At 36.3% G+C, this 72,089-nt stretch overlaps 4 protein-coding genes and 1 pseudogene across 4 annotated transcripts; 3 read left to right on the top strand and 2 right to left on the bottom strand.

Annotated features, from left to right (window-relative positions):
- Positions 1-14,453: 14,453 nt before the first annotated feature.
- Positions 14,454-18,676, top strand: LOC110729415. Its single transcript, XM_021909154.1, has 3 exons — positions 14,454-14,837; positions 17,297-17,370; positions 18,640-18,676. The coding sequence occupies exons 1-3, from the start codon at positions 14,454-14,456 to the stop codon at positions 18,674-18,676; spliced, it is 495 nt and encodes a 164-aa protein (XP_021764846.1).
- Positions 18,677-18,883: 207 nt separating this feature from the next.
- Positions 18,884-19,860, top strand: LOC110729414 (annotated as a pseudogene).
- A 6,700-nt stretch (positions 19,861-26,560) lies between these two features.
- Positions 26,561-31,460, top strand: LOC110729344 (monodehydroascorbate reductase-like). The gene is made up of 10 exons (XM_021909077.1): positions 26,561-26,736; positions 27,905-27,976; positions 28,363-28,414; positions 28,752-28,832; positions 29,055-29,173; positions 29,255-29,474; positions 29,648-29,766; positions 29,877-30,002; positions 30,114-30,254; positions 30,911-31,460. Exons 1-10 carry the CDS (start codon positions 26,686-26,688, stop codon positions 31,232-31,234), a joined length of 1,305 nt encoding a protein of 434 aa, XP_021764769.1. The 5' UTR covers positions 26,561-26,685; the 3' UTR covers positions 31,235-31,460.
- Positions 31,461-32,265: 805 nt separating this feature from the next.
- On the bottom strand, positions 32,266-34,022 carry LOC110729343 (60S acidic ribosomal protein P2A-like). The gene is made up of 3 exons (XM_021909076.1): positions 33,805-34,022; positions 32,686-32,912; positions 32,266-32,544 (listed from the first exon to the last, which is right to left on the bottom strand). Exons 1-3 carry the CDS (start codon positions 33,890-33,892, stop codon positions 32,518-32,520), a joined length of 342 nt encoding a protein of 113 aa, XP_021764768.1. The 5' UTR covers positions 33,893-34,022; the 3' UTR covers positions 32,266-32,517.
- A 5,120-nt stretch (positions 34,023-39,142) lies between these two features.
- LOC110729342 (alanine--tRNA ligase-like) lies at positions 39,143-52,447 on the bottom strand. The gene is made up of 23 exons (XM_021909075.1): positions 52,053-52,447; positions 50,684-50,922; positions 50,408-50,548; positions 48,758-48,904; positions 48,317-48,469; positions 46,632-46,761; positions 45,678-45,774; positions 45,405-45,525; positions 45,020-45,079; positions 44,127-44,177; positions 43,943-44,038; positions 43,642-43,743; positions 43,389-43,511; positions 42,229-42,366; positions 42,066-42,137; positions 41,903-41,978; positions 41,668-41,810; positions 41,456-41,564; positions 41,185-41,372; positions 40,939-41,028; positions 40,644-40,835; positions 40,377-40,556; positions 39,143-39,611 (listed from the first exon to the last, which is right to left on the bottom strand). Exons 1-23 carry the CDS (start codon positions 52,393-52,395, stop codon positions 39,537-39,539), a joined length of 3,066 nt encoding a protein of 1,021 aa, XP_021764767.1. The 5' UTR covers positions 52,396-52,447; the 3' UTR covers positions 39,143-39,536.
- Positions 52,448-72,089: the final 19,642 nt, after the last annotated feature.

The following is a 72,089-nucleotide window of genomic DNA, read 5'->3' as shown; positions in this document are numbered from 1 at the left end:
GTAAATTAGAACTTTATAGAGACTTCTAGAAGCTCCTAACGAATCCTAATGGGTTTAGGATTGGGAATAAGGTATTTGGACCCTCACATGATCATTGGGTCGTAGGTAAGGTGGACCTAAACTCGGTTTTGGGCTTGGCTTAGTATTTTTGCCATAACTCATTCGATTTAGGTTATAATACATCGTTGGAAATCTCTTTTCAAGTCCCCATCCAACTAAACAATTATTGGACCGAGATTATGGACCAAAATAATCTAGTTTGGACATTTTTATAGATCGGACACGAAATTAACGATTTTAAGGACACAAAATCAATGATTTTGGATTAAAACATTTTAGGATAGGTTAGAAATATGGTCAAGGCTTAAGGGAACTTCACGAGACTCTTCAACTCCTTATCAAACTCGTTAATCAAAGACGTAAAAGTTACTCATCACTGGGTTTGGATTTTTGGGGAGACACAATCAGGTGTCTACAATATCCATATAAAATGGCCATCCCTAAATATGATGAGTCTGAGGAAGAACCTGAAGAAGAAATGGATCATGAGGAAGATGATGATGATGATGCCAATAATGGTGATGATGGGAGTGATTCTGAGTGTAATCCAAAGAATTACAAGGAGATGAAAGACAAGATTGACAATGTCCACATTTGAAGATTTTAGAGTAACTATTCCTTAGAGTTTTGATCATTTATTTCATTCTTTACTTATAGTTACAGTTTAATAAAGTATAGCATATGAGTAATAAGTAGCAAAGCTACATTTGGGATATTCCAAACATTTCTTTTCGTTATTGTAATAAAATACCGTTTATTCTTTTCTTATTTATTTCAATCTTCAAGCAAGTCTACCAAGTGTCATTTCTTATTTTTCGTCTCTGTCAATGGTACTAATGGAAATGACTCAAATCGGTTTTGTGATGTGCTTACTTAAGTGAAACGATTGCATGACAACCAAAACAATGTGTTGGATTATTAGTAGGAGAAATGAGTAGGTGCTTCTACTATAATTCAAACTAACTGCTTGTATGCTTGATTTAAAGTAGTTTGGTTGTTGTCTAGTTACAAGAGAGTTGTGACCAACCTAATAGTAGTCATTTCTTTTATTCAGGAGGACTAGGATGGTAGGGAGAAACAACCACAACAATGATCTGAATGAAGTAGTAAGGCAACTAGCTGTTGTAGCTCAACAGTTATCTGAGAGGGGTAACAATAACAATCTTGACCTGCTGGGGAGTTGTTTAAAAAGATTACTCAAAGAAAACCTCCTACATACCAGGGAAAACCTGACCTAACTGTCCTTGAAGACTAGTTAAGAGAGTTTGATAAGTTGTTCGTGGCAGTAGCATGTCCTAATGAGTCCAAAGTGAGTAGTGGCTTACTATTTGAGGGGTGAAGCAGACTTGTGGTGGCAGCAGAATGAGCAAACTGTGAGAGCATTACCTAACTTTGGATGGAATGTGTTTAAGTAACAAGTGAGGGATAAAATCTACCCAATGTTCTTGCAAAAGCAGAAAGCTGATGAGTTTCTGGAACTTAATATGGGGAATATGTCGGTGACAGAGTATTACACTAAGTTCATCGAGTTGTCTAGATTCGTTGAAGATATTGTGGCTACTGATAGGCAGAAAGCTAGAAGGTTTGGGAGGGGATTGCCTCTTTCTCTCCAAGGCAAGTTGTCAGGTTAAGTGTTTGATAACTTAGATGAGTTGTATGGTAGAGCAGCGTATCTACATGCGTTGGAGTTGAAGGAAAAGGCTGAAAAAGGCAGAGTTGTAAGCTAGGGAGAAGAGAAAGGAACTTATGACCAATTCTAGACCATTTGGGAACTAGAATAACTTTAAGAAGCAGAAGTTTAACAACCACCAAGGCAACAACTTCCAGAACAATAGAAACAACCAAGGTGGGCATAACTTTCCTTGGGGAAATAGAAACCAACCTGGAGATCATAATCAAAGGATATACCATTGCAAGAGATGTTCTAACAATCATCTAGGAAAGGACTGTGATGGTAACTTAGTCACTTGTAACCTATGAAACAAGTAGGGACATAGGGCGTATGAGTGTTACTCTAAGAATAAAGGGGGTCAAGGAAACAATCAGTTTAAGGGTAATGGACATAACTGGAACCAGAAGAAAGGAGCTCAGGGTAGCAATGGGAATCAAGTGAACAAGGGTACGTAGTTTCAGATTGGAAATAAGAATACCAATAGTGGGAATACACAAGTCAAAGGTGGAACACCAGGGAAGCTTAATGTGATGGGGTCACATGAGGCTAATGTACCGAAGGATGTCATCACTGGTACATTTTCTATAAACTCAGTTCCTGTTAAATTTTTGTTTGATTCTGGTGCAACATATTCTTTCATTTCTAAGGCTATACTTCTAAAACTGTTGCATTATCTGAAAACTATAGATGACATAGATATTCCCATAGAAATTCCAACAGGGGGTGTAGTTCATTGTACTAGAATTTTTAAGGATGTTACTGTAAAGATTGACGGGAAAGAATTTATGTCCAATTTGATTGAATTTGAACTAGGAGACCTTGATATAATTCTGGGAATGGATTGGTTATATCGCTATAATGCTGAGATTCAATGCCAGTCACAAAAAATCTACTTGAAAACAGATCAGGGAGAGCTCGTAACCCATTAGAGGTATGGAAAACCCAAGTACACTATGGTCATTATTGTGAATAAATTGGCAAAGTATGTGAAGAAAGGGCATCCTATCTATTTCTATAGTGTGAGAAACTTAGAGTGTGAAGAACCATCTAACCCAAGGATATTGAAGTTGTGAATGAGTTTTTAGATGTGTTTCCAGAAGAAATTCTGGGTATGCCATCAAGAAGAACCATAGATTTCGCTATAGACATGGTACCTGAAACAACACCTATCTCTAAGGCACCATACGGGTTGGCACCTGCAGAGATGAATGAGTTGAAGGAAAAGTTACGGGATTTGTTAGAGAAGGGGTACATCAGACCAAGTGCATCACCATGGGGAGTGCCTGTATTGTTTGTGAAGAAGAAAGATGGTAGCATGAGGCTATGCATCAATTATAGAGAGTTGAACAAAGTAACAATAAAGAACAAATACCCTTTGCCTAGGATAGATGACTTGTTTGACCAGTTGAAAGGTGCAGCAATATTTTCTAAGATCGATTTGAGGTCTGGATATCATCAACTATGAATTACGGAAGAGGACATTCTGAAAACGGCATTTAAGACGAGGTATGGACACTATGAGTTTTACTTTAATGCCTTTTGGGTTAGCAAATGCACCTGCGATCTTTATGGACCTGATGAATAGAATGTTTCAACCTTTTCTAGACCAATTCGTTGTAGTGTTTATAGATGACATTTTGGTTTATTCTAAGACTTGAGAGGACCATGCAGAGCATTTGAGATCAGTGTTAGCTACTTTAAGGACTAACCAGTTGTATGCCAAATTCTTGAAGTGTGAGTTTTGGTTGGAGAAGGTAGCATTTTTAGGACATTTCATATCTAAGGAAGGAGTGGAAGTAGACCCTGCAAAGATCGAAGCTGTGAAGGGGTGGCCTACACCCAAGAATGTGTCGGACATTCGGAGTTTCTTAAGCCTAGCCGGATACTACATGAGATTTGTGAAGGACTTTTCAAGAATTGCTTGACCTATAACTTCGTTGATGAAGAAGGAGGCGTTTCAAACCTTGAAGAAGAGTTTGACAACAGCACTAGTGTTAACTCTACCTGATGGAAGTGGTTCTTATGATATATATAGTGACGCATCTAAGAATGGACTTAGGTGTGTTTTGATGCAAAATGGGAAGGTGATTGCTTATGCATCGACACAAATAAAGCCACATGAAGTTAACTACCCTGCTCATGATTTAGAACTGGCAACAATAGTGTTTGCGTTGAAAATATGGAGGCATTATTTGTATGGAGTGAAATGTAGAATATTCACTGATCATATATAAGAGTTTGAAGTATCTTTTCACGCAATCAGCATTGAACATCGGACAACGTAGGTGGTTAAAGTTCTTTAATGACAATGACTTAGATATCCAATACCACGAGGGTAAGGCGAATGTAGTCGCGGATGCTTTGTGTCGTAAAGCAATCATGGAGTGAACACGACTTTGGTAGTGGCAGATAAGCTTTATAGAGTAATGAGTAAGTTGAACCTCGAGGTAGTACAACATGGAGCGTTGGAAGGAATGCTTAATAATTTGAGTATCCAACCAACGATATTTGATGAGATCAAGAATAACCAAGTAGGGGATGTGAAATTAGATTGCATAAGAGAGATGATCAAGCAAGGGAAGGTGACAAATTTCAAAATCCATGATGATGGAAGAATACGATTTAAGGGTAGGTGGTATGTACCACAAAAGTGTGAGGAATTAAAGACAAAACTGATGGAAGAAGGACACAATACACCCTTTTTAATACACCCAAGGGGAGATAAGCTTTATAAGGATTTGAAAAAGGTGTATTGGTGGCCTAGAATGAAGTTAGAAGTGGCTAATTTTGTAGCTAAGTGCTTAACCTGTCAGAAAGTTATGATAGAACATAAGAGATCAGAGGGTATAGTGCAACCACTCGAGATCCCAATAGGAAGTGAGATTGCATCTCGATAAATTTTGTCACTAGTTTCCCTAAGTCGAAGAATGGAAATGATACCATCTGGGTTGTGGTGGATAGGCTTACCAAATCAACACTGTAGGGAATTTTTCAAACTCAACCTTTTGAGCCTCACTGTGTTCATTCTTTTAGGCATGGCGGGGCTCCAAGGGAAGGAAGCAAGAGATAAAAGAGTCGCCAACAAGTTTTAGGAACTTGTAAACCGTTTACGTGTAAGAAGGCTACACCCCAATCATGATCATGGAGATCGCTAACTCCATAGTGGTCCGAAACCATGACTAGATGTTCGGAGATGATGGTACGAATTCAACCTAAAAGAGATTGAACCCGCCGTAAATAGGCCTTTACTCAATTCTTATGACAATCATGTGCGCTTTTCGATCAACATACATACATCAAGTTAATTCTAAACTTGTTTAATCTACATTGGTTGATTATTAATGCACAATCAAAACTATTATTGGTGATCACTTGAATTAAAATCATATTAAGCCTAAATCAAATTATTAATTATCTGATTAGGCGTGATTTCAAGTACAAATTCCCTTTAAACCTGGAAGAAGGGGCGTGATCAAGCAATAGCAAAAAATAATGAATAATCAAGTGACATACAATTAATTGACACAACAATCATCATCATAATCAAAATCATCTAAACATCATTAGTAGTAAGTGTTGGGTTTCGTAGTGTCCGACACTACGCGGAATGAAACCTGCCCAAGACCCACACACTAATTAATGTAATTAAACATGCAATCACATAATTAAACAACAAAAGAGAGAGAGAAAGAGAAAAGACGATCTTACCCTCGACACATGCTTCGCTCGCTTACGAGCTCTTACTTGAAAGATCTAGCTTCGCAAGTGCATAAGCCTCCGACGGCTCGCACCCTCGACCCGACCCGAGCGGTCTCTTCCTCAAAGGTTATTCGAGGCTAAACCAACAAAATACTAGAGTATTACGAACTTAAAGGTTTCCTCACAAATAAGGAGATTCCTTATTGAGTTCAACTCAAGTGCTTTTTCCCAAACCCAAAACTTGGGTATTTATAGGGAAGGGAGCCTTGATTTCCCATCTCCCTTCAATGTGGGAGAATTGCGTTTTGCATAATTTATTTAAATTCAAAAACAAATTAAAACGCAAATAAATCAACAAGCGTCAAGTGGCAAATGGTGAGCAAGGGTAGTTGAGGACCACTAAGAGGGGGAGGACCAAACACCACTTGCTCCCCAAGCAAGGCCACCAAGAACCGGTCCCCTCCATTAACCGTGAGCTGGCCACGCACAGCTGGCTGGCAACCTGCCTTGGCTGCCAAGGCTGCCCAGCTGGCGCCTAGCACCAAGACTGGGATGGCTGGCCAGCTCGCACCAGCATGCGCGCAGCACGCAAGTCACGCATGCAATGCGGGCTGCTACTGCTGCGTTTGCTGTGCGATATGCTAGCGAGGCTTAGCTGCCGCTTGCTTGTGGCTGGTGCTCTAATGCTAGAAAGCACGCACATCCATAGCATACATACGCAAGGCACGACGTTTGCAATGCTCGCATGCTAAGCGCAGCCTAGTTGCGGCTATGCATGCGGCTGGGTGTGATACCCACCACGCTAGCATGCATGCGATTAGTGGCCTCGCCTAGCCTAGCACTCGCATGGCTAGGCCAACGCGAGGCTATGGCTTGGCTCATACATGTCGCTTGCTTGATTCCACGTCTCGTTGAATTCTAAATTCGACTCGACTTGCGACGCTCGGTTCAACGCTCTAAGCTCGATATCCGACGTCTTTTCTCGTAATACTCTATTGTCTCATCTAATCCTTCGGATTGATTCGTCGTCTCGGATCAAGTTACTCGATTGGGGTGCGACCCAAAGGGTTCAGTCTAGATTAAGCTGTAATATTAATTATACATTAATATTACTGATCGGAAGCGACCTCCACCTAGGCATTCCGATCACTTGACCTCACTGAATAATTAGCTTTCTAATAATTCCGAACCCTCTATCGGAATAATACACTTGTTGGAAGGACACCATTCCTTTCAATAAGATCATAGGCATGATATTAAAAGGATTAATAACAAATCCTAGCATGTCACTAATAAAAATCATAAACAAAGCATTATCCTAAACATGATACTAGAAATCATAAAGACATCCTAACATGATACTACTCTAAAATTAAGGGAATAACTAAGGGTGATTGAATTACTCACTTTGATGCCTCATTTTTCTTGCTATTAAAATACTACACACGTTAGTAACCTTTCACGCTGAGGTCGAAGGTAACGTCAAGGATGGCTAGGAGTATTCAAATCTCATGAATGAGGAATGGTGGATGATTTAGATGAGTATCAAGAATGTGTTTAGGTTAAGGCTAAGAACATGAGAGAAGAGATGATTAAGAATATCAAAAGTGTTGACGATGATTGTTGGTGATTGAATACGGGGTGAAACGACCACTATTTAATGGGGAAAAAGAGAGTCAAAGCGATCAGAAAATATCATAATTTGGAACGAAATAAAACAGGTTCCATCGCGGCGCGATGGTCCTGTCGTTTTGCGATTGATCCCAGGATGACTAAGCCGTACGGAATTTGATTCCTAATAGTCTTGGGTTAACGAAATATACCCGTACGTCTTTTAATTCGATCGGGATTAGGATTATCAAAACAAGTGATGTTTTATTCGACTTCGAACTCTTTACTCTTTATCTTTCAGGGAAAGGATAAATTAGGATTGAAAATAACCTTCTAGATGATTCTAGAAGCTCGTAATAAATCCTAATTGGTTTAGGATTGGGATTAAGGTATTTGGACCCTCTACATGATCATTGGGTCGTAGGTAAGGTAGACCTAAGTCCGGTTTGGGCTCGATTTAGTATTTTGGCCATAACTTATTCGTTTTAAGTCAGATTTGGGCTTATAATATATCGTAGAAAAGCTCTTTTCAAAACCCATCCAACTAAAAAATAATTGGACCAGGATCATGGACCAAAATAATCAGATTTGGACGTTTTTGTAAATTGGACCATAATGAATGATTTTGAGGGACACGAAGTGAATGATTTTGGGTTTAAAGACACGAAATGAGTGATTTTGGGTTTAAAGACACGAAATGAATGATTTTGGGTTAAGAACATTTTAGGAAAGGTTAGGGATAAGGTTAAGGCTTAAGGGAACTTCACGAGACTCTTCAACTCTTAAGCGAACTCGATAATCAAAGACGTGAAAGGTACTTATCTGAAACGATATCCTTAGGAACTCCATGTAGCCTCACAACATTTTTGATGTAATCCTTCGCAAGTTGTTCCATTTCAATGTCTCTTTCATTGGTATAAACACTGCCTATAGACACCTGATTGTGTCTCCCCAAAAACCATACCCAGTGATAAGTACCTTTCACGTCTTTGATTATCGAGTTCGCTAAAGAGTTGAAGAGTCTTGTGAAGTTCCCTAAGCCTTAACCTTATCATTAACCTTTCCTAAAATGTTCTTAACCCAAAATCATTCATTTCGTGTCTTTGAACCCAAAAATCATTCATTTCGTGTCCTTAAAAACATTCGTTTCATGTCCAAATTATAAAAATGTCCAAACCAGATTATTTTGGTCCATGTTCCCAGTCAAAATATTTTTTAGTTGGATGAAGTTTGAAAATAGCTTTCCAACGATATATTATAAGCCCAAATCCGACTTAAAACGAATAAGTTATGGCCAAAATACTAAACCGAGCCCAAACCGAGCCTAAGTCCACCTTAGCTACGACCCAATGATTATATGGAGTCCAAATATCTTATTTAGGACCTATATGATCATATTCCAATCCTAAACCAGTTAGGAACATCTAGAATCCTCTAGAAGGTTCTAATTTATCCCTTCCGAAAAGATAAAGATCAAAGAAGTCGACATCGAATAAAACTTCTTATAAAATAATCCTTGTTCTATTCAAATACGAAGATGTTCGGATATCTTCTACAAACACAGTTCCATTAGAAATCAAACTCCGTACGGCTTTGCTATCCTTTAGAACCAGCGCGCGACGCCAGAACCATCGTACAGCGACAGCCCTGGCGCGGCGCATCAGCTCCAAGCACGACGCGACAACCTTGGCGCGTCACATCAAAATCAGTTAAATTTTATTTGAAACTTCTAATTGTCCAGACTCTCTTTTTTCCCTATAAATAGAAGTCGTTTTTCCTTTTTTCAAAACAACGATCAACAATAACCATCATCAATTACCTAGCCACAACTATCATCAATCATCATTCAAAACACCCATGTTCTTAGCCTTAGCCTAGACATATCCTTGATATTATCCTAAATCAGTCACGATGTACTACTACAAATTATGGATAAGAAACCAATGATAAGAAACCACAGTTAGTGGATAAGTGGTTTTTTAACAAAAGAAACCTATTTTCTCAAAAAAGGGGTCTCTTATACATATATTTAAGATACCTCCTTCAAGGAAAAATGGTTCCTTATTTAATTTTCTAAATTTACTCTTATTTAAGGAATCACTTTTATGAAAAGGGGTTTCTTATATTAATTTAATATTTTTTCTAACCCTAATTTTTCATGATCAGTTTCTTTAATTCCCCCTATAACATAAAATTGCCGCCCCCCACCCTTTTTATTCATCCTCTCTTCTCGTTCTCCTTTTTCCTCTTTATCTATCAAACATTCACCTCTTTCTCATGTTCTCTACATTTCTCTTCTTTCTCCTCCATTGAAGCGGCTCCTAACTAACCATTAAAGCGGATCTAGAGCACTTTTAAGTTTTTTTTTTTTTTTTTACAATTTTAATTCAAAATGTCTTTTTGATTTTGTGTTAAATTATTGTTTTTAACGAATTTTTTTATACAATTTCATTTAAATGTCTTGTTTTGTTGTTTTAGTATTATTTTTTTCCCTTTTAGTTTACAATTTTTAAAGATATGATCTAGTTTATGTTTTATTCTCAATATTCTGCTATCACATTATATATTTCTTATTTTTTTTTTAGATTTTTTTCATTTCTTATATGTGTAGACACCTACTTTTGGCCTCCTGTTCCGACGGGAAGTACGATGATGTTACAAAAACTCGTTCTTCATGCTAGGTCAAAGCTGAAGTTTTATGCACTCTGAAATGCATTATGAAGTAAGTTAGAATCTGTATTTGAGACCAAATTATCTTAGTGCCTATTCTAATTAATAATTAGGCCTAAAACATGCTCATACATGTTTAAACTTGATTAATAACGGACCTAAATGCATCAAATGCGATGATTGGATCAAATAGATCTTGCATTGTAGAAAAACAAACCAACCAGAACATTTAACCACCCAATATCCATACAAGGCCTATACATATGGATATCCCTTTCAAAGCGCTTTCCAACGGTACATTATAAGCCCAATTCCGAGTTAAAACGAAGAAGTTACCATCAAAATACTAACCGGGCCCTAAAACCGAAACCCTTGCCCTCAAACAGTCATATCTTTTGATACATAACATATTTTAACCTAATTCTAACGGCATTGGAAAATAGATATTCAAAGATTTCCAATGATATCTTATTTTTCTTAATCCGACTTTTCAATCAAAAGTTATGGAAGTTATAAAAACACGTTTTTGTATAAGGCAAACCGCACCGCGCGCAACTCTCAAAGTCTTCGAGTTGCGCTCGGCATCCAAACGCGACTCTGAGAGTTGTGCGCGCCACCTGACACCGCGACTCTAAAACCCTAAACCTAGATTTCTACGCCTATAAATAGGGGTCTTCGTTAGCCCTAATCACAACAGAAAAATCAGAATTAAAACCCTAGCATTGTGAAATCCCTAATCTCTCAAACCCTCTTACTATCATACTAATTTTCTCCTCTCTTCCCAAATACTCTCCAACCCTAATTGATTTCATTGAAGCCTTGGAAATACGAAGAAGAAGGAAGGTCCATAAACATCCAAAACAAAGATCTAGCAAACAAAGGAGAATGCTAGTTTCCTAAGCACTTAGATAAATCACTTTTCTTTTCTTGTTTTAATAACTTCAATCAACTAATTAGTGTTGTTTGATCACCTAAAATAAACTTTAATTAATTAATTTCACATAGTATTCTTGCGTTAATCAAGACTAGAATTTGAATAATTAATTGTTGTTTTATCACTTAAAACAAGGCGAATATTATTTATTTCTTGTTCTTTTCACGAATTTGAATAACAAAGAATAACGACATTCGTTGCAATTTAATCTTTATGTGATTGACGCGTGTAAATAAAATCAACTAACTTAGTTTTAGGTATCACGTTGCATATATTTTTTGGTGATGAAATTGTGAAAAAGGAAGAGCTAGTAGAGGTCGTACTTGGGCTAGAATAGCAATTTCCCCCTAAAGGGAACGTTATCTTAGTACCCTCGCTCCCGAACTCATTTCTGGTACAAGTAGACCAATTTAGGCATGTGTAAACTTATGATTCATGCTAAATATCTCTTGAACCTACTTGGGAGAAAGGCATAAACGATGTTTATGAGTTTTCCTAAAACTCATTGGCGACTCCTTATTAGTTTCTTACAAAAAAGCGTAATGATATGATCAACTCTAATTCAAGGTACCCCAAACAATCAAGAATTCAAATCCTAACACACCCTATAAAGTATAAAGTTCTAGGCTTTTAAAGGGCCATGAGCATAGAGGAAAAGGATACCCTACGATGGGCACACCCTCCTCACAATATGGCCTAGATTTTTAAACTTCGTTTTTTATATTTGGTTTTCATTTTTAGTTTTTTTTAAATGGTGTTCATAATAAGCTTCGTATTAGATCTATTAAGAATTGTGTTTTTCTTGTCAAAAAAAAAAATTGTGTTTTTGAATTTTTTTTTTTAATTTTATTTAAAGATTCATGGGTTTTTTTTTTTTTTTGTCGTTCATGTTTTTTTTAATATTTTTTTGAATCATTTTGGATGTAGATCTGTGACTAATTATTTTGAACTATTTTATTTTATTTTATTTTTTTTGTTTTTAGTTTTGAATTTAATTTCATTTCTGTTTTTTCATATGATTCATATACTCTACTACTCCGATCTGCATGCCTATTTTATTTTGATATGTGATTTTTTTTTTTAACAAATTTTCTTTTTTCAATTATATTATGAAGTTTGGTTATTTATCTCTTTTTATTTGTTGTAACCTTTGATTTATTAACTTGGTGAATTTTTTTGCATATTCATTTACAAAGGAGATCCTAAAAGATGAATGGAAGCTATATCAATTCTATTTAGTGATATTAATTGTAATTTCTATTGAGTTTTTAGATGACTAGCTATTGTAAATGACTAAATGTTATTCGTTATGTAATTAACTTTATAGTATATAATAATGGTGTAAGAATTTTACATATTTGTGGATGAATATTTTAGTGCATTATTTTCGATGTGAAATTTTTTTAAAATTTATTGTGGTATAGCTATCGTATATACGAAGTATGTATTCGATAATTATATTGCAATATAATTTTTTTTAAATTAAAAACAAATCAAATAGACCCCCTCTATAAAATAGCGGTCTTTTAAGTATATTTTACGAAACCCCTTTTCCGAAAATAAGGGATTTCTTTAATGCTTTTAATAAATCAAATCAGACACGTTTAAGAAACCCTTTCTCCCAAAAAGGAGTTTCTTAAGTTGAGCAAACAAACCCCTTGAAAAAAGGGGTTTCTTAACCTAAGACACCATTGAGCTTAAGACCCGCTCTAAAGTGGTTTCTTAGGCCAATTTTAGGGGGTTTCTTTCCATGTTTTTATGGTAGTGATACTTCCTTTGCGTGATTATTCGAATACTCCAAGCCATACTCGATGTTTCCTTCGACCTCGACGTGAAAGGTTGATAGTTCTGAGGGTTTGGTCCTAAATCTATATTTCAATTCGTATTTACTTTATTGATTTAACCTTCTTGAAGTTTACTAACGTGTGTATCATTTTAATAGCAAGAAGGTTGAGCCATCAAAGTAAGTAATTTAATTACTTAACCATTCATTTGAGTAGAAATCATGCTTATAATGTTATGTTAATTATTCCTAGTGTCATGCTTAGGATGTTATTTTGATTTCTAGTATCATGTTTAGGATAATGCTTTGATTTTGTTATTAGTGACATGCTAGGGTTTGTTATTAATCCGTTTAGTATCATGCCTAGGATCTTACTACTAACGATGTTTTGATGATTTTCTTATGATGATGATTGTTGTATTAATCATATGTTGCTTGATTATCGATGATTTATTGTTATTGCTTGATCACGCCCTTTCTTACAGGTTTTAAGGGAATTTGTACTTGAAACCACGCCTAATAAGATAACTAATAATTTGATTTAGGCTTAATATGATTTTAATTCAAATGATCACCAACATTAGATTTGATTGCGCATTAGTAATCAACCAATGTATATTAAACAGGTTTAGGATTAATTTGATGTGTGTATGTTGATCGAAAAGCGCACATGAATATCAAAAGAATCAAGTAGAGGCCTATTAGAGCGGGTTTAACCTCTTTAGGTCAAATTCGTACCATCATCCCCAAACATCTAATCATGGTTTTGAACCACTATGGATTTAGCAATCTCTATGATTATGAATGGGGTGTAACCTTCACACTCGTGAACGGTTTACAAGTTCCTAAAACTTGTTGGCGACTCTTTTTATCTAGCTTCTTTTCCTTGGAGCGCCACCATACTTAAAAACATGACACCACAGTAGGGCGGGGTTGAAAAATTCCCTACACAGGTAAAAGAGTTACGCAGATTTGAAGTATAGGGAAAAGGAATTCCAAGTTGGTGACAAAGTATTGCTTAACTACAGAAATTTGGCCTTTTAGCGACAGGTAAAATCCGTTGCTAATTTCTAAAAATCCGTCGTTGGACATAGCTAGCTACGGATATATCAACAGAATCACTCCGTTGGTAAAACCTTGTCGCTAGCTGGATTTAAAGACGGGAAAAAATAATCTGTCGCTACATTTAGCAACAAAAAAAATTTCGTCTCTAAATTTAGCAACGGAAAAAAAAAATCGTTGCTGGACATAGCTAGCTAAATCAGCAACGGAAAAAAAAATCTGTCGCTAAATTTAGCAATGGAAAAAAAAATCCGTCGCTCTTATCAGCAACGGAAAATAAAATCCGTCTCTAAATTTAACAACTGAAAAAAATATTTTGGCTCTAAAAATAGCTGCTATTCAGTTTGACCTCACTCAGGTCAACCCAACTCGGCTTTGCATGTAAGGCTCCTTGAATCCCCAATCTCAAGAATTGGGATTGCTAGGAGTCGAACCCGTGACCTCAAAGTCACATAGTGAAACTCTTACCAACTATACCAAATATTATTTGTTTACTTCTACGCACATAATTGATAATAAGTGAAAGAAATATTAGAGACGGAATTTAAAATCCGTCTATAGTTTAGAGACGGATTTGAAAATTCGTTTCTAGTTTAGAAAATTTGTCTCTAGTTTACATAATTCCTCTCAAAAGTAATAATATACATTTACAGACGGAATTAAGAATCTGTCGCTCATATCAGCAACGAAAAAAAAAAATAAAAAATCTGTCTCTAATTTAGCAAAGGAAAAAAAAAAACCGTCTCTAATTTAGCAATGGAAAAAAAAATCCGTCTCTAAATTTAGCAACGAAAAAAAAAAATAAAAACCGTTTCTAATTTAGCAACGGAAAAAAAATCTGTTTCTAATTTAAAGACGGATTTTTTTAATTCCGTCTCTAATTTAGAAACGAATTGAATTCTGTCGCTAGAATTTCGTTTCTATATGGACATTTTTTTTGTAGTGATTATAAGGTATCACCAATGAAAGGAGTCATGAGATTCGGAAAGAAGGGGAAATTGAGTCCAAAATACATTAGACCGTATGAGATTTTGCAAAGGATAGGAAAAGTAGCTTATAGATTGGCATTGCCTATGGACCTTAGTAAGGTACATGATGTGTTTCACGTTTCTCAATTGAGAAGATACATCCCAGATAAGTCACATGTATTGCAACCTGAAACCGTAGAACTAGATCAAAGTCTAACTTATGAGGAAAGACCTGTAAAGATCCTTGATACTAAAGTGTGTAGTACACGCAAGAAAGATGTAAAGATAGTAAAGGTTTTATGGTCGAATCAAGAAACTGAGGAAGCGACATGGGAAGCCGAGGATGAAATGAGAAAGAAGTACCTAGAATTGTTTGAGGTTAGTTGAGTTACGAGGTCGTAACTCGTTTTCTTTAGAGGGCGTAGAATGCGGTAGAATTTCGCGTTTTTTTACCTTCATTTCAAGCATTTTTGTGCATTTTCAGTATATTTTGCACAATCTTATACAAATTTTAGAAAGAAAGTCACAAGAAAGGTTACAAAAAGTACAGTATCTATGAGTGTTAAGAGAAAATTTTTGTTAAGTGAGTGAAAAAGTGAAATTTTAAACAAGAGTTTTACCTTTTTTTGTGCTCAAGTTTCGAGGAAGAAACTTCTTTTAAGGGGGGTAGACTGTAATACTCCGTATTTTTATAATATTATGTATATATATTAATTAAAATGATTCATTTCTTTTTAAATAAATTAATTATTTGATTATAAAATAAGTGTGTATAAAATAATATGAGTTATTAATTAGGGCAATAAAGTATTTAAATTGGGTCAACATCACTCAAAGTATTGGACTAGCTTATTGGGAATAAAAGAGTTTTTAAGGGGCCCAACAAGTTAGCCCCAAAGAAGATTTCAAATGGGAATAGGATTAATAATGATAATGTGTAAATAAATTTTTTTGTTTTTAAAAGAGGATATAAATACCCCAAAAACTCAATGATTTCACACTCAAAAACCATTTGTCAGATTTCTCAAAAGACCCAAACTTTTTCTCTCTTTTTTTTCTCTCTTTTTCCTCTCTTTCCGCACCTTTCTCTCTTCCTTTTCTCACGGTCGACAACCGGCGACCACCACCGGCCGCCAGTCACGCCGACGACCAGCGGCAGCCACCAGCACCGATGGCCGTCCCCTCCTCTCTCTCTCTCTCCTCTTGTGCGGTTTCGGTATAAAGAAAAAAAATCTCTTTTCTCCTATTTTAATTTCTAAGCTTGTTTAATTAATTTAAAGCATGATTTTAATTATATTTTGATTTTTTTTGGGTATTTGATACTGTTAATTTATTATTAATATTTTCAGATTTTAATTTGATTAAAACCCCAATTTACAAACCCTAGAATTTAGGAATTTAATGTTTATGATTAGGGTTTAATTCTAGGTTGTTGTGGTTGTTAAATTAATGATTAGAACATGTTTTAAATGAGTTTTAAGCCCTCAATGAATGCTAGAATTTAACTATACTCACTACTTTTTAATTATTATGTTAGGTTTTGATTACGCATAAAAGGGAAAAGGTTTGTAATGATTTAAATATGATTTTCTGGTTTATTAGTGATGTTTTATATTAAATAAGTATGCGTGAATTTTATATAAGTTATGAAAACTAAGTCTTTTTGAAAGAGTTTTAAGTACCCACTTAAAGAAAAGGTTTTAAGGCTTTTAAACCATTAATTAGGTTAATTAGTGAGGTTTAATAAATATAATAGTTGCTTGAAATTTGTAAGAATAGTGGATTAATTATGATTATGTATTTATATTTATAGGAAGTTTCGAGCTAGGAGTGTGGCCGAGTTTAGGCATTATTCAAGGTATGTATGCGCGTAAAAGTGATTGTGTATGCGTAATATCATGCTAGGAATGCAAAGTATGTAGTAAGTGATGATTTAGTAGCATGTTTGGTTGATTAAATGCTTGGATTTGATGTTGGTTGATCATGAATTATTATGCAAGCATGTGAATATGTTATTTGAGGCATGATACAAGTTGTTTATGTATGAATCATGGAAGTATGTTTTATTTTAAAGTATCAAGAAAGCATGAAATTAATAAGCAAGGCTTATCTATGTTTAAAAGAGCTAAGATTATAATTATTGAGCATGATTCATAATTTTATTTCTCACCCATACATTATTGGAGTTAAGTCAAGAAGTTAGTTTATTTATTTACTCACTCATCTAAGTTGAGATTGAGTCAAGAAAGTTTATTAGTGTATTTTATGCACCAAGGTAGTAATAGTGCAATCTTTTGCATAAAATTAGGCAAGGAACCTTAATTAAAACAAATAGTATGTGCTCACTAATTGATTCAAGAATGAAATGGAAGTGTATGTTGATGATTGTTATGTTTATTCTTGATTGATTGGTTGGAGTCATCACATGTTAAATTGGTAAATCACGTAAAGTGTAAGAGGATACGCACCAAATAGTATATACACCTGGAATTTGAACATATAGGGGGAGTTATGGGGTTTTATATTTAACCATAGCTTCTACAAGGGTACAGGATGTTGTACTTTCTTTTATTATTAATGCGCTGGAATTCTGTCACAAGTGTGACATAGTAGGTGCCAATTGGGGTAGCTCCCTAATTGGAAGCTCAATATTTTAAAAGGGCTATTTAAGGAAGGAACCCCGTTAGATGCGTAATCCAAAGCTATATTAATAATTAATATTGCTAGTTATGAGTCAAAGGTAAGTTGACTTGTGAATTGTATGGCGAGCATGTTTTAATATTATTGCTAGGATGATCATGTTAGTGTGCTAGTTTTATAAGTGCATATGTATTCAGCTTTTGCTGATTCGTACTTTTGTGTTTGTGTTTGGCTTTCCTTTGGATTGGCTCTACTATAACCCATTTATATGGTAAGTAGAGGGGTTGAAATAAGGAGAAAGTTACAGGTACTTGAAGCATGAAGGGAATGAGTGCATAGAGTTACTTGTTATGCTTTCTTAGTTTATATTTGAATTGTTGATTTTATTATTCATGGACTAACGTTGTTATGATTTATTTTAAACTTGCTTTTAAAGGGCAATATTCATATTGGTTCCAATTTGTGAACGCTTTAATTTACTTATGTTTTGAGGTTGTGAACTCAAGTTATTTATTTTTAAAAGTTGGTTTTTAATTTAGACTTCCACTGTGTGACTTTGAAATAGCCTTAGCCGTGACCACGGTGGTGGTAATATTTTGGTTATTTCCTAAAATGAGATTTTATTTAGAGTAAAAAATGTATTTTAAAAGAAGGAAATTTCCAAGGTATTACAGGATTGATTGTGATGAGACATTTAGTCAGGTTGTTAAACCGACAACTATTCGGGTGGTTCTCAGCATTGCATTATCTAAATCATGGCCCATCATCAATTAGATCAGATGTCAAGAATGCTTGACCCGACATGATAACTTGAATGAAGCTGTGTACATGTATCAACCGTTAAAGATCCTGCCTGACCCGATCATGTCTGCCTTTTCCGGAAGTCTCTAAGTGGTCTAAAACAGGCACCCCGTGCCTGGTATCAACGTTTTGTAGATTTTGTGGCTACTATTGGTTTTATTCACAACTAATCTGATAACTCGATCATTGTTTATTTACCACCATGGTAATGCTACTTCTTACATTCTCCTCGACATTAACGATATTGTCCTTACTGCCTCTTCAGAGTCTTTCCGCCGCAGAGGCGGTGCTAGGTGAGGACAAGGGGGGACAGCAGTCCCCTCACTTTTTAAAAAAACAAAAATTAGTTTATATTCATAATTTTGTGTATAAGGGTTGATATCAATCCAAACGGTTCAGTGGTCAAGTATCACTTATAGTAGCTTATGGACGCGGGATCAAACCTCCCTGTGAGTTCATTTAAGCTTTTATTTTTGAATAAGTAGTTGAATACAAAATTAAAACCTGCAACATTTTGAAAACAAGTGGTCGTCGCCTACTTGGTATTTGAGATGAGCAAATTAATCACAAATTAATCAAGCCACCGAAGTTCAATTCTTGTTGCAGACATTTAGCTTTTTTTTTTTTTTTTCTAATTCTATTTTTTTTTAATGTATAAGATAGCATTACTTCATTTTTTTTCTTAACAATTATATATAAACTTATTTGAATAATTTTAATTGTAATTTTGCATGAACAGGTATCCAAATTATGATTGTGAAAAGGATCAATTATGACAAATATTACATTTAATTAGTTATATAATTTAATGGTCGAATTTTTCAAATATTCTAAACCCATAATCTAATACGTTTATGGAGGAAAATTTGGTATATGATGTTGGTATTTTAATCAAGTAGAACTCCGTATTTTGGATTTTTTGAGCCGTAAAACTATAACTAGTTAAGTATCCGTTTGTTCCAACATTTTTGTCAAACTAAGCGATGTTCATTTGTTCCCCAAATTTGAAATTTCTGGCTCCGCCACTGTTCCGCCTTCATGTGATTTCACAGCTTAGCTATGAATTTGCAATGAAAGATTTGGGTAAATTGAGCTACTCTTTTAGTATTGCTGTCTCTCGAGATAAAAATGGATTATTTTTGTCTCAAAAGAAACACGCTCAAGAAATTATTGAAAAAGCAGGCATGGTTAATTGCAAACCATCTACTACTCCAGTTGATTCCAAAGGGAAGTTAAGTACTCATTCTGGTGCTCCGTATGATGATCCTATTTCTTATCGTCGTCTTTGTGGTGCTTTGCAGTACTTGACATTCACTCGACCTGATATCTCTTATGTGGTGCAGCAAGTTTATTTGTTTATGCACGCCCCTCGCGTGGAACACATGGATGCATTGAAACGCATACTTCGTTACATCCAAGGTACGACTGATTTTGGTTTGCATTTATATAAGTCATTCATTTCCTCTATTCTCTCCTACATGGATGCCGATTGGGGCGGGTGTCCGGACACTCGTCGGTCTACATCAGGGTATTATGTTTTCCATGGTGACAACCTGATTTCTTGGTCTTCCAAAAGTCAACCCACTTTGTCAAAGTCAAGTGCTGAAGCAGAGTACAAAGGGGTTGCCAATGTTGTTTCTGAATCTTGTTGGGTTCGAAATTTGTTGCTTGAGCTCCGATGTCCTATTTCGAAAGCAACACTGGTTTATCTGACAATGCTAGTGCCATCTATCTTTCCAATAATCCGTTTCAACATCAGCGCACTAAACATATTGAGATGGACATACACTTTGTTCGTGAAAAAGTTCAGAGGAGCGAAGTTCGTGTCCTACATGTGCTTTCCCGTTATTACCAGATTGCAGACATTTTTAGCAAAGGTCTGCCTAAGATTTTATTTAATGATTTTCAGGACAGTCTCAACTTTCATAGTCCTCCCGTTTCGACTGCGGGGGTGTGTTAGATTATGTAAATAATCTAGTGTATATTATTAGTTTGTATTTTTATCAATATATCCTTAGCCTTAACCCTAGTATACTCTTGTATATATATTGATGTTTAATCAATGAGAAAGGCACGGCAAATATTCTCATATTTTCTCAGTTTTATCATCATTATTGTGTTTTAACACTTGATATTATGCTTTGTAATCATGAGAATAAGCTGCATTTTCATGTTTTAAGTTATTCCTTCTAACTCGATCAAGAGAGTAATTAGGTGTCCTGGATGATTTTCCCTAATTTATTTCCCATTAATGCTATGTCTTGCATGGTACTTTTGTTTTTGAGATAAAATTGAGTGGTGTAAGCCATGCCTTAGACCTTCTTAATATTGTAATTCCCTTCCATAGACCTTAATTGACTTGAATTAGTAGTTGATAGATAAAAATCAAACCAAAAATTACTTAAATCAATCTAGCTTGTTTAAATGATAGCATTTAGTGGATGATGCAATGCCTCTTATGGGTTCGACCTATTCTTATCCTTGCTACTAGTTAGTGAGACCGAGATAGGTTGGTGATGCTCTTACATATTGGGAGTTTCTACTAATAAAACTGATGAAATTCCCTATATAATTCCCTTATGGAGGCTCGGGTTTTGAAAAAAAAGAAGAGGAAGGAGATGAGAAGTGGTTGTCTAATATTACATACCTAAAGTGAGTATGATATAAAAGAAGTAAATTTTGTAAAAAAAAAACCTCCTTATAAAACATTTTTTTTAAAAAAAAAAACCTCCTTATAATTTTATTTTATTTTTTGCAAAGTCAAACCTTAATTAAAAAAATTTTTGCGAAGTCATACCTTTATGCCGGAAAATGAGGTTTGACCCTATTTTCCAGCGTTGACCACCCCAACCCCACCCACGAAACCGCATCTCCTCTTCGAACCCACTAACGAAAATCAAACTCCCTCCTTTCCACCACCTCGCAAATTTAGGGTTCAGGGTGGTTTGAGTGTTAATTTAGGGTTTGGAGGGCGCGGCTAGGGGTGGAGGAAGAGGTGGGGGTCGTTTTGAGGTGGGTGTTCAAGGGCGGGCGAAAAATGGAGGGATGGGTAATCGTGGTGGAGGAAAGGGAGTAGGGGTGGGGAAAGGGGAGGAGTGAGGTCTGGGAGTGAGAATTGGGGTGCCGAGGCGGATAGTGGAGGGGTGAGGGGTGGTTGGGGCTGTAGAGGAGGGTTTAAGGTGGTCAACGTCGTGAAAGAGGTGGGTTTAGGATGGTCAACACTAGAGATGGCAATGGGTCAGATCTGGACTGGGTCCAGATGGACTCGGATCCAGATCCGTTTTTCTACCATGGATCCAGATCCATCGGGTCCAAAAAGTAGAGATTCAGATCCCAATCCGACGGATCCACCGGATCCAAATCCAAAACGGATCCTACACATTTTGCCAAATTTTTTGCGACAAATATAATGTTCGAGCCGAAAAAATTTACTTCAAGCTTTTGTCGAGATGATTAAGTTGAATAATTAAATTAAATTAAAGTTATACAATATTATGCATTTGTAGAAAGCAAAACAATACTTGAGAATAATGTAAACAATTCAGATCTGTTATAGACTTATAGTCAAGTCTATAGTTATTCGATAAATATTTAAAAAAAAAAAAAAAAAAAACGAAATGTTAGCCAAACAACCCAGAAATCTCATCTACATAAAAGACGCAATTCGTCATAAATGAATTTACATACTCATATATGCATATATGTGGATGATCTAGAAACAAACTTTAGAGTTTTGACTTTCAATACTATATGAAAGCAAGATTGGGTTTTTAAATACCATTAACATCATTTTCTCCTCCAAATACCACCCGAATGGCGCTGAAACACAAAAACTTATTGAATGTTCACTCGCGCTCGGAGAAGCTACTTGGTTCGCTTGCTGACTAGAATTAAGGTTGCTCGAGGTTCACTTGCCGACTTGAATGGAGGTTGCTCGCTGACTTTAATTAGGGGTAGAGAGAGAAAGTTAGGGTTTAGTTGGGAGAGAGAAAGATAGAATTACTTGGAGAGTTACACTTTATTTGGATAGAAGGAAATGGGAGGAAAAGGAGGGGGACAGACTCTCTTGTTTGGGTAAAGGATTGAGGTAAGGAAGGGAAAGGAGAGGGAGGGATCCATTTTCCCTCTCTCTTTAATAAGCATAATCCCTCCAAAATTGGAGAGATTTGGAGGGAAAATGGAGTTCACCTCCTCCTCCCTTTCTTTCCCCTTCCTTTCCTCCTATTTCTCTCCCCTTCCTTTCCTTCCTTATTTGCTATCCAAACAAAGCGTTAGAGTGGCTTTGAGACTTGAGACTAGTAGTGTTGGGTCGTATAAATAACAAAAATTGGTTTTCTTATAAATTAAAAACGGGTAAATGGATCTGGATCCGGGTCTAAGAGTTAGACCCGGATCCAAATCCGTTTTTTTTACAAAGGACCTGGATCCGTCGGGTCTAAATTTTGAGGATCCATATCCATAAAAAACGGATCTGGATCCACGGATCCGGGTTGGGTCCAGATCCATTATCATCCCTAGTCAACACCATAAAAGGGGTGGGTTTAGGGTGCTCAATGCCGTGAAAGGGTGGTTTTGTGGGTGGGGCTGTGGCAGGGCGGTTTCGTGGGTGGATTGTGATTGTCAACGCCAAAAAATAGGGTCAAACCCCATTTTCCGACATAAAGGTACGACTTCGCAAAAAAAAATATTTTGATTAAGGACTTACAAAAAATAAAAATAAAAATAAAAAAATGCTTTTACAAGGAGGTTTTTTACAAAATTTCCATAAAAGAATGGAGGTAGTATATCTATCACCACAAACGCAAATAAAATAGTCCATTTACTCCCTCCGTCCCTTATTTACATGCCTACTTTTCTTTTTAGGGGTTTTAAAATTACATGCCTATTTCTATTTTAATAATGTACTTTTTGACAATATTCCCTCTTTTTATGAGTTGTCATTTTTTTTTTTTTTTGTGTGTGTGTACTTTTGACATCTTTTTTTAACACTTTCTCTTTCCATCTCTTTAATAATTACCCAGTAGTCAACTACCTTTTCTTTCTCTCTATCTCTCTCTAACCACATGCATATTTGTACTTCCCTATCATGGCTTTTAAGTTCCTTAATTCTCGTGTAAAATGAGAAGTAAGCATGTAAATAAGGGACGGAGGTTGTACATAAATGTTAAACTAGAAACAATCTTTGTTTTGAGTTTTAGAAAAAGCATAAAAGGTTCACACTTTATATCTAGCTATATATTGTTAGAAAGTGTAACACTTTAAGAAAATAAAGGAAATTTTTAATTTTTTTTTTAAAAAAAGTTTTTACTTATTAATAATTGAATATACTTCATAATACAGTATGTCTTGTGTGGCTAGCTACAATGGTGTGATCACATTTGTTTATAAAAATATTCACTATTCTATTTATTCGTTAATATGAGCAATCTCAAGTAATCATGTGAATAACCTTAATTTGATCATATAGCAACTCTAATTTATTATACGAGTAACATCAATTAATTAAAAAAAAAAATAAGTAACCCAATTTTCTCATTACGGTATTCCAATATCTGTCAAGGTAACCCCCATTACTTAATTATAATGTAAGATGGGCACACCAACTAACCACATATAAGAATTTGTGCTCATAATAATATGTGAAATTATATCTTGAATAACTAAAATATACGAAATAAAAAGGGGAAGTAGGAACTTACCTTGACTCACATATACCGGCTAGTCTGAACACGCTGAAGATGCCATGAACTCCCCAAGGTGTTGGTCTCAGAAGTCAACCACATGAACATTCGCCAAGGGTAAGGCAGGAGCATTTAAATTTTATTAATGTTATAATGAGTTGTGTCATCACCGATTACGTCATCACTTTCACACTGAATATGCCAGTGCATCAGTAATTCTTAAAATAGAATTAAGAAGGAGAAGTTGTTATACCTCCTCTGTCCCTATTTTTTTGCCCTAATTGAATGTGTACGATTTTCAAGACGTATCTTAAAACGTCTATATCTTTATTTTCATACACGTAAAAATTATAAAAACGTGATATTAATAAAATGTACAATGAAACGAATCTAACAAGACCCCACTCATGACTATATTATCTTTAATAAATCAACGGTAATTTATGATCAAAATTTTCAAAATTTGACCCAAAAATTTGGCAATGGGGCAAAAAAAAAGGGACGGAGAGAGTATTAAAAAAAATAAAAAATAAAATAAAAAAAAACATTTGAAGGACTTCCAATTCCTTTAGTAAATGAGTAGGCTTTTTTTTTAAAGAGAGGCTTAAGGAGTTAAGGACAAACGATAGGAGTAGAGATATTTACACTTGTAATTTGTGTTATTCTGTAAATAAAAAAAATAATAATAATAAAAAAAAATTGTGTTATTACATACATGTAGGTATCTATCTATTACATATTATTAAAGGCGAATAAAAGGGACATTTGGCAGCGTCATATTAAATATTTTCCCTCTAAGAATATTAGCTTAAAATAAAGTATTATTACCATAACGGAGAATTGTATTTAAATAATGACAATTGTTTTACATAAAATTTAAAGTAAACTTTCTAAAATATTAAAGTGCTTATTATAACTATTATAGTTGTTATATACTTCATACTTTTTTGACGGGATATATACTTCATACTTGAATAATTGGTGTGTCAATTCCTTACATTTTTATATCGTTTTTATAATTTGATTTTCATTATAATTATTTAACAAATGTGCATCTATTGCACGGGGTTTAACCTAGTTAAGTATTAGGTATAAACTACATATATTCTACTAGTCTCATGTAAGTAGAGAGGGCGATTTTGTAGCGCACCATCTTGCTAGGTTAGTGTCTTTCGGTGTTGAACAACATTGCCACAAATGGGTTACTTTTTTTTTTGAATTAAAAAAAAAACTAACTGTAGTTAAGGATTTTTATTAAAATAACACTTATCAATGGTAATCAATAATTTAGGTTTACCAATGATAATAAGTTTTTTTAACGTTTACCACTGATAAAATTAAAAAGTTCGAGTTTACCAAAGAAAATTTCCCTTTTTTTTAAGGAAAACGTAGATAAGTGCTTTATTTTAACATTATCCATGAGTACATTGGTAACCACGTTGCTTGTGTGATTGCCAATGTACTCATGGATAATGTTAAAATAAAGCACTTATCTACGTTTTCCTTAAAAAAAAGGGAAATTTTCTTTGGTAAACTCGAACTTTTTAATTTTCTCAATGGTAAACGTTAAAAAAACTTATTATCATTGGTAAACCTAAATTATTGATTACCATTGATGAGTGTTATTTTAATAAAAATCCTTAACTATAGTTAGTTTTTTATTTTTTTAATTAAAAAAAAGTAACCCATTTCCAATCAACCCAAGCCACCTCTCCCCCACCCCCACCAACGCCGGCGCCCAGCTCCACCTTCGATGGTGCGCCGGCCTCCCCTGGCAACGCCCGACCTCCCCCAACCCCGCCAGTGTCGCCCAGCCTCCCCTGCCCCCACCTCCTCTTTTTCTCCTTTTCAACCCTTCCCATTTCCCCCACCCACCGCCGACCAATCTAACCACCACAAAACCGGCACCCTTCCCTGACGACCCCCCTCCCCTGTTTGCCGGTCAAAAACCCTAAAAACCACCCCAAAACACTAGAAAATACCCAAACCCGTTTAGGGTTTCGAAACCAAACCCAGGAAACGGGTTTCGATTTTCTGGTGGTTTTGGGTGGGTTTTAGGGTTTCCGTGGTCGGCTCACAGAGGAGGGGGTTCGTCAAGGAAGGGCGCTGGTTTTCATGGTGGTTTGGGGTGCGATTAGGGCCCGGCGGGTGGCGGTGGGGAAAATGGGAGGACGTGGGGGTCGGGGTAAAGGGAAAGAGAGGAGGTGCGGGACGGGGAAGCGCAGAGCCAAAACGAGAACGGGTTCTGTCGAACTCAGGCGTCGCCGGCTGGGGGTTGGCCGTTAGCAATGGTGTTGGTGGCTAGGTTAGGGGTTTGGTTTTTTTTTTTTGGGGGGTTTTATAAAAAAATATTTCTAAAATATTTCTAAAATAAATATAATAAAAAAAAATAACTAACTATGGTATTTATCTAGTTAAAATTTATCATTAATGTTATAGTTGACTTAATATAAGAAATTTAGGTTTACCAATGATAATAAGTTTTTTTAACGTTTATCACTGAGAAAATTAAAAAGTTCGAGTTTACCAAAGAGAATTTCCCTTAAAAAAAACCATATATTATAGTTATTTTCATTCTGTAAATATTTCCTCTGTCTCATAATAACTGAGATGTTGAACTTTTTTCACAATTTATGTATTAACTTTGACCATAATATTTTATTAACATAATAAAAATATATTTTATCAAGTTAATGCACTAATAAGAGTAATTTAAAATGTCACCGTACAATATTAGTATTAGTACTATGAGGTTTATGACGAATCTATCCACGGGTTGTTTCTAGAGGTTCATAAATGATCCGTTACCATAAAACAGGGAAGGCGCCTTTGTGGCAAAATACATACGGACTATTATCAATTCACACGAACGGATAGTGTAGCACCACGTGTCTAACAACCATCCTATAAAGTTAATCAGACGGTCAACAAGTGCCCATCACCTGATTATTCTGAATAACATTCAATTTTAGTATTTATAAATCTCCAACCAATCCCTTCATTTTTCTGCAATTACCATTCTCTCTCTCCTCCTTTTCTGTCCCTCTGTCTGATTTTCATTTCTGCAATAAACTTTTTGGTTTCAATCGATCGAGGAAACTTCCATGGCGGAAAAGCACTTCAAATACATCATTCTCGGCGGTGGTGTTGCTGCTGTATGCCTTTTTTTTCTCTCATTGAATTTTTTTTTAACAAATTTCATTTTAAGCTAAATAATTTGTGCAGTTTATTGCAAAAATTGAAATGAACAGATTGTATTTCTGATTGAATCTGAATCAGCTGCTCTTTATTTATTTTTTGTATATTATTGTATGATTAATTTGTTAATTTTGTGATTAATTTGATCAATTTTGCTGTATTTGTTATATAAAACTTATATGAATATTGAATGATATAAGGATTATGCTCGATCTGAGAGTAATGATGTAATCATATAGGCAATATCCCAATAGAATGTTAATGGATTGTTCAGATAACGTATGATTTTAAAAAATGATAAGTGGAACGAAGTTTATTTGACTGAATATTTTTATGTACAGTCAGAGTTAGAGACTGATTGCTTCGTCAAAAGAGAGAAATTTTCATTGTGAATTTGATGATCCTGGTCAATTTTGTACACTGTCAGAGATATAATCTTGCTGTAAAATTGATCAGGATAAATTGGATTATTGTGCTAGAAATTTACGAAGTTTTTATTGAAAATTTTATGTGTGGTGGTGCGAATGCTATGAGAAGCAGCCGGAACCTAGCTGTTTGCTCGTGTATTATGTTACTGTGTTAGAGATGCACAGATACTAGTATGATCATCAGTTTTTTGCTAAGTGTATCATGCTAGAGTTTTGCACAAATATCATGTATAGAGATACACATCAGCTTCTTGTTTGAGTTTATTATGTTATATAGACAGATTAACATAAGTTTTTTGCTTGGGTGTGTTAGTTCAGAAATGCGCCGTATAATGTTTTTTCATGAACATCAATATTTTGCTTTAGTGTATTATCAATGAGTTTACTCCATATTATGCTATATGAAGTATACTGATGAACATTACTTATTGCTGGAAATGTTCGGAAAATGAATATGAGTTTTTGTTCAGTTGTGTTGGGTTATAGTTACACAGATGTTAAGTAAATGATAAGTCCATGCTGAATAATGACTATTGGATTGGATTAGTACTTTGAAGCGTATACCAGTACACAAGTAGAATCACAAATTTGGTTTTATGTTCTTCAAGGATACATGAATTTGTGTATGCAATTGCTCTTTATTTGGATATTGATGTTTGCTGTTTCTGAAGTTGGATGGCTTTTTTTGTGCTTGCAGGGGTATGCTGCTAGAGAGTTTTCGAAGCATGGTCTTCAACCAGGAGAACTAGCCCTCATTTCTAAAGAAGCGGTATGCTGAACTCGATCTTTGTTAGCTTTTGATGCTCGTAATACTTTTTATATTGTCATTTAATCCAAGTTGCTCTTAACAATTTCCTCACTTCTTGTTTTGAAATCTCTTAAGCAAGTTATTATGAATCATTTAATCGGATAATATTAGCTATTGTGAGTCGCACTTGTTTGCTGAACTTTTATGCTGAAAGTCTATATACTTTACAAAGTTGTTTTGGGGTGAGGCCAGCTTGTTATTGAAAGTGCTTCTGACTCTTATTGTAGTTCCTGCTGCAGTCTGCATGATATTACATTGTAGCTCCTGCAATATTACTTTCTTTTCTGTGTTTACTCCTGCGAATTCAGCTTTTAAGAAAGACCTGATGATTTATCTTTCTGTTCCAGGTGGCTCCTTACGAACGCCCTGCTCTCAGCAAGGCTTACCTCTTTCCAGAAGGTGAGTAGATAAAACTTCACTGCATGGCAATTTCTTAAAAATAATTTAACTACATGATAATTTTGCTGATAAGTCGGTCCAGTTTAAGTTATTGCTTGAGTTTATATTCTCTATACTGGAGCGTTATCTCTACCGGTGTTAATTTTGGACTCTATTTGTAATGCACTTTCACTAGATCCTAAGGTATCCACATTGACACTTTGATGCATCTATTACACAATTGCTGACTTTCACTGCCTATCACTGGCTAAGTTTGATCAATGGATCTACTTTGTTATCTGATTGTTGTCACAAATTTTCATGGCATGCTATTGACAATTTAAATTGGGTTTTACAGGTACTGCTAGACTTCCTGGGTTCCATACCTGTGTTGGAAGTGGAGGGGAGCGACTTCTTCCTGAGTGGTATACCGAAAAAGGTATAGCAGCTTCTTTTCAATGATTGTGCTTTCAACTTTGCATGAAGTTAGCTGTTTTTGTAATCTCTGAAAGGATTGTATTTTCGTTATTTACTTCTCATGTTTTAAGAAGAAATTATCTGATTTTTCTTGAACCGACCATTTTGTTGATGGATTTTTTTTTTTTTTTTTTTAATTCTGTTTGCTTTTGCTTGAATCATAATCATATGTATATGGCTGCAGGAATCGAGTTGGTCTTGAGCACAGAAATTGTCAAAGCTGATCTGTTTTCAAAGTCTCTTACAAGTGCTGCTGGAATCATTTTTAAGTTTGACAATCTGATCATTGCAACTGGTTCTACAGTGAGTTCTGTGACACTCATACTTACTGGTGACATTATGTTATCACCTGCATACTAAATAAACTGTTTGACATTGTTTTAGGTTATAAGATTGACCGATTTTGGCGTTAAAGGAGCTGATGCAAAGAACATCTTTTATCTTAGAGAGATTGATGATGCTGACAAGCTTGTGGAAGCAATTAAAGCTAAGAAGAATGGTAAAGCTGTTGTGGTTGGTGGGGGTTACATTGGTCTGGAGCTTAGCGCAGCACTGAAAATCAACAATTTAGATGTCTGCATGGTTTACCCAGAACCCTGGTGCAGTAAGTCTAAGAGCTATAGTATTTTCTGTTTTAGGTCTTAGATATTGTTTATCATGAATACCTATCTTATGGTAGCCGTACTTTGTATGATGAGCCTTTTCCTACCCTTCAATAAGAAACAGAAAGATAGCTGATCAGTGGTTCTCATCTTTCATCTTAAATCTTTCTTGTAGTGCCGCGTCTCTTTACTGCTGATATTGCTAAGTTTTATGAGGGCTACTACACCAACAAAGGAATCCAAATTATTAAAGGAACAGTAGCAGTTGGATTTGGCTCTAATGATAATGGAGAGGTATGGATTCTAGTTTCATGACTCATCTGTTCAAGTCTTTTGCTACATGGCTTACACCTATATGATGTGAGTAAATAACTTCCTTGAACAACGATCCGTCAATAATTTAGGTAAAGGAGGTACAACTAAAGGATGGTAGGGTGCTTGATGCTGATATTGTGGTTGTTGGTGTTGGTGGAAGACCTCTTACTACACTGTTCAAGGGGCAGGTTCAAGAGGAGAAGGGAGGAATCAAGGTTGGTTGCTTTCATGAATACTTATCATTGACCTGTAACCTTTTTAGTTTAGTTATTTTCTTGCATAAGCATCTGTCTGTTGTGATGGCTGACTGATTTTCTTGGTTGCAGACCGATGCCTTCTTTAAAACAAATGTCCCAGATGTGTATGCTGTTGGTGATGTGGCTACCTTTCCAATGAAACTGTATGGTGATATTAGAAGGGTTGAACATGTTGATCATGCCCGTAAATCTGCTGAGCAAGCTGTGAAGGTAATGCTCACTTTGTCTCTTAAACCAAAAAATGCATTAAATTGTGAAAATTGTGAAGGTAATGGTCACTTCTACTCTTTACTAAAAAATGTATACAATGTGTGAAGGTAAAGGTCACTTCATCTCTTTACCAAAAAGTGTATAAAAAATGTGAAGGTAAAGGTCACTTCATCTCTTAACCAAAAAATGTGTAAATATGTGAATGTAATGGCCACTTCATCTCTATATCAAAATATTTATAGGAAAAGAAAACCTTATGTATCTGGAGTCTTGAGATTGCAAGTGGCTTTAGATTTTATTCAGAATATCAATAATGTGATGATTAGTTAATAGCATGTGAATTTATTAACATACTATGCATTATTATAGATTTCCAAACAAATTCTAATGGGTATCTTAGTAGATTTATGATTTTTTTATTTTATTTTATTTTATTTTATTTTTTTTTAATTATATATTTTTTTTTTATTATGCACTATGTAAAAAGTGACAACTGATCACATAATGAAATTCCTATTTTTCCCCTTTTTTCGAGTTTTTGGGTACATGCATTATTAACTTCTTGGTGATAAGCTTTGTGGCATGGATATATCAGTCGTTCTCACAATTTTATGTTGTGACAGATTTCAGTGAATTAATTTATGTTTATGTTACAGGCCATCAAAGCTAGCGAGGAGGGCAAGTCCATTGAAGAATATGATTACTTGCCATACTTCTATTCTCGCTCCTTTGATCTATCATGGCAATTTTATGGTGATAATGTAGGAGATGCTGTCGTCTTTGGTGATAATGACCCTGCATCATCATCCCACAAGTTTGGTTCTTACTGGATTAAAGACGGGAAGGTTGTTGGAGCATTCCTTGAGAGTGGAACCCCTGAAGAAAACAAGGCCATCGCTAAGGTTGCTAGAGTGCAGCCTGTAGCTGAGAGCTTGGACCAGCTGTCTAAGGAAGGCCTTGGGTTTGCCTCTAAGATCTGAACAAGATGAATATATTACAGCCCAATTGTGGTGGTTGTGTTTATATGACACCCCGTTGCTAGACACTATTCCGTGTGGTTTACTCCTGGAGATATGCTGCTTAATAAATTTTGGTTTGCCTCTTTGAGTTGTTAGTACATACTGCAGCTTGCTAGTGAATTTGACATTGAGATTTGAAAATTGAGAATGAATTAAAGTTTATAGATGACATTCTTGTTTTATCTCATTTATAATCAATATTTAAGTTATTTTTTTTGTTTTGTTTTTTTTTTCTTTTTCATTTTTATCTTGCAATAATCAAATATACAGGTACTTACCGAGCGCATCATTGGCCTTGCTATGTGAACTCTTCTCAATCCCTTGACCACAGTTTAGGTAATTTGCGCTCCGCAGCCAGCTACACTATAATGATTGTCCCTTATTTGTGCTTAGCAACGACCAATAAAATAAACTATATTGTCTCTAATTTATGCTTAGCAACGAGCAACAAAATAAACTATATTGTCTCGTCAAAAAAAAAAAACAAAAAAAAAAACTATATTGTGTATAATTAACGAGAAACATAATGATTCAATTGTTCCAAATTATCACTGATCTGGTTCATTGACACCGCATAAAAATATGTAAGTACTACATATTTCCTCTCCCAAATTAGAAACACATTTCTTTTATCACATTTACCAATGCAAAAGTACAACCGAATATATCTTTAATTATATTATTGTAAAAAATACTAAAAATTGAACTATAATTAAGTACACGAAATTAATCTAACAAGATCCTACAAGACTGTTATTTTATACCTATAAATCACAAATGTTAGTCAAAGCAAAGTTAATGAAGTATATGTTATTAGTTACAATTTACCAATGGTTTTATCTTTATATTTTTGTAAAATCATGTACTACGTAATATAAATGTTAAAAATAGTAAGCTAATATTGAGCTCTATTCCAGTCCCTAAGCTGGCCATCGGCTTTATGGTTACTATCTACTAATGTTGATGTGGTATTGTGGTAGTAGAATGTAAAATTTCACAAATTATTTACCAAAAAAACAGCAAAATGTACCTAAAATTAGCAAGTAAAATACAGCACTTACATTAGAGGATCCAAAAAAGTAGAGAAATCCAGCATTCTTTGATTCAATTTGTTTCACAAAATCTCCACTGTTTCAACTAATAATAAACCCTAACTACACTCTGGGTAAACTGCTAAAAATGATCACAAAACTCTAAACCGAGAAAAAAATTGGCTCCATGTAAGAGGCATGCTTCTAACCCACTTAGTCAAAGAGACTGAAGCCCATGTCCTGCACAAAGTTGAAAGAAAAAAGTCAGCTGAGGGGAAATGTGCTTAAATGCAGCTTATACAAAAGTCGAAAAACCAGGAATGAAGTGTAAGATGCTAATATGCACTCAATATAAATGAATTCAGGAGGTAGAAATATTACATCATCGGATTCTTCTTTCTCTTCGACTTTCTCCTCTTTCTTAGACTCAGCGGCAGCTGGAGCAGCAGCACCAGCGCCACCAGTGGCAGCAACAGCAACACCAGCAGCACCACCAGCAGGAACAGAGGCCAACTTTTCCCTACCAGCAGCAACAAGCTCTGTAATGTCCTTGCCGCTCACTTGGGACATGAATAACTCAATCCTCTTGTCATCAGCATCAACACCAACTGTAACACAAAGTAAAATAGCAAGTTAAACAGAAAAGCACAAATTACAACCGTTGAACTATGAACCATCACCTCACAGACATAGTCTGGTTTCGAATTCCAAAAGATTGCAACTAGTCTGGTTTCAAATTTCTAATAAATTGCAACACCAATCATACACTTCGACATCAGAACAAGCAGCAGATTACGAAAACCTGGGATGAAATTGAGAATAAACCATAATATCGTCTCACATTGACCCTTATTTAACAGAACACTATTTATGTTCCTCTACAATTCCAGTGGAGCCTATGTTAAATTCTCTTTTATATTTTTATCAAATCCAATTCCTACCATTCTGTAAAATACTTGCCTTTCTCTATTGATCAGTTCAAAGTTAGAAACACGGGCAATAAAGTCAATAAGATTCATCATCATTTCATCCCAAAAAAATTGTTCGTCATTCTCAATTTATTGCATTATTGTTGTCATATTCTCCAATCATAAACAAACAATAAACCCAATGACGAAAAGAAGTAATAATCCAGTGACCTAAAACAGATGGAATCTACCCGTTCATACAATTTATAAATTTTATATCCCAACCAAATATGAGAAACTACAGACAATCCTAGGTAATATCAAACACATTGATCCTGATCATTCAGACACCAACACCAGAATCAATGGCCACAATCATTAGACAATCCAAATCTTCAAATTCAACAAAAATTAAAATCACATTTTCCTAATTAGAGGGAAAAATCAATCAAACTGAAATAAATCCATAGAATGTTGCAAACCCAATAATTTGTTCAACATTTATACATCAAGTTACTAAAATTATGGCACAAATTCTTGGCAAATGCACTAACAATCATAACTAGCAGTATAATACGATCGAAGAAAGTACCTGAGTTGAAGATAGCCTTCAAATCAGCGGCAGAAGGAGCGTCATTTCCTCCCAAACAGGCAAGCAAGTAAGCAGCGACAACCTTCATCTTCTTCCTCTAATGGAAGTGCTGAAAGAATTGAGGAGAGAGATGAAGAACACACAAAGGATCTGCAGAAATTTTGAGCTCGAGTAAACCCTAATGGAGCTGCAGAGACAAATATATAGTGAGTAGGGTTTTTGTGTTTTGGGTTTTTCTTCATTTTTCTTAATTTGGGCTGTTATGGTTTTTGCATTGTCATTGCTCTCTCAATGGGCTTTGGCTTTCCGTCTTTCGCGATTTATTACGACACTTCATTTTAAAACCCCTTTAGAAAATACTTTCTCTATTTTTGAACACTTGTTGATTATTCACAATTGTTGATATAATTACGAAAATGCCATGTTGATTGGACATTTTTGTTGATTATTTACAAATTTGCCACTTGATAAACTAATTTAGTTTATCAACATGATAAATCGGGGCTCCATTTTTTAACCAATGCAACATATGTGTTGTTAATTTGTTACTAGGTGTCAATTCAGGTCATTAGGTCGAGTTTAGTCAGCTCAAATCGAATTAGGTCTTAGTTTGGATTTTGAGTCACACTAAATCATTGTGCTTGTGCTCATGCAAGTTAATTTTTGGAAGTTTAGGATCTGTTCGAGATCGCAATAGTTTTTAGTTTTTTATCTCTTGTAATTTATATGATATAATTCCTTTGTTTTTTAGTTGACATGCTTTAACTTTTGACACAATTTACAAAACACACTTTGACTAGTTCGCTTTTGTGATTTTCAATTACGGCAAAATATGTAATACCCTAGAAATTTTTTTCCTTTAAAATACCTGTTTTGCCCTTTTTAAAATACGAATTAAGAAATTGTAAGACATTACTGTCACCGTGAAAAAGGCTAAGGCAATTATCAGTGGAAGGCTCGTTTTAATAACAATTCTAAATAAAACCAACTTCAAAAGTCAACCAAACGAAAGTAAAGTCAAACAAAGTTAACCTACAATTTGGAACTATTGTAGGCCCTTTAAAACCAAACAAATACTTAAAAGCATTACGTTAGTCTCACAAGCAAATATATATAATAATCAAAGCAAATAAACACATTATATCCTTATAGGAACTAAACAAGATTTTCTTTTCACTCATGCCCATCATGAATATGCTTCATCACCTGAAAAGTTTTTCTTTACTTTGTCCCCACTACTCGCCATTAGAAATGGGTTGTTGTAAGGCCAAGATAAAGACAAAGCCAAACAAACATACAAATACACAATTAGCAATGTCGAGTCATAAGCGTAAACTAATCACACTAACATGCTTTCATCCTAGCATCACACAACTTACCTTGTTGCACCTGTTTTTCAAGCACACAACATACAACACAATCAATGAATAATTAAATTGCTTATTTAGTTTGATTACGCATCGAACGAGTTTCCCACCAAATCCATGCCCCAAATAAATTGAGGTAAACTACACCGGGAGCTAACCGAGTAGGCAAAAATGTCACATGAGGTGACTGGACGTCCTGCGCATAAAATAAAAAGGAAAATACAACGTCCTGTACTCCCAGTAGAAGTTATGATCAAATATAAAGTCACATAACTCCCCCCATATGTTCATACTCGAGGTATATAGGTTCCAAGAGTTTTGGTGCGCAATCTCTTTCACTTTACGTTATTTACATATTTTAGACTTGGTGATTACTCTGAATCTACAACACAATCAATTAACATAAATCATTCAAGTAATAAAACATTCCAATTTAATTCTTGAATTATTAGTGATCATAAATGATTAAATGTTGAATCCTTTTTAAACTACCTCGACGTTAAATAACACCTAAAGCGCATAATGTACGGCAAATCATATCTCTCGGTGTTTAAAACACTTTAAGTGCACTTAGGCACCGCATTTCCTTTATTTCCGGTGTACTAAAACACTTACTAGCTCAATTCCCATGCCTATAGCATCAATAAAAATTATATGAACCATAATAAAATTCCCTTTTTATATTGCAAACTAAATTAAACATTTAGTTTAATCAAATGAATCTTCAAGCATGCCAACAATAAAAGTGTGGTTCAATAGCAATATTCCAACATCATCAATTCCAATAAATAATTATTTCAATCAATCATGCTTCACCAATATTTCACCAAAAATCATTCCAACTCAATCAATTCAATTCAATTCACCAATTCCAACCAATTCCTAGCATGATACTAATTTAGAATCATTAAAATAAATCCTAGCATGCTTCTACACACTTAAATAATATCGAGTATGCGTACGTATCTCGAATATGATCTCAAAATCGTCACGATTACACGAAATCACTCACTTGGAAGTCTCCTACAACCCACAATTTCAAGAGACATTAATATCTATTCATATAAATTTCCAACAATATATACACTCTTTAAAACACTTTTAAAACTTTTAAAACATGCTGAAAATTAATTAAAACCATCTACTTTTATTTCCAATTAATGGGTAATTGAGATCCCTTAAGAAAACTTTATTCTAGCCTCTACATAAAATTTTCAGCATTATAAAAACTCTAAACTTGCCGTAATTTAGTTTAAAAATATTACTTTCAATAGTTTTAATCAACCTCCATTAAATTCCATCAATAAACATCAATTTAGAAACCTAGGGTTTATCAATTTGGGGCCTTTTCAAATAAAAACCAAATCTGAAAATTATGTGAATTAAACATCATTAAAACACTGTAAAATCATACACAATACCCACAACAATAATTAATCAAAGCTAATTAAAAATTGAAACAATTTTTTTTTCCTTGAACCCACGCATGCACACAAGGAGGGAGTGAGGACGGCCGCCGCCGCCTCTCACCGGTTGCTGCTGGCGGCGTGTGCTGGTGGTGGTCGGCCGGTGGTGGTGGTGGCAGCCGGCCACTCACGGTGGGTGTGTGTGTGTGTGTCGTGAGTGAGGGGAGGGGAGAAAATTAAGGGGAAAGAAAATAAGAGGGGAGAGAAAGAGAGTTTACCTTTGGGTATTCTCCACCTTGGGCAAAGTCTAATTTGCTCATAAGGTGGGTATTTATACCCTCTCTCAAAACTCTCCTAACTTGATTTTCCTTTTTACCCTTAATGATTCCCATTCCCATTCAACTTGGTATTTGACTTTCTTTAAAACTCCATTTACTTTAAAAATTCCTTATAAATTAAATATGCCCCAAAGTTTCTAAATAATGAAATAAAATATTTCCTAAACCAAATAAATAAATAGAAATGGGTTTTTAATTGAAATAAACCTTTCTAAATTATTATAATACCATAAATAATTCATTTCAAATTATTTAGATACATCATCAAATAATACTTTAAATTATTATACATATAAAAATACGGGGTATTACAAAACATATATAGTCATATAGGGTCTTGTTTGAATCGTCTCAATACGACTACTATCCCATTTCTTATTTGTTGTAGCAAATGAATTTTTTACGTCTCTAATTGTAACACCTCAGGTCAACATGAGTCCGTTAGTATATATTGTCCTCTCTGAGCCCTAACCCGCAAGGATTTGCTTTGGTGCATGACAAGAAGTCCTACCCAAAAGGCCTCTACTAGGTTGAGGTATCAACTAACCCCCATATAAGGAAGGCTTCGTTCTCCTCAACTTCCAATATAGTAACGTAAAACTCAGGGTCATATAAGAAAAACGCATAGTGGTGTAATTTCTTAATGATATTAATTGTATTTTTCTTATTTTTGTTTTGAGAAAAATATACAAGTATATAAAGGTGTGAGGCGAGGCGGGTATGGCTAAACATCCATCACCCTATGGCGAGCATGGTTTTCATTCTCACCCCACCACCCGCCAAACCTGGATCTCTGCGCCCTAAGGAGATCTCGTCTCTGAATTTCCATCGAAATTTGAACTCACGTAGCAATTCAGCAGAAGCTAGCACTTACATATTCGACAGTTTGAACTCACGTAGCAATTTGAACTCACGTATGGTGGTTCGGCAAACGCAGTCTAGAAGACGAGAAAGTGAATGGTCGGGAAATATAGAAGCAAGGAGTGAATGGTTGAGGAATGAGCACGAATGGAGTGAAGACAAAGAGCGGCAAGAATGAACTAGAAATTCGACGGTAGAGAAAGTATTATGTGGGTTGACTCACCGTGAGTCTTATTCACACAATACTTTTCCTTAATCGAAGTATTTAAAACTTCGTAGTGTTCATAAAATTAAGCTCATTAGTGTTCATTAAAACTAGCCAAAACCAATTTGTAAATAGTTAATAAAATGGAGTTTTTTTGTTGGGGGATAATACTTTTACATTATGTATCTATCATCAGATACCATGGTTGGCTGGCTCCTCCCCATGGTTGGCTTGCACTAAATACTGATGGTGCGGCAAAGGGTGCACCTGGGCCTGCAGGGGGTAGTGGTCTTATTCGAGACCATGCAGGTAAACTTGCATATGCTTTCTCTATTAAAATTGGGGTATGCAATGCCTTTATGGCTGAAGCTAAAGCACTGGAGTATGGCTTAAATCTCGCTATCAGAATGCAAGCTACTAGGATTCAAGTGCAGCTTGACAGTGAGGCATTAGTCCAAGCTCTAAACAGAGATGCTGATTGTAATGGTGAAAGTGTGCACATACTCATTAGATGCAAGAGGATGCTAGAAGATGCCAATTGGAGAGTGGAGGTACATCATATTTATGGAGGAAAAAAGAGGTGCTGATTGACTAGCTAATCAAGGAGAGTCACAGACCCCTTAGCATTAGAGCATATATTGCATGAGGATGTAGTGGGAGTGGCTTGGCCACGGGTTGTTCCTTAGTAATTTTGTTTTATTTTTCCCGGGGACTTGCCACTCTTTTGCACAAAAAAAAAAAATAAAAAAAAAAAATAAAAATAAAAAACAAAAAAAAAACCCTTTAATTATATCTTTTACGACGTACTAAAAGTCTTAGTTTAAGGGTAGAGAGCCCAACCAAAATATAAACAGAGTATGAATACATAAATTTATCTTTTATACTTCGTTATTACCTCAAAATCTAGAAATGTGAAGGCCTTGTCTAAAAGAGGAGTAGCATGGAGAAGTCAAGAGATTTGGAGAAGGGATTCGTTTCGATCTAGAGTGTGAAGGCCTTATTTAGAAGAGGGGTAGAGTTGGGGAAGTCAGAATATTTGGAATAGGAGACCACCAAAAGAAACTCCAGGCCTCCGATTCTCCATTTTCCATCAAAAGAACATCCGTTGTTTATGAAACTCAACAAGATCACCAGTACGGAGTAAATGATATCTCTAGCACATGGGTTTGAAGGATGCTAGCTTGGAATTACAGAGCTCCAATAGATGTTAAGATCTAATCTAACAGCAGTCATTCCATTGGGCTGCAAAAAATATTGAGTAGCTCTATTAGTAGTTAAGTATTGTAACAGCTTCAGTAAAAGTCCCAATATGGAAAGGTAAAATACATTTTCTTGAAAGTCTGTAAAAAAATTCCTAGTATATTAGTATATGATATGAAAGACCATTCAATTCTATCAATAAGCAATATATCTGCACGCCACCTTTTCGTATAAATGGCTCAATATTACTCATTTTGTAAATCTTGCTTAAATTCCGAGGGATGAAGGGCAAGGAACAGCAATTAGAATTGCACAGGCAGCCACAAAGTTCGGTTTGTCAATACTCAATACGCAGCTAACAGTTCAGCTTCATAGATGCGAAATCGACTGCCAGTTTTATGGCCTCTTCAACATTTGATGCATCAGTACCCTGAAGAGCAAAAATGTCATTTCATTAGATTTTTTGTTCTCCAGTAAAATTTAGTTATAGCGTATACATATAATCAAACTAAAGTAACAATTTTGCAAAGCTTAATTTCCTAGGCATATCTCCTGATTAAATTTGCTGAATAGACCTGCTTGGCGTGCTTGCCTGAGCAACTAGTCCCAAAATAGTTCAGAGCAAGAAAATAAATGAGCTGGAACAAGGACAGTCTCTGACTTGGCTTGTTTCCATCTGAACTCTAGACAACATCAGGCTTCACAATTACAGATCGTTCTAATCCTAATACTATGCACATTCGTAATACTTCATCTTGTCTTTTTTTAAATAAATCACTTGTCATTTAGGAGTGTTTATTTTTTTAGACACGTCACTTCTATATTTGGTAACTTTATATCATATTTTATTATTTTTCTCTCGTCTCTAATACCCCACTCAAAATATTTTATCATTTCTCCCTCAAGTGGGAAAGTATAAAGACAAAATATATTATCATTTCTCCCTCAAGTGGGAAAGTATAAAGACAAAATATTTTATCATTTCTCCCTCAAGTGGGAACGTATGTCTCTCTAATGGTCCCCATTGTACTTTTATTCAAATATAAATTAGCCCTCCTATAACTCCATGTAAATGCAAGTGATGCATTTAAAAAGAAAACGTAGGGAGAACACCATGAATCTCAACTAATATGAAAATCATCTAAACAGCAGAAATCAAGCATTCATCACTTAGAAAGAAAAAGATGTTGCTAACCTGGCCTTGAGCGAGACCACCTTTTCCTTTACCGCCCTTTCCCTTTAGCGGACCCAAAGCAACTGTTAACCATTCAGACACTTCTAAGCCCTCGCATTTGTTATCCTTGCTGGGAACTCCAGCATAAACAATAGCCTTATTTGCAGATTCATCCACACTAAAGACCATGACTGGTAACTTCTGCTCACCCCAATAAAGCAAAGTTAGTAAGCATCCAATGCATGTAAAGCTATAAAAACAGAGGCAAAAACTGCAATTGCCACAAACCTTCTCCTGTATTACTTCCTGTATAGCTTCCTTGAGGATTTTGACAGCAGAAGCATCTACACCAACATCAACACGAGAGGTGCAAAAGGTCTTCCCCTCTGCAATAGCAGCCTCTGCCTTCTCACTGGCAGTCTCAACTACCTTTTGACGGTTCTCTGCAGCCAATCTTTTCTGTGCATTCCGCACTTGGTCCTACCACAAACAAGGACATACATATGAATCTGTATGCAGATGGTCATTGAGTTGGAGAACAAGCAAGAGAAGTTAGTATACTTAATCAGAACAAAGACAAAACCTGAAGCAAGGAAATCTTTAGCCGAATGTCACTTTTCTTGGCTGTTGGAATAGATGCTGCATCTACACTGCTTCTCAGAGCAGCTACTTTCTAAAACAAAAGAGAATATACATTATCACTCATCAAACAGCACAGATATCTATAGCAGGAGGCTCATATAATGACAGCCACTAATAAAGTACAGCACTGTGAAGGCTAAGATCGATTTAGTGTTAGAAGAAACATATAATGATATTTCAAACCAACCTTCTCTAGCAGGCTTGCTTCTATGTTTGATGCATCAATCACTTCTTGCTCAAGGGAGCATGCCAATTTAAATGCTTCCAATGCAATGTCAGATGTAACAGCAGTCACTCTACGAATTCCTTTGGCAATTCCCTCCTCAGATAAAAGAGCAAATGCCTTAGCTTCTTTTGTATTAGATATATGGGTTCCTACATAGTCCACAATACAAAATTTCAGTAAAAAATAATTCAAATCTTTGAAAAGGAACACATAAAAATTCAAGACATTATACCTCCACAAAGTTCAGCAGAGTATTGCGACCACTCTTCTTTTTCTGGATCAGCCAAGAGATCTTCCACCTTTTTCCCAATCGATACTATTCTCACAGGATCAGGGTATATCTGCAACATTAAGCAGTCGTTCACTGGGTATATGATAATGAGAAGAGCATACTGAAACATTAATGTAACATCAACACATGGTTTCAAAAGAACAGAAGCTTACTTCCCCAAATACAGCCCTAAGACCATTTACACGCTTGGCATCAGCAAGTGTTGCCTCTTTTGCATATACACCTAATTCAGCTTTAATTTGTTCATTCACTATGCTTTCTATTTTCCTCAATTCTTCACTTTGAACAGGTTTGCCTGTTGAGGAAAGCAATGGCTTGCAAATTAATATAAAATTTGGCGGTGAGGCAAACAACCTACTAGTACTAACATCACCGAAGAGTCATTACCATGAGAAAAATCATATCTTAATTTTTCAGGAAGGACAATAGATCCCTTCTGGTCAACATGAGTCCCAAGAACCTCCTGCAAATCCACAAATGTACAGCATTTAGACAGGATACGCAAGTACACAACTACAAACAAATACAAGTTAAATAGGAAGCAACCTACCCTGAGAGCAAAGTTTAACATGTGAGTACAGGTATGGTTGGGGGCAATGAGTTGACGTCTATTATAGTCCACCTGTACAATCAAATTATAAACAAGTGAGAAGGAAAAGCAGAACAAGGGCTACAGGAATTAATAGGAAGAGTATCATAGTGAAAAATGCTACCTTGCAAGTGACTTTATCACCAACAGATAATTTACCAGTTTCACTTGAACCAATATGTAGAACGAAACCACCAAACGCTTGGACATTAGTTACTTTAAAACTACCATGTGGGCCATCAATTGATCCAGTGTCAAATATCTGAATCAAAAGAGATCAACTTAGAGACTTGAACATTGGTACAATGTTTGTATGCATATAGTTCAATTGAACCACTAGATAACAAGAACCATATGCATTCAAACTTTTAAAGTTACAAGTCATGCAATATAAATAAGATAAACTGTCAGTGTATCCAAACAGATCGGACTTTCTTATCAATTACTCAATTCCAGGAGCCGGAAAATGAAATCTACAAAATATAACATACTGAAATCCACAAAAAAAATCTCTCCAATTCTCTCACCCTGCCACGTTAGGTGGTGATATAAACCAATATATGCCACAAGATAACTTCAGCAATTCAAGCTATTATCCTAGAATTTAGAGCAATTTCAAATTTGTGCGTGTTTTATAAAGCACAGAACTCATCAGCACATAAAACACTCCTCTTCGTGCAATAGCAAAAGTCTTCCTTTAATCTTACAAGAAACATATTTTACATCTTCAAGGTGCAGGAGCATCTATATTGAATCCTTCAAAATGAACAAAACGATAGAGCAAAAGAATATCCAAATGCACTCCCTGCTAAATGTAAGCCCATTCTTGATGTAACACCAACTCTATATTCCTTCAGCTGTAAGCCTGTAACAGCACTTTAAAGACTAGTCTTATCAGTTTTAGTCAGCCAAATTACACTCAATACAACACCAGACACAAAATCTAGCACCAATATTTATCTTGGTATAAACATAAATTTACAAAAAAAATATACTATGAAGCAGCTTTTAATGAAGTATTTACATTGTCAATGAGCATAGAAGCTCTCTGTTTCAACAAAATATTGTGTATTAGCGTACAGAAGAATTGAATGGCTTTATTGTAAATATAAAATAGAAAAATAAAATGAATAACAGTTAATTTAAGATCATGTGAGTGCCAGTTGAAATCGAATGGAACACCTATTAATCAGATAATATTTATCAATAACCAGACCAGAAAGTGATACATGGTTGACCAATTGAGCAACTAATTTTTACTAGAAATTTAGTATATATCTATACCTGACCACCTTGCTCAGCATAGAAACTTGTGGACTCCAGAACAACACCAATTTCCTGGCCAGCTTCAGCAGTATCCAAAAACTCAGATCCAGTGTATACAGCTCGAATGGTGCTGTCATGATCCTGAAATACATGAATTTGCGCAAGAAAATTATTTTATCAAGTTCCACTATATATAAGTGATGTACACCACAAAGTTTCTAACTTCCATCAACAGAGGATAATACTTGAATAATACAATGAATAAACTAACCTTGAACCAGATGTACTTGCTAGAGTCGTCAGTGGTTGGAACTTGATTGACATGTAACATTGCCGTAGCATTTGCATCCATTGTAATTGCTCCACCAGCTTGCTATAGGATATCAAAGTGACGGAGTTAGCTTTACATAGATATCCATCCACTCATAACATAGAGAAAACTGCATAATTATTGTGTCTCATGAACTAAACTTTCATAGCAATGCACATGAGGCATGAAATTTGAATTTTAAAATGCAGGTTTCCTATTAACATGATGTAATTCCAGTTCTGGTCGCTAGGCAAAATAACACCTTATTTTGAGCGCTTCTTGATCTTTCCCTTGCTTCCGCCATAGCATCAATAAAACCTTTAGTATCAACAGTTAAACCTCTTTCCTCTGCCATTAACTAGAGGGAAACAAGAATCAGGAGTCAAAAAGTATAAAATGGAATCATTGCATTTGTATGTAAGCAATAAAAAAAACACACCAAGTACCTGGGTCAAATCTAATGGAAAGCCATATGTGTCCCACAATACAAATGCATCCTGCAAGAAACAATTTAGGAGTCATTGACAGCTCTATTATGTAACAGCCATTTACTAACTTGTGAATCCATGGCCTCGTTGCATAACTGCAGACAAAAGATAATAAAATATTTACCATATAATCCATCACTTTACAACTTCACCTTCCTCCCCCTCTAAAAAAGGTGGTACTATTATTTAAAATCAATCATATAGCCATATACTGTCGATGTGACACTTTGTAGCCGGGATAAAATGGTGTTGGATAATCCAACAGTAACTCTCAAGTCTCAACTGAAGTAAGTGTTTTAAGATTAGTGACTACTCAAAACATTAAGTAGGATTTTAAGTCTTGGATGTAGTCACAAAACTACTTTTGTGGGCAATGCGGATGGCTTTGTGGTTGACACTTGATACAGCCTAATTTATGGTCATAGTAAACTCATACACCTGTACAAGGTAGTTCTGTTTACTTGCGGAGCAGAGGTACTGATGTACATGCATGCTGTATTGCTATAATACTACTACCTATGCCTATGGCTATCGAGAAAACTTCCCCATAATAATAGCTCAATGAAAAACTTCACCACTTGTTGACTCCAATATGGTCAAGTCGTATAGTACACTAAATCCCAAGCAATTTAGAGTCAAGATTAGTGAAACTGTCTCAGACAGCAGCAAGATAATATCTTGGGGAGAAAACAGAGGTTCGGAAGAACTACAGAAAAATTATAGAAAAGTAGATTTAGCAGCTGGAAAAACCCTCATAAAAATATCATACACAAAAACAAAGAGTGCACATGCCAGAAGAGCACCCACAGTAGAAAAGGAGCAGACGCAAATACCAAAGGAAAGCATTCTACCTGGCCACTCAATGTCTTCCCATCAACCTCCTGGGCAGCCTTCTTAAATTTCTCGATTCCCTGGTTACATATTAATCATCATTTGTAAGAGTTAAAGAGCAGCCTAGCCATAAATGCAAATAAACTACTACAGCATTCAGCTAGACCTAATCTAATCTGGGATTTAAAAATTCGTGTTTCTGAAATGGCAGTTCCTGATATCCTTTAAAGACTTTGACCAAGTTATGTATCACCACTTGGTTGTTAATCATAGGGTAAGCAATTTCATAGAGGAACCCACCTTAATTCTATAGCATAGACAGCAATATAACACCCATAAGCTGTTTCCCATCTTATAGCTTTGCCACTAAGCAAACATGTCTTTGCAAGCAACTTTTTTTCTCACCTTAAGCAATGTTTTCCCAAAACTGGTCTCTTCAGCTGCAATAACATCTTTGATATGTTTCTCATGCTGCTTCAGCTCCGGAAAAATATCATCCATCAAATTCACCAGAGTAGGTACAAGCCTGCAGCCAATCATGCGTTCACATACTACGTGTTTGTAGGAATAGAATTAAGTATAAAATGCAGCATAATTCATGAGAAGAAAACGAGAAAAATGATAAATTAGCTCAAGCAAGAAGAATGATTGAATAAAAAGTATGTTGTTCTTTCTTACCCATTAAAAAACCCTTCTTTGGCGTTTAGTACTTCACTTCCATAACGAACAGCACGACGAAGAATGCGCCTTAATACGTATTCACGACCTTCATTACCTGCGCTACAAGTGAAATCTTGTGAAGTGTCTATGCATGTCATGACAACTATTTTTCTTCAAATCAAATAAAACCCAAATTAGAACCCAACACAAGAGACATAATCCTATCTACTACTAAATATGTGATTGTATTCTGAAATGTACTCAGGTCCATCACTTTATTGCCTCTAGTTTGGCACATGAAGCCTTAAACGTCCAACTATGCACGATAATCAAATTTTTTATAGCTAGCTTCAGATTCCAACCAACATAACTATCAATCTACCATGATTAGATCAAAAAAAATTTAGGGCTAAGTCAACAAACCAACAATATGAATATATTTTAATACTTCTAAAGACCCCCAAAAAACGGCAACAAAAAAACTACTAGAATAATCATCAAAATCGCAATGCATGAGACGCATAACTAAATTATTAATTAAACATAGGCCCAAAGATACTAATTTTCTCTTCTAAAGTGGCAATCATGAGATCAATATTCCCTGACCAGACAGGATTTACCAACGAATTGTTTATTTACTTTCTAATTTAATACATCTAAGATGAATAACTTCAAGATCACAACAGCAAAAATCCAAGGCAAAGTAGAGCTGTTTGATAGCATATACCAGGTGTTCCAAGAGATGGAACGTGAATAGCTTTGTGCATGTTTAAGACAAAATCTAAATCATCACCAAAGAATTCAATCCAAACTTCATGAATTCTGATCATCTGTCATCTAATTTCTAAAATTACAATAATAATATATTAAACTTCCACATGAAGATTCAAACACAAAAAAAAGATTTGTCATTATACAGTAAGATCAATATTTAAAGATAGGTGAGCACTAGAACCATGTTTCAGACTATACCTGGACAAGCACCATCAGCAATTGCAAAAGAGAGAGTTCTTATATGATCAGCGACAACCCTATAGGCCATATCAACATTGTCTACATCATCGTCACCAACTTTTCCAGAATAAGTGCAAGCCCCAGTTGCCTGAATGCAAATTGAATATGTGGACAATAATTAGAGCTCATAAAAGGTTGATATCTCAATCAAAATCATTGGTGTTCACGCTTCACTAAGATATATCCAACCTAGAATATGATTAACTGATGCAACCTGCAATACAGAACGCTCATGCAGAACTGAGACTAAAACTCATCACAAATGCCACAAGTAAAACAGAAAGTCTAAACATTGACCAAGCTCGAGCAGCAAGGAGAGTTCTTTTGTAGCAAAACTCAATGGAAAGCCATGCATTTCAAAATGCAGAAACAACATCAAGAAGACCAGCTTTAACTTGCTTCAGTAGAACTACAACTGTTGCTATTATGCACACTTCCTCTGCCCCCCTAAGTAGCTTCTGAACCAGCATATAACATGCTGATAATAAAATTCTTGGCCAAATAGGATAAGTGTAGCCCCCCTAAGTAGATTCTGGACCAGCATATAACATGCTGATAATGAAATTCTAGGCCAAATAAGATAAAAAGAAAAATACTTTAATTCGTTTCAGAAGTTTGAAAAGTAGGTAATCAAGCAATTAATTACAAGGCCAGGCTTCCAGTAAGATTACTGATTCAGTAGCGCATGTAAACCCCACAGCCTAAGTAGGTGGGCATTCATGTACCCTTAGCACCGACAAGGCTACCCAACACTGTCCCAACTCCCACATATTTCAGATTTGATTTCTTAGTTCTAGTAATAACACTCCCTTGTCTTCCTTCTAATAGTATCCTTTTAATTAATGAACAGCATAAATAATACTCCCCAATCCCCCTCCCCCCACCCACCCAAATTAAATAAATAAAAGAAAATCAGTGTGTACATCATCAGTCAATTACGAATCAGCAGGCTTATTCTTTCAGGTAAAATAATTTTAGTTTTCTATTAGGGGTCAAGCTCAGATGGCCCCTATAGAAGATCTGTCCCTGTACATGAAAACAGATAAGCACAACAAGAAGTCAAAAGTAGAAGTATTCATCAGCTGACAAATACACTTAACTAATAGTCTATCAACAATAAATTATAACAGCCGTGAAGATGCACCATTATAGGAAGGACGGAAGACCTATGGTGCTTAGGCTCTTCATTGCAGCTCAAGTATCCATAGGTCACTTGAAGCTCCTAAAATGGAAATGCAAGGTTCAATTTTCGATTAACATGGAAAGATTAACAATTTTATTCTTTTATATAAATGTATAATAGAGGATCTAAAGAAAAGGGTCCTTTTGCTCATCTCCCATTGTAACACTAGACACTTGTAACTATGTACCATTATCTATAAGCTAAGAGTTCTCTATGCCAGCCTCTTGGATTCATATCCAAGTCTGATACTTGTACCTGAGTCTGAGCATAATAGCAAAGAGCTCATCAAAAACTTTTCTACCATATAATGAGTCTGAATAACTTAAATTTATCAAACACATTGGCACAGAAAGATTAAGTCCAACTACCAGAAGGATGTATTCTCAAAAACAATCAAATAAAAGAACCTTAGCTTCAAATGAAACCTAACAATAAATTTGCTTTTTAGTCATCGGATTACCTGCTGAATAGCATCAAACAAGGGCATGAAGACATCTGTATCATAATTACTCATCTTATTCTGAAGAATCGATGTCAATCTTTCAAAACCCATTCCCGTATCAACATGTTTTGCAGGAAGGGATTTCAGGGAACCATCAGTTTCCCTGTTAAACTGTAAACCACACCAAAAAAAAAAAAAAAAAAAAACATGTATTAGCAGCAAACCAAATATCTGGGGAAAACAAATCTCTGAAATGAAAAAATTCCTTTGTCATGAAGCATGATAAAAAATCTAAAGATAGGCAGCAGATTAGTATCAATTATCAAAGACCAGGAAATTCAACACTTTCAATAATATAACAACAGCATATAGAGTACAGAGTATGATTTTTTTTTTTGGCAGAATTTACAAGACACAAAACAAGGCCTACTCCACAAGATATATTTGGCAAAAGCATACCTGAATAAATACAAGATTCCAAATCTCTATACATGTAGGGTCATCATTATTAACCAGTGATGCAGCATCACGATTCCCAATCCTATCAAAGTGAATCTCAGTACAGGGCCCACAAGGACCAGTATCGCCCATCTCCCAGAAGTTGTCCTATTCCATACAAACATCGGGCCACATAAATTAGAACTGAAGTACAAAGCAAGAACCAATAATCAACATCTACAAGCCTAACTCAAATACAACTATACAAGGCATTCAATTTAAGTTATGCACAAGTATTAAATAATGTTAGTTACTCCATTGGTATCATTTGTATTAAGAATTGACAAAGTGCATTAGTATTTACAATTTACAAATAACAGTGCATTGATTTCTTAACTGACATTATTTAATGAGATAAGTTTGTAAGGCGACCTGATAATATGGAGCAGAGAAAGTCACATGGTTTCCATTTAGGAATGTCCCAAGTTATATGAGGGAGTTCAGGATGACATCACTTAAAAGGTAAAATTTCATGCACTTCCCATCTTTAGAAATATGTCATTTGAATTGAAAACATACTTCTTGGACTAATTAAAGAGCTTGCAGAAATTCTTATATATATTCTCGGAACTCCTAAATATTTGTGCAAAAGTGAGATTGTCAAATAAAAAGGACGAATGGAAGATAAGAAAATTTCGTCCCCCCTTCAAACTAATATTTATGGAAATTGACCTGAATTATCTAGCCGTAGTTGCGCTAGTCAGGCAGTAAAGTGTAAATCTTACAGCAACCTAGGGTGTCAACATATAATTACAGTCATCTTTGGCATGTCAAGCGGTAAGGAAAGTAGAGAGTTGGGATCAAGGGGATCTCAGAAGAGGTAGAGGAAAACCAAAGATGACTTGGACAGAAAGTGTTGAGGATATGAAGAAGTTGGGTTTGCAGAAGCATATGACATTGGACAAAAGGGAATGGAAGGAGAGAATCATGGTTAGCGAGTGCGGGAGATAAAATCTTGGTTCATGTAGCTAACCCCATCTTTGGGATTAAGGGTTTGATTTTTGTTGTTCTGTATACAAAAATTAATGCATCACCTTATCTTTTGTCTACTTAGACAGGTGGGTTAGAATAAAATGATTCATACGACAACCCATGACTCGTAATTTACTTAAAAGTATTACAAATTTACATGTGCTTATTTATCATACAGTAGTATTCTACCAGTTGACCAAATTCAAAACCCCTTTTTAGGATTCAATCAGCAACCAAAGCCGATTAGTATATAAATTGGCAGCTACCACTATCGGGCAACAATTTCAATTGTGTGATACAAGTAGGAACTATAGCTTAACTATAGGAACACTTTATACAGATTACTTTAATAAAGAGGTTGAAGGTCCTAGCAATTAGCCTAATTAATAACCAATTGAGTCGAATTGACCATTCACCTATGACAGCTAGGAACAGCTGGGTGGGTCCAGCATTTCAAGAATCAAACCCTCAAGACACATCATAAAAGGGGACAGGACACTTCGTGAAAGAACTTTCCATAAGTGCAGAAAAAAGGTTTTTTGGACCTTGTAGTAATAACTATTCTTCTACATCCAAAATTACTAGTTTAACTCGTAAAATTACGGAGATAAAATTCTGTTAAGAGTTAAGAAAAGACACCTTGCAACCAAAAGGCAACACACGCTCAGGAGGCAAGTAGTTGAGCCAAATATCCTTGGCCTCCGTGTCAGCAGCAAGTCCAGCTTTCTCATCTCCACCGAAATAGGTAGCGTAAATTTGACCAGCAGGGAGGCCATAAACCTGTCAGCAAGATGATAGGACATATTAGACTTAAAGGCCCACTCTTATAAACCAAAACAATTTTCACAATATGCTAACAACTTAACAAGGAAGTAGACTTTAGAGCAGCATAGAAAAACAGGTCTAAATACTTGCCTTGGTCAGGAGTTCCCAGGCCCATTCAATGGCCTCTTTCTTAAAGTAATTTCCAAAGGACCAATTGCCAAGCATTTCAAAGAAGGTATGATGATAAGTATCCTTCCCAACATCATCGAGATCATTGTGCTTTCCACCAGCCCGAATACATTTCTGAGTGTTGCATGCACGCTTTAGTTCACTCAAAGGACTGTTAGGATCAACATTCCCCAAAAAAATTGGCTTGAACTGATTCATACCTGTTCAATCAGACAATTATGTTTTTTATGAACCTTGATGTCTATGGCATATTCATTAACAGCGTGTTTGGATAAAGAAAGAGGAAGGAAAAGAAGGGGAGGGAGGAGAAGAGGAGGGGAGGGAAGAATGGTGAGTTTTCCTTCCAAATCTCTCCATAGTTGAAGGGGTCATTTTCTTACAATTTAATCCCTACATTTCTCTCCCTTCCAATTCCCTTCCTTCCTCATTTGTTATCCAAATGAAAGATATCATATCTCTTCATTTCCCTTCCCTTCCTTTCCCTCCAATTCCTTCAATCCAAACACACCGTAAGTCATTATCAGCACTAAACAACCAGCATATGTCCCCAATGAAATAATTCAAATACATCAACAAGACTAACACTTTGTTTGGATTGAAGGAAATGGAGGAAAAGGAAGGGAAGAGAAATTGAGGGATAGATAATCTCTCATTTGGATAACAAATGAAGAAGGAAGAGAATCGGAGGAAAAAGAAATGGAGGGATCATGCAAAAAATTGATCTCTCCAACAATGGAGAGATTTGGAAGGAAAACTTTTCATTCTTCCCTCCCCTCCCCTTCCCTTCCCACCCCCTCTCCTCCCTCCCCATCTTTTCCTACCCCCTAATCTATCCAAACACACTGTAAAAGCTAATCCTTTTGCAGCCTGAAAACCAGCATATATCCTCAACTTCCGCTCTCCACCGCCTACTGCCTCCATGCTTTATCCCCTCCCCCCCCCCCCCCACATCAACCCTCCCTTCTTTCCCCAATTTCTTACCAACTCAATATTTGATGAATTCATTTTTTTTTATTTGATAAATATATTAATTTAAGAAGTCTGGGATGGTGTTGCTCTACAAAGCAAAAACAGTCCAATTAAAAATCTACCACAATTCCACAAACACTTAATCGCAGCAGGAAGATGAAGAATCCATTTCAAAGGACCAAAACGGTCAACCCGAAACGTAAGATGGGTCGCACACAATCACATACCCATTAAACCTAATTACACAATAGAAAAATTGAAATTGCATAACAAATTACAAATCAAATTCAATATTCAAACAATAATAAATAAATAAATAAAAAATAAATAAAAAAACTTAGAGGAAAGAAAGAACACAAACCAGCATTAGCAAACAGTAAAGTGGGATCATTAACAGGAACAACAGGGCTTGATTTCCAGAAAGTATGGCTTTTGTCTTCAAAAAACTTGATGAAAGTGTCTCGAACTTTCTTAGCAGGCCATTCCAAGGAAACCCCATCAACAGATTCTGAATGAAGGCCCATAACTTGAACAGATGAAGAAGAAAAGGTGGTTTTATGAGATACCCAGAATCTGAAATGGGAAGGAGTGAAATAAAGAGGTATTGAAGGAGGAGAGAGAGTGGTGGAGGCTAAAAGAGGTCGTTGACGTTGAGTAAAGCTGGAGATGAAGAAGCTAAACCCTCCTCTAGCATAAGCCCTCATACATTAGATTTTTGTTTTAAGGTTTTGTAATGAACCAACTGTTTAATGAGAAATTGACACTACAAAATTTATACTTTGTTGTTTTGTTTAGTATTAGAAACTTAATGTAGAACTCGTGCGATGCACGGTTTATATATATATAATCTATTTTTATAATTGGTACATTTTTTAAAAAATGGATAAATATAAGTACAGTAAGAATTATGTATTTTGTACAAAAATATCTGTACTTTTAAAATTTTATTTTCATCAAAATTATGATATAATATCTGTTCAACTTCGCGTAATACACACTAGATGAAAACCCGTGCAATGCACGATTTTTCATACATATATCTCAAGAAAAGATATTTTCCTATATACTCTAAGGTTTTTTTTTATATATAATTATTTGATTTATTTTACAATTTAATAATTTCAGACAAAAAACAAAAACAAAAACAAATAATAATTTAATTAAAATGATATTGCCAATTACAAAAGTATAATTTTTTTTAATGTAATTTATAATACGACTTAATTTATTGTTGTTTTGTATTTTATTCGCTATTGTTAGTTATATGACAATAATATGATATCTTTAAAAAAAAATTGTAAATATGATATTTCATTATTACATATTAGGATAAAATCTTTAATGTCAAAAGATAATAATTTTTTATTTTTAAAATAATTTAAATCCTAAATCATTATTCGTTGCTATTTACACTTGAAATTAAACTCTCAAATCTATATATCATTTTGTATATTTCTTGTGATCTATACCAAATTATCTGTCTTTTCAAATTTTTAGACATAAAATGTTTAAAGAAGGTAAAGTTTTTTATTGCGTTATAAGTTTTAAATTTTTTTTTATGAAAAAAACATCTTATTAATCGGATATTTAGATAAAACCATTAATTTCATAAGATAATTTTTATTTTTTTTAATAATTTTAATCCTAATATCCCACGGTTCTTTATACATAAAATCTCAAAAAAATAATTTTTGTAATTAGATCATACTCATAATATTTTTGATTACTTTGCTATTGTTTGTTAAGGATAATTTTTTATTAATTTTATGTAATTTATTCCCCTAATAAATATTTTTATAAGAACATTAAAAATAATAGTTATTAGATGTAATATTTCGATGTAAAAAAATTTGTATTAAATTTTTTTTTTGATAGGATCACCAACTTTGTTCACACACATATCTCTTCCATCTAATAAAAGTGGATAAATAGAACATGCTAGCAAAAATAAAATTTATATAAAATTAATCTTTAAAATAAATTAAAAATTTACCAGAAAGTGAATAATTGTTGTGAAATTAATCTAAAAATTGTAATTATACAAAACTAAATCTATACTTTGGAATTTTTTCATCATCCCCAATCGCCCAAACAACAGTATTTTGGAAAATTGAATCATTATTTTGTCGTCACTGACAATGCGTGCGATATTGCTTCTTATTTGTAACGACTGAAAAGTATCTAATGGAGTAAACTTTTCCTTCAATCAATTTTGAACAAAATTGTAGAACAAAGTTGACTTTAATTGAGCCATGAACGTAATCACCCTGTAATTAAAAATAAAAAATTAAGTTAATTTTATGACTTAATTAAGCTACCTAAATCACAAAAAAAATTTGTTTTAATCATAAAATTAATTGATAAAAACTAAAAGGTTCATTAAAAGGTTTAATACATGTAAATGATTTATAAAGATATAATACCTCCTCATCCAATAGGATCATCAGGCGAGAAACTCGTACTTTGATATTCCAAAGATTTTTGCTCGAATATAATTATCTGATTAAATTAGATCTGCATGTAAAAACAAAATTCAGTAAACAAAACATAAACATATAATCATTAAGTATCCCAAATAAACACAATTTAAGCAATAATCACAAATATACATTTAAACATGGGTTTTAAAAATTAGGCTAAGATTTACCCAGCCATTGATGACCTAATAAAACTGACACAAAATTAATGACGCAAAATTTGCTTGGTTTGGTTTTGTATTGATACGAAATTTTGTTGGTGTCATATGGTGCATCAATTTATAATGGTAAAGATCACAAATTTTAATTTAATTTTAATTAAGGAATAATTTTTATTTTTTATCATAAAAACTATCAAAATTTATATTATAATAGTAGGTATATAAATCCTATATCAAAAGATGATTATTTTAAAAGATAATTTTTAGTTTTTTACATAAATTAAATCCTAATAAATCAATATTCGTTATTTTTACTTACGTGGAAAAATTCTTAAATCTTATTCGTCACTTTTGTTTAGGTGGCAAACGAATTTATTAATTCCAAAATAAAATCGAAATCTAATTTTTGATTGGTCGAAATAATACCTTTGCTTATGTAGCGCACCGAATGCTCTCGAAAAATGCCTACTTTATTTACATATATATATTAGATTTCAATGTAGGAGTCTATTTATTAATGTGCTACTTAAAATTATTTCATTATTTAAGGATAAATTGATAGATTATAGTTGTAATGTGGAAGCTTCTAATATTCAAATTTCAAAATTATTAGATATGATAGCTCTCCAAAAATAAAAAAAAATAAAAAAAAATAAAAAAAATAAAAAGATGACATCATCCTTACATTTAGGCAGGAATTTTTTTTTTATTATGAGAGTGACATGTGGACAGTGATGACGTCAGCAACGTTTTATTTTAATAATAGTTAATAGATGTATTTTATTTTTCGGTTTTTTCACCAAATGCCCATGAGTAATTCGTTTATTCACCATACACCAATGAAACTTTCCGAATACATCATATACCCTCAAGTTTGACGACAATGTCACCAAATACCCAAATGACTAACGGACGTCAACTCCGTTAGTCATTAAGGGTTATCTGTGCCACGTGACAATTTCTAATTGGTTTTCCTTTAAATTATTGAATTAATTAAAAAACTTTAAAATTTTATTTAAAAAAAATTAAAAAAAAAAAAAAAGAAAACCCACCACCCCTTAGCCTAGCCACCTCCGGCCCCGCCCCCACAACCGCCACCTAGCTAAGCCCCCCGTCGTCGACGTCGTTCCTTCCCCTAGCCCTGCGCTGGTGTCGCCCCCTTCCCCTAAACCGCCTTTAACCCTTAAAAAAAAACCTCTCCCCATTAGCCCTTCCACCCTAGCCGAAAACCACCACCCCAAAACCCCTCGCCGACGGCCCAGACCCCCTTCCCCCACGTCGCCGCCGAAATCACCACCCCAAAACCCTTAAACTCCAAAATCAATACCCCGGATTTTGGTTTTAAGGTTTCGATTTTTGTTTTAATAAGGTTTCAGCGTGCTGGTTCGAGGGAAAGGGGGCGGAAATGCTGGGGGCGTGGCAAATTAAGTTCGACGGCACAGGGATGGGGTTTGGGCGCCGACGAATGGTGATGGAGGGTTTTTCGAGGGAGGGAGGGGTTTTCTAGTAAAGGGAGGATGGTTTAGGGGAAGGGGAGGGGCGATGGCAAGGGTGGGGGTGTCGAGGTGATGCCGACGCTGAGGTTTAGGGCGGAGCGCCAATGAGGAGTGTTTGGGGTGGGGAGCAGGTGGCTGGCTGGGAAATGATGGTTTTTTTTTTTAATTTTTTATAATTATAATTAAATAATTACTTTAAAATTTTAATAAATTAAAAGAAAACCAATAATATGCTGCCACGTGGCACAATTAGCCATATAAACTAAAGAAGTTTACGTCTGATAGTAATTTGGGTATTTGGTGAGTATGGTGACATTGTTGTTAAACTCAAGTGTATATGATGTATTTGAAAAGTTTCATGGGTATATTGTGAATTAACGAATTACTCGGGGCTATTTGGTGACAAAACCATTTATTTTTTTCAGGGAATTTTTAAAATGTGTGTTATTTTTTTCAAGGACTTTTTTTTGGTTAAAGTACGATATTTTTAGGGGAAATTGAAAGATGCTTGTGGCTTGCCCCGTTAATATCTTTATTACCTCGTATGTAAGCCAGACGCAATTTATACTATGAACCCGAAGCGGCATGCTCTTGTACACCCCCTTCCAAAACTGAGCAAAGCACAAATACAGTCCCTAAACTATTGTATTTGTGCACTTTTGGTCTCTCAACTATCTAGTGTGCACTTTTAGTCCGTCAACCACCCATTGTGGTGTTTCCAACCAAATAGTTTAGGGACTAATCCTAGTCAACAATAGTTTAGGGACCTTAATATTTTATGTCATTTTCCTTCTTTTTTTTCTGCAATATTGATTTTTTCATCAGCATTAGTTAAAAAATAAAAAAACAAATTAATTTAATTAAGCCTTGTGCGTACGGTAGCAGCCCCTCCCCTCCTCCTTGTGCATGCGGTTTTGTGTTAAAAAAAACTTCTTGCTTTTTAATTTAATCAAGCCCCGTTTAATTATTAATTTGGATATTGGATGATGAGTTTAAGATGATTTTGATGATAGTTTATATAAAAAAATTTCTGATTATGTTTTATAAAAAAAGCCTAGGTTTTTAAATTGATGATTATTGATGGGAATTTGTTGTGGTTGGTTTTAGAATATTGAAATTGATGTTTTAAAACTAATTTTCAGCAAGTTCTAATGGTTTTATATTGCTGTAATTTTAATATAGAGGCTAAATCATGAGTTTCTTGAAGTGTTTTTAATTAGCCATTAATTGGGAATAAAACTAAGTAATTCTAATTAATTTCAACATGTTTTATGACTTTATGAGGCTTAAAAGTGTTTTTACACATGTTTATATTGCTAGAAATTTGCTAAGGATAGATAGGTATTAATGCCTTTCAGCCTGGTAATTGGTTGTTGTAGGAGAGTTCCAAGTGAGTGATTTTGTTTAGCCGTAGCGATTTTGAGATCGTATTCGAGATACGTACGCATACTCGGTATTTATTAACCGCGTAAAAACATGCTAGGATTTATTTTGATTCTTTCCAAGTTAGTACTATGCTAGAAATTAGTTGGAATTGTTGGATTGAATTGGTTTTGTGAAATTAAATTGGATTTGATGATTGGTTTGTAAGGCACGATTATTTGAAATGAATTATTGTTGGAATTGATGATGTTTTAATATTGTATATGGACCACACTTTTATTATTGGCATGATTGAGAGCATGTTTAATTAAACTAAATGTTTAATTGAGTTGGGAATATTGAAATGGAATTTTATTATGGTTCATATAATTTTTATTGATGCTTTAAGTATGGGAATTGAGCTATTTAAGTGACTTAGTACACGAGGATTAATTTATATTTCGGTGCCTATGTGCACTTAAGGTGTTTATACACCGAGGGATAGGATTTCTAGTGCCTACATGCAATACTAAAGGTGTTTTTATAGTGAGGTAGTTTAAAAAGGGTTCGTTCAACATTAAATAAAATGTGTTCATTAATTATTCAAGAATTAAATTGGAATATTTTGATTGCTTGAATGAATTATGTTTGTTGGTTGTTTTATGGTTTGAGAGTCTTCACCAAGTTTAAAATATGTAAATAACGTAAAGTAAAAGAGGTTATGCACCAAAACTCTAAGAACGTATATACCTAGAGAATGAAACATATGGGGGAGTTATGTGACTTTATGTTTGATCATAACTTCTATTACGAATACAGAATGCTGTACTTTCCTTTTTATTATGCGCAGGAATTCCGCCACCTTCGAGTTGATTATTTTATACTAGCACGATAAGCTCCCAAGTTAGTACCCCTTAAATGGGGCAGGTTTGGGGGAAACCCATTCGATGCATAATTACATTAAATAAATGATTAATTGTCTTGTGGTTTGTGTTATTAGTTGTGTGCTGAACTCCGAGATAAAGTTAAGTTGAATGTTGCTAGGATGTATGCATGTTAGTGTGTTTCGTTTACGCTTATGTGCTCAACATTGTTGACTGTTGTGTGTTCTATGTGTTTGGCCTTATCTTTATCTTGGCCCTACGACGACCCATTTCTTATGGCGAGTAGTGAGGACAGAATAAAGAGAAGCTTTTCAGGTGATGCGGCATATCCATGTTGGAAATTAGTGAAGAGTGAATCTTGTTTAGTCTTAATGAGAATATGATTTGCTTTATTATTTGTTTTGAATATTAATTATTTTCTTGTGGAGACTAATGTATTGGTTTTAAATAATGGTTCGATTTTTGAAAGGGCCTATAATGGTTTCAAGTTGCAGGTTTGACTTTGTTTGATTTTGGTTTGACTTTGTTTTCGTTTGGTTTGACTATTGGACTTTGTTTTTATTTTGAATGGTTTTGAAAAGAGTCTTCCGCTATGTCTTTGATAAATGCCTTAGTCGTTATCATGGTGGCGGTAATGTCTTTGTTATTTCCTATTTCGTATTGTAAAAGGGCAAAACAGGTATTTTAAAAAGGAGGAAATTTCTAGGGTATTACAGATGCTATTCGACTTATGAGGAATGAAATTGGGAGTTATGATTGTTTAGGTCATCAAGGGATGTATATAATACAGTTAGTAAAGTGAAGAAGAAGAAGCTTAATGGTGGTGATACAAGTGAATTGTTAAGGATGTTTTAAAGGAAAAATTTACTAGAACCTGTAAGAGCACTACCAATGGTGAGCTAAAAATTTGCTCATGGGCATTTTGGGTGGGCATAAAATTTGCTCATGCATTACAATGGTGAGCAAATGAGAAAAAGCCAAAAAACGCTCATGTGCATTTCTAAAATGCCCAAGACTTGAGCATTTTTGAAGATGAATAGTGCTCTGGTGGGCCCCACAATTTGCAATGGTTATATTTTTTGTAATGCAAATTCTGAAATAAATACTTATTAAAAAAAAATTAAAATTACCAACGGTCATAAAATTTAATTCTCTGTAAATAGACATGCATTTTGGTATATTTTGGTATAATTTTAGAAATACCATAAATCCTCCATATTCCTTATTTTAACGATAAAAACGACACAAATAAAAAAAAATAAGTTACACAAATTTAGACTAGTTTTTATTTATTTGGAGTAATATTGTTAAAATATAAATGAAATTAATAAATAAAAAAGTGTTGTGTAGGAGAGAGAAAGTAATGGTGGGGTATTGAAAAAGTAAGAGAGAGAGAGTAGTGGGCAAGCATTTTTTTTGCTCACCATTGGGAGAGAAATTGTGAAAAAAATTTGCCCATGGGCAAAACAGATTTGTTGAGAGAGATAGTGGGTGGGCATTTTTTTGCTCACCATTGAGAGTAGTCTAACATCCCCAAATCTCACTCTACGAAAATACTAGTATAATACGTATAATTATACCGTAGAGATAGATTTAGGCGTATTACTGCCGCATGATTACGCAAGGCTACTCAAAATACTTAACTCAATAACAAACTTCCAGCAGAAAACTAAACTCTTCTTTTATTAATACTTATAAAATAGTAATAACCATTGTCATGAGTACTCAAACATAGAAACAAAGACCAACATTCCTAATTAGGTGAAGAATATCCCGAGACTCCCAAATGCTCATTTATTGACTCCACCTGAAAATAGTCAATACTGCTTACCATTAAGTTAAACAGGGCGAACCAAAACAAATAAGAAATATGGATTAGCAAAATATGCCAAGTACGATAAGTGCAAGATAAGTAAACTCAATTTATTTGCAAACATGCTTTTAAAACCAATCATGAAATTCCAATAATTAATTAAATAACTCAAACTTCATAATTCAAAACCAATTCTCAAAATTCTCAAAACAATTCCAAAAACTCAATAATAATTTGAATAATAATTCAAGTGATAAAAACCAATTCCTTTTTAAAAACCCAATTCCTCTCCTAAGTGTGCACACCCCCAAACTAGTATCTTTATATTGAAAGGCTATTCTTGAGGAAAGACTAGGTCATACAAAGTCCATATTCTTCAATGAATCCGCATAGTGGGATTAATATAATAATCATGCTTGTAAAACTTTTATAAATATATAATTCAATAATTCTCATGAAATTCCTCTTTTGAATAAAATTTAAACTTTATAATAGAATAACTCAAAAACTCCTTTTGTATTTAATTCAACAAGCTTTTAAAATTAAACCTTTTCAAAAACTCTTCAAATAAATCCAACATTCTTTTTAAAAACTAAATTTCCTATAAACATAATAAATAATTTCAAACTATTCAAAACAAGATAGAAATCTATTCTCAAACATATTTATTAAAACATGAATTCTCAAGGTTAATTTATAAATCATAACTTAAAATAATTTAATTAAAATCACACAAACATGCTTATTAATTCAACAATTTCAAAGGTATCTAGCCACCTAAACGTACCTTAATTCCGAATCTCAATCAACACTTCGCACTTTCAAAGTTCAATCACGAATACATCTTGCAATTAACATAACCATAAGGTTATCACAACTCCTTAGACATAAACTCAAATATAATGTGCATGGACTATTAAACTCTTTTTTTAAAAAATAATACTTTAATATAAAATTATAGCTTTGAAATAGGTATTTATATTTTAGAAAGCTAACCATGAAGAAAATAAAGGCAGAACTTGCGTTGAAAAGAATAGGCAGAACTTTCAGAGGCTATAACTCCTTCAATATAACTTTGAATTGGGTGATTCAACCTTAAGGATTTTTCAAGAGGAACAATTACCGTGAAGTAGCAAAACCCCAAAACTGACCATAAGTACCCGAAAATTGACTTTAAAGATATACAGACTGATTTTCTTTTAGAAAAGAGGAAAATAAAAGTAGGAAAAGGTTGAGGGAAAAGAAGAGTAAGAGAGAAGAAGAGAATTGAGTTTTGGTGTGAAGAATATGAGAGGTATAAGGGGGTATTTATAGGCTCATGAATGAAAGAATTAAGGTAAGATTTTATAGGAAGAATTATAGTAAATGTAGTTTAAGGAATTATTTGGAAAAGAGAGTTTAAGAGCATCTCCAATGGTATACAAAGAGGACCTGCTTGCAAATTAAATAAAATAAAAAGCTTGTAGCTTACCATTGGAGTGACAATATTGATGTAGCTAGATCAAACAATGTTGCTCAAACAAGCTACGTTGCTTGATTTTCTAAACAAAACTTCATCCTCTTATATTATGACATGTGTATGATAGAAAATATTTTATGATTTATTTATTTTTCCAAGCTACAATATTCTATTGCTCACCATTGGATCACTTTGTAGCTTAAGAAAAATTAGCTTGAAATTTTGATGTATCAAGGTAAGCTACAAGCCTTTGTAGCTAACCATTGGAGATGCTCTAAGAATTAAGGAAGGTTTAGTTTATGGTGATTAAGTAATAAAGAATTAAGGTAAGTAGCTTGATCATGAAATGGAAGATGGCAAGTGAGCTTGCTTGGAGAATAATCAAGAAGGATTTAAGGCAATTAAGGAAATAAGGAAATTTAAAGAAGATAATAAAAATACAAAACTACCAAAATAATTAAACCAAAATTAGCATAAGGTGGCCGAAAATATTGAGCCTATTCATGCTCATATTTTCGGACCTCATTGCTTAGTTTTAGGAAATGATTGTGTAAATAATATATTTTGTAGAAAATAATTAATTAGAAAAATACCAACTTTAAACTAATTAATTAATCATGAAAAATCATATTTTCTATGCCTAGAAAATCCGAAATTCCTAGCCTAATTAAATAGATTTTCGGCCCTTTTAAAATAAATAAGAAAGATATAATTTTTGCTTAACTAAAATATCCGATATATATATATATATATATATATATATATATATATATATATATATATATATATATATATATATATATATATATATATATATATATATATATATATATATATATATATATATATATATATAAAATTGGGATCATGTGAGAACCAAGTCCTATAATAGGAACTAGGAACTGATCGTGACCGTTGATCGCTCTCAATCTAACGGCTCATGCTTCACCCGCCTTTTTCAATTTCATTAAGGGTATTTTCGTAATTTCGGCAGTTGAATGACCTCCCTTGTTTTTCCAGGCGCCGCTTCATTTTCTCTCTCTCTTCTTCCGCACTTTCTCTCTCTTCCTTCAAAATCTCTCTACTGCGATTTCTTTTCCTGCGAAATCTCTTTGCATATCAAATTCATTCAATTTGTTCTCAAATCTTCATTGCCTTGTTAAATCTAATCAAGTAAGTTTTTTTATTTTGTTTTTCTTTGTTCTTTTTATTTAATTAGGGCTTGTGTTTTCGAGTTTTCATTATTTCAAGTTTGAAATAATTAGGGTTTTCGCTATTTTGTAATAGATAATTGTGCGTTTTGGCTTATTTTGATTGTGATTTTGTTGCGATTTTTGTTGAGTGTTGTCACAAATTGCTGTCTAGATTTGATTTTGATTGTAAATTTTTGATTTGGTTGTGTATTCTCGTCATTTTTTTGTATATTTGTGATTTCAATTACTGAAATTGCGGTTTTATGAATTTGAGTCTACAATTAGGATTTTGGTTGTTTTAGTTTGAGCAATTTTGTTACGATTTTGCTGAGATTTTGTTACGGGTTTTGTTAAGATTTCTCGGAATTTTTGGTCCTAGGTAGAAAATTTAACTTCACTTTTATTGTATATTTTGTTTTACTAGATTTTAGATTGTTATTATAGAAATCAATATGATTTTTTATATTGTTTTTGTTTTCTCGATTTAGAGTGTAATGGAACATCTATTTACTTTTAACTTTATATTCTTGACTTTAATCTTATGTCTCTCTTTAATTTTGTGGTTTAATTTGTTGGTATTGTATTTTGTATGTGTGTAATTTTGTATTGGTAGCATATTTTGTAGGTGCTTAAAGTTGTTTGGAGTGGAGTGAATTTGGAGTTGTGTATGAGGACCTATATAGTAGACTACTCTCTGTATAGGTGGGTGCATTTGGATGGGTTTGATTTACATATGCAACTAGTGATTAGGGTAAAAATTACCCCTACCATGTGGCCCAATGAGGGCATGACACGTGCCACCCTCTTACAGGCCCAAGGGGATCCACTCAGAGGATGCCACATGGCACTGAACCCCCAATAGGGGAGCAGCGCAGATTCTCATCTGCTATGAATAGAGGAATCCTCCTCATTTATTGGGCATTCATAAATACATACACAAATTGCGAGCAATATTAATTGCGGAATCTCCCTGAATTAGAGAGAAACAACCGTTTTACTTTCTGCACGCTTACTCATCCAGAATCATACTAACTTGATCTTCAGAGGCGGAACTCCACCCAACCGGAGTTTCGTTGTTTTGCAGGTACAGAAGTCAGGCGCTCATACCCAGTATCGTAACTCTCCCGAGGGACCAAAAACACCCGAAACATTTGGCGCCGTCTGTGGGGAGAGTACTACTGAGATAGCATCTGATGCTGTACCGAATGCAGAGGGCAGCCGGCCTACGGCTGACCCTGAGGTTCATACGGACCATGAAAGTGGTAGTGGTGACGACTATGATGTCGACACATACATGGCCCCAGACGGGTCATTTCGTTCAAGACGCACCCGTTCCAAAGAAAAGAAGGAATGGGGCCAAGACAAGTCTTGTCCCAACAACCTAGGCGACAAGCACCCTGGACAACCCCAGGCGGCGGAGGGTGCTGCCCCCATCACCAGAGACGAACTCATGAATCTCATGACTAGTTTTAAGGGGAAAATCAAAGACATAATCAAGAAGTCAGCTGGCTTAAGCAAGGGTCAGTTGGCAAAGAAGCCTTCTCCCTTCGAGAAGAAGCAAATTAAAGACCGGGTACCAACTCCACACCCCAAACCCAAGGGGACGGATGGACCCCTGATCGACCTCTCAAAACTTCGTTTCCCTGAATCAGAGCAAAGGAAGGCCATCCGGCATACACAGCCAGATGGGTTAAAGAAGACTTTCTCTGATGCCAGGATGGTCATCTAGGAGAAGAGAAGTCAGAGCATGTCTCAGTCGGCTTCAACATCGACCTACTCAGACAGTTTCCGAAATGCTTCAATGAAGCACTCGGAGACGCAGCAAGGGAGTCAGTCACGCGGTGTGTCCGCACATAATGGCCTTCACGTGATCCAGCAGGCTCCGTATGTGCCCCAACAGCAATACGCCCCGTATGGATCTCCATTCATGTAGTCGGCTCCCTTCGGGGGTCTGGCGACATACCAAGTCCAGCCTATGGACTGGCAGCTCCGGCTGCTATACCTTGGGGAATAGCCTTTGGCTTTCTCCCGGGAAATAACCGAGGCGGCACAGCTGACCAAGGTTAAAAATTTGTTGGTTAGTGCCTACGACGGTACCTCCAACCTGGAAGACCACCTAATGGAATACACCAACCTCATGTACCTACAGGGGTTGGATGACGCTGCATGGTGCAGATGCTTCCCGGCTACATTGAAGGGCATTGCCCAGCGTTGGTTCGGCAACCTGCCGGCTGGATGTATCAACAACTTCAAGACGCTTGCATATCTGTTTGCGTCCAACTTTTCCATGAACATCCCTGCAAAAAAGACAAGTCTCGACCTAGGGGCAATCCAGCAGGGTGACAAGGAGGGACTTCGCTCCTATGTTAGGTGGTTCAATCTGATGAGAATTCAGATTCAGGGGCTGTCTGACGAAGTTGCATACACAGACTTCTTCAAGGGTCTGAAGGATGGGTCAACTTTCAAATTTGACCTGGTCCGCAAGAGGGTAGCCACCCTCCAAGAGGCGCTGATGGAGGCGGAGGCCTATATACAGGCAACTGAGCTCTGCGCCATCAAGCATCCGTCGGAACCCAAGCGGTCTGACAGGAGAGATAGCCGGCCTACCCAGCCGACCAAAAAAAAAGAAAAGAAAAGAAAAGAAGTTTGGGCAGTAGACCGCCCAGGTCAGCCGTCCCAGAAGAAGCAAAGGAAGTTGGAACCGTACGTCCCCAAGTACGAGTTCATCAAAGACTGCTCCTCCATCCTCATGGAGATAAAGGACCGGTTGACAATTGAAAAACCGGCTGCAATGAAAATTTCTGTCAAGAACAAAGACAAAAGTAAGTATTGTCAGTTCCATGAGGACGTTGGCCATGACACCAATGGTTGCTATAGCCTCAGGCGGCTATTGGACCGTCTAGATGATGAGGGGGCTCTGGAGTCCTATCTGGTGAATTCCAAGGCCAACCCCAAACCAAGCGGGGGACAACCGTCCAGGAAACCGGCTGTTAGCTCTGAAACTGACGAAGAGCATATTTTCACCATAGCAGGCGGCTTCGCAAGCGGAGGTCCCACCATCTGGGGCACCAAGGATAACATCAGAAAATTATCCAGCCCAGAGGATGAGGGCTAGGCGTCGAAAGACACCTTCCCTGAGGTCTTCATCTCTGAGAAGGATAGGGGCATGGTCAGGTGGCCCCATGATGACCCCATCGTCATCGAATGCAAAGTTGTTAATCAACGAGTTGGCCGGATTTTAATCGATACCGGGAGCTCATCTGACCTGATCAGCTATCAATGCTTGACAAAGCTCAAGTACAAGCCTAGCAGCATGCACAAGGCTCCCCACCCCCTAGTCGGCTTTGGGGGAGGGGTAATGCATCTGGTGAGGAGGATTGACCTACCCATCCGGCTAGGAGACAAAGGGGAAGGTCAACACATGGCTCTCAAGTTTTTGGTGGTCGAGGAATGGACTGCCTACAACCTTATTCTGGGCCGCCCCACCCTCAACGAGTCTAAGGCGATTATCATCCCCTCTCTTATGATGATCAAGTTTCAGAGGGATGACGGATCAGTGGGTGCCCTAAGCGGGGATCAAAAGACGGCAAGAGAGTGCTATCTCTCAGACGTCAGGCCAACTGTTATAGCAGCCGGTCATAATGAGGAACCCGCTGACCTCGAGGACAAGGAAGTCGCGCCTGTCTTGAAGGCAGCCGGTAAAAAGAGAAAGGCGGACTAGATGGCCCCCGACAGAAAAACAAAATAGCAATCACTAGCTGGGGAAAGGCCAGATGACTCCCGGCCCCAGCCGGCTGGTGAGACTGTGGATGTCGTCCTAGACGACAGCCGTTCTGACAGAACAGTCAAGGTTGGGACGGTAGCTTTTGAAAAGTTGGGGGCAAACCTGCTCCAACTTTTGAGAGAATTTAAAGACATTTTTGCCTTTGAAGTGGAGGAGATGTCAGGCGTCAGCCCGGATCTAGCCGTCCACAAGTTAGCCGTTGATCCCAAAATGAAGCCGGTTAGGCAAAAGAAGAGGGATCATGGCGAGGAAAGGTCTCAGGTGGCAGCCGCCGAGGTCAAGAAGCTCCTGGATGCTAGGTTCATTTGGCAATGCTATTACCCGGATTGGGTAGCAAATGTTGTTCTTGTCAAGAAGTCGAATGGTACCTAGCGGATGTGTGTAGATTACATAGATCTGAACAAGGCATGTCCGAAGGATAGCTACCCACTTCCTAAGATCGACAGCCTGGTCGACGCTACAGCCGACCATGCCTTGATGAGCTTTATGGATGCCTACTCAGGCTTCCATCAGATCCCCCTATGGAAGAAGGATCAGGAGAAGACGATATTCGTCACTGATCAAGGGTTGTACTGCTACACGGTGATGTCGTTTGGGTTGAAGAATGCGCCTGCTACCTTCCAACGAATGATTAACACGGTTTTTATCAATCAAATCGGAAGGAACGTAGAGGCGTGTATTGATGACATGATAGTCAAATCCAAGCTACAGGCGGATCACCTAGCCGACCTCCGAGAAACCTTCACCACCCTCAGGCGGCACAAGGTCATGCTTAATCCCAAGAAGTGTGTATTTGGTGTTGAGTTTGGGAAGTTTCTCGGATTTCTGATTGATCAAAGAGGCATAGAGACCAATCCGGAAAAGGTACAGGCGGTGATTGACATTAAGTCACCCCGTACTGTCAAGGAGGCCCAGAAGCTAACCGGTTGCCTGGCGGCATTGGGAAGATTCCTCAGCCGGTCAGGTGACAAGTGCCTTTACTTCTTCCAAGCAATCAGGAAGAGGTCTAAATTTGAATGTGGAAAAGAGGCTGAGGCGGCATTTCAGAGGTTAAAGCAACACTTGCATTCTTTGCCAAGGCTAGTGAGCCCCCTACCTAAGGAGGTTCTCTACATGTACCTAGCTGTTTCAGATCAGTCTCTTAGTGTTGTTCTCCTTGCTGAGAGAGACGACAAACAGCTCCCGGTGTATTTCATCAGCCATATACTCAGAAATGCTGAACTCCAGTACCCAATGATTGAAAAATTTGGGCTGGCTCTTTATAAAGCAGTCAAGCGGTTGAAGCCCTACTTCTTGGCTCATCCGGTGATTGTCTATACTGATCAGCCACTCAAGCGTCCAATGACTACTATAGAGTTATCCGGCAGAATGATCAAGTGGGCTGTTGAAATGCAAAGCTTGGAGATAACTTTCGAACCTAGGCGGGCAGTGAAAGGTCAGGCGTTTGCCGACTTCATTGTTGAAATGACTAGGCCGGCATAGCCGGAAAATTCCGATCAGGTTTGGAAGTTATTCGTAGACGGAAGCTCTACCTTGAACGGCTGTGGTGCAGGCGTAATTTGCAAATCTCCGGAAGGGGATACATATGAATATGCACTACGGTTCAAGTTTCAAGCTTCAAACAATGAAGCTGAATATGAAGCATTGTTAGCCGGTATACGCATGTGTAAGGCGGCAGGGGCAAGAAAAGTTGACGCCCGTTCGGATTCACAGTTGATTGTAAGCCAATTCAATGGTGACTATGAGGCCACCCATCCGGCAATGATCAAATACCTTCAGGCGGTAAAAGACGAGGCGGAGACACTTGATGAATTCCATTTAAGTCAGGTGCCCCGGTCAGAAAATAATCAGGCGGATGCTCTGTCCAAATTGGTCTCATCCGCCACTTGTGATACGCCTAGGTCAGTCTTCTGGGAGGTCATGGAAAAAAAGAAGTATTGAACATAACCACATTGGAATTCTTGACCGAAGCTCTACCAGGATGGACCCCATCCAGGATTATTTGGTAGACGACATTTTGCCGGATGTCTCTTCAGAAGCGGCTGCACTTAAAAAACGAGCTTTGAGCTTTGAAATGTACAAGGGAGAACTCTTCTTAAGGGTTACCTCCAGCCGTTGCTGAAGTGTGTTACCCCAAAAAGGGGAAAAGAGGTGCTAGAGGATCTGCATGCGGGCTTTTGTGCTTCACATATAGGCGGCAGGTCTCTAGCAAAGAAGGCCAGGCGGCAAGGTTACTTTTGGCCAACCCTTGAGGCAGACGCCATGGAATTGGTGAAGAAATGTAATAAGTGTCAGAGGTTTGGCTGGCTCATACACCGACCAACAACAGATCTTACGGATATCTACAGTCCGGTTCCAATTGCAAAATGGGGCATGGACTTCTTGGGTCCTTATACGCCTGCCACAGGCGGCGGAAGATACATTCTGGTGGCTGTAGATTACTCCACCAAATGGGTCGAGGCCGAGGCAGTCAAAGGCATCAAGATAAAGGACGTCATCTCCTTTATTTGGAGAAACATCATCACCCGGTTTGGGGTTCCAATGTCCATGGTTTTTGACAACGGTCCTCAGTTTGAGACGTCTACCCTCAAGGATTGGTTAGGAGATTAGGGGATTTCGCATTGCTTCACATCTGTTGGTCGGCCCCAGGCAAACGGTCAAGTTGACGCCTTTAACAAGCTCAACTAAGACGGCATAAAAAAGAAGATTGAGAGAGCCGGTGGTCTTTGGGCGGATGAGTTAACTCACGTCCTTTGGGCCATCAGAACAACAGAAAAGGGGTCAACCGGTGAAACCCCGTTTCTCATGACATATGGCATTGAAGCCGTCTTGCCTATTGAGATTTATGAGCCAACACTCCGAGTCATGCTCTATGATGAAGAGGCTAATTGGGAGGCCATGCGTCTAGCATTGGGTTCACTCCCGGAGCGCAGGGGCAACGCTGCCTTGCGTCATGAGATATACCGTCAGAGAATGACGAGGCCTTACAACAAAAGAGTACACAAGCGGCCCCTCAAAGTGGGGGACTTTGTGTTATGAAAAATGGAGGCAACCGGTAGGGCAAATGAACAAGGAAAGCTAACCCCCAATTGGGAAGGCCCCTATCGGATTTTTGAAGAAGTTAGAGGCGGCACCTACCGTCTGGAAACACCAGACAGCAGGCAGTTAGCCAGAACCTGGAATGTAGATAACTTGAAAAAGTACTACTTCTAGGGAAATTGTAAATACTTTTTGTAAAGAGTAAATGAATAAAAGAATACTTTATTTCAACTCTATTCTGTATAAAGTCCCATGTGCAATGCACAACCGGGCACCTTCTAAGTCCCGTGTGCAATGAACAACCGGGCAATAAGGGCTAAGTACCTAACTTAGCTAATTAAAGGCCCAAGGCCATTATATTTTAAACTCGCCTGCTCTAACCATGAGCAGCATCCCGCGACGCCCATCCGGGTGAATTCGTCGAAGAGAACATCTCCCTTCCGGGTGGTACATTGTTCTATGCGTCATAAACTCAAACGGCTTTAATCGGTTAGGTTAAAAATAACCTATGTCCGTTTGAATGACCTATCGCAAACAAGATACACCCGGCTATTGCCCCAAGGCAATATAGACAGTGAATTAAATCTTGTTAATCGGCCGGCTTTGCCCAAGAGCACCATAGCTGGACCCCGCTTCTATCCTGAATCTCAACCCTAATTAACTTCAAAATAATATCTTAAAAATAGCAACCGGCTATTGTCCTAAGACAATACAACCGGTAAGTTTTGTCATATACGGCAACCGGCTATTTCCCCAAGGTAATACAGCCGGCCTTTGACAAAAAGCTATATAGCTATATTTTTGTACCGGGTTACTGCTCAAAGGCAGTACAGGCGGTAATCTATATGTTTGTACGCATCCGGATACGATTCAAAGCGAATACGTCCAGCACAGGTCCGCCTGCATGCCACCGTAGGCATCGACAGGTACCAAGTGGTAGCCCGTAGCCGGTGGATTCAGCCTTAATCAATCCTGCTGTATAATGGTCAAGGACCGCCTAATCACTCATCCGAATGCTTATGGACGGCTGCCTGATTAGAGTTGGTAACTATACGCAAGCAACCATCCAGGGGCAAGCATAGCCAGTGCATCCGACATATCACAAGATTTCATGCAAAGCAAGTACAAAAATTGAAAAGATGAAAATATGCAAAGCAAACCGACATAGTCGGTGTATATATATATATATTGAAATTTTAAATTCAAATGTTAACCGGACCCTTGTCCGGGAAAATGATACAGAAAATACACGGCTCGCAGGCCGGTAAAAAGACAGTTTTAAAAATCCTACTGCTGCTGTTGCTGCTGCTCCGGCTGCTGCATCTGACCGGCATTAGAGGCATCCTGGTTCTGACGGGTTTGAGTTTCCTCGCCCGACACTTCTCCATCTGCCTGCTCATCCCTAATGCCGGCCCACTCCTCGAAGGGCGCCGGCTGCTTAAGCCCGAGAACTTGAGCATCAAATACTTCTGTTGCGTGTTTGTACCTCAAGTCGAAGAAGGCGTAGTCAGTGTCCGGGTGGATCATGGACCATGCCATCTTCATGCGCGCTTCGCAGTCACGCTCATTCTCGGTGACCAGCCGGTTCTGCTCAGCCGACATCTGGTCTAGAGCTTCTTTCTTGGACTTAACTAGCTCGTTCTTGGTTTTGTCCAGCTACTCCCTCAGCCGGGTAACCTCATTCTTCAACCCGGCTCTCTCCTTTTCCGCATCCTTCAGAGCCTGGATGTCGTTTTGAGCTGGTCAATTTGGAGCTGCCGGTCGGCAGCTGTCTTGTTAGCAGTATCGACAGCAGCCGTCAGCTTCTGGATGAGTTCCTCCTGTTACATCTCTCGGGCTTTAGTTTGGATTTCAAGAATTAGGGAGTTATATTGACAGACATCAATTAATTCGGCTGCCTGTTTCTAGGCATCCCTTACCTCCTCTTGCTTCTTCCGCAAGGGGGTTTTCAACCCATCCACTCTCAACAACGCCTGCAAGGTCAGCCGGAGAAGAAGTTAGCAATCTTGCATAAAATACCCCATCCGGTAAATAAGCAGACTGCACAAAATACCCCATCCGGTAAATAAGCAGATTGCACAAAAATACCCTATCCGGTAACTTACCTCAGCTAGTAGTGAGGTAATCCGGTCAAGGTTGACCTGGCTGATGCCTGACACAGCCTCCCTCTTAGACCGGGTCAGGGTCCTTAGCATTCTCTTGGCATAGTTTTACATATCCGGTCAACGAGAAGCTATATCAGCATCATGAGAGATATCGGTTAAGTGTTGGGTATAAACGACTCCTATATTCAGCTGGTTGCCGACAGTGTCCTTTGACTGAGAAGCATGAGACTTGACTCGAACTGGCCCGAGCGGCCAGGGGGGGTCAAAAGTAAAGTCCATACCTTGGTTATCAGGCTGAGGGGTGCCACCACCCCCATCCACATTTGAGCCGGATGCAATAGCAGGCACCTGGCTAGAAGGAGCAAGCTCCTTAGATTCGGCCTCAATCGGCTCAGAACTTAAACCCAGACTTTGCAGACTTTTGCCTGCGGTCGTTGGCCTTTTAGGAGCCGGTGTTCTGCTGGCTGATGATGGTGCAGGGCCGCTTCCGACCCTTTGCCTCTGTGGGTTCGGCTGAGGGAGCTCCTCTCCCGGCCTCCTTACCATTTTCCTCAAGGAGCGAGGAATGTTCTGGCTCCCCGTTTGTAAAAAATATCAAGCTTGAGTTATAATCAAATTATATACA

The sequence above is a fragment of the Chenopodium quinoa genome, unplaced genomic scaffold (assembly GCF_001683475.1).
Source record: "Chenopodium quinoa cultivar QQ74 unplaced genomic scaffold, ASM168347v1, whole genome shotgun sequence".
In the NCBI taxonomy this organism is placed as follows: domain Eukaryota; kingdom Viridiplantae; phylum Streptophyta; class Magnoliopsida; order Caryophyllales; family Amaranthaceae; genus Chenopodium; species Chenopodium quinoa.
The sequence above is the reverse complement of the archived record's forward strand: the minus strand, read 5'-3'. Positions and strand labels throughout refer to the sequence as shown.

Bases quoted from the DNA above. Each gene is read 5' to 3' on its own strand.
- LOC110729342 (XM_021909075.1), bottom strand. From the start codon at position 52,395: ATGAGGGCTTATGCTAGAGGAGGGTTTAGCTTCTTCATCTCCAGCTTT. The intron at 50,923-52,052 runs GTTTGTGTTCTT...CTGATTGAACAG, and splicing joins TTTACTGTTTGCTAATGCTG to GTATGAATCAGTTCAAGCCA. The intron at 45,080-45,404 runs GTGAGAAAAAAA...ATATGTAACCAG, and splicing joins TTGGGAAAACATTGCTTAAG to GGAATCGAGAAATTTAAGAA.
- LOC110729415 (XM_021909154.1), top strand. From the start codon at position 14,454: ATGAAAGGAGTCATGAGATTCGGAAAGAAGGGGAAATTGAGTCCAAAA. The intron at 14,838-17,296 runs GTTAGTTGAGTT...ATATGTATTCAG, and splicing joins AGTACCTAGAATTGTTTGAG to CTTTTGCTGATTCGTACTTT. The intron at 17,371-18,639 runs GTAAGTAGAGGG...TTGCATGAACAG, and splicing joins TACTATAACCCATTTATATG to GTATCCAAATTATGATTGTG.
- LOC110729343 (XM_021909076.1), bottom strand. From the start codon at position 33,892: ATGAAGGTTGTCGCTGCTTACTTGCTTGCCTGTTTGGGAGGAAATGAC. The intron at 32,913-33,804 runs GTACTTTCTTCG...TTTGTGTTACAG, and splicing joins GAAGGCTATCTTCAACTCAG to TTGGTGTTGATGCTGATGAC. The intron at 32,545-32,685 runs GTAATATTTCTA...AACTTTGTGCAG, and splicing joins AGAAAGAAGAATCCGATGAT to GACATGGGCTTCAGTCTCTT.
- LOC110729344 (XM_021909077.1), top strand. From the start codon at position 26,686: ATGGCGGAAAAGCACTTCAAATACATCATTCTCGGCGGTGGTGTTGCT. The intron at 28,415-28,751 runs GTGAGTAGATAA...TGGGTTTTACAG, and splicing joins GGCTTACCTCTTTCCAGAAG to GTACTGCTAGACTTCCTGGG. The intron at 29,174-29,254 runs GTGAGTTCTGTG...ACATTGTTTTAG, and splicing joins TCATTGCAACTGGTTCTACA to GTTATAAGATTGACCGATTT.